A 72,089-nucleotide genomic window follows, 5' to 3' on the forward strand; every position below is an offset into this window, starting at 1 on the left:
TTATTAGACAGATCTCTCTGAGGGGTCCCGCTTCTCTCATACCCAATGTCCCACATCAGTTGTGAAGAACAGTAGGATCCTTCTCCCAAAAAACATATTGGAGTTGGGGAGTTAATTTCAGAGTAGGCATGGTCTTTCATGGTTTGCCCATGACTCCTCTTTGTAAACATCATGGGGTAGACCAGTGTCACCATGGTGCTTCTGCAGCACAGACACTGCCAGACAGTGTGGCATATCAAACCTCAAATGATATGATGTGCTAATTTGGTCTCATTGGTTGACTTTCCAGTACCAGTTATATCAGCGTATATATTGCCCAGCTTCTCTGTCTCTAAACTGTCTTTTGGGGCTGGAGAGATGGCTCAGTGGTAAGGAGCACTTTCAGGTCTTGCACAATACCCGGGTTTGATCCCAAGCACCCTCATAGTGGCTCACAATTATCTGTAACTTCAGTCTCAGGGCATCTGACTCCCTCTTCTGGCCTCTCAGGACACTGCATATAAACACTTATGAAATAAAAACAAAAAATCTTTATAAAATGATATTTAAGCTTTTCTTATTACATTATATTTGCTCTCTCTCTCTCTCTCTCTCTCTCTCTCTCTCTCTCTCTCTCTCTCTCTCTCTCTCTCTCTCTCTCCATGTGTGCACACACCATGGCCCATGTGTGGAGGTCAGAGGTAACTTCAGGAGTCAGTTCTCTCTGTCCACTATGTGGTCCCAGGGATTGAACTCAGATCATCCGCAGCAAGTGTCTCAACCCACAAAGCCCTCTCAGAAATGCCCTCATCAATTTTCTAGCACTGCCCACCTGATACCAAACAGCCTCCCATGGACTGTACCACTTCTGCATCTCTCTTCTACACTGAATTTTCTGTTCTCCTGCTCCTACAATACACTGCTTTACAAACACTGTTTCTCCATCAGTATGTGTCTGTTAATACACCTGTGTGTATTCTATACATCTGATCCAATGACTACTATTATTAATATATTTTATGTGTCCATGTGAGTGTAGTGCCCACTGTGGCCAGAGGAGGGCAACAGTTCTCTCAGAGCCAGATCCCTAACATATGTACTGGGCATCAAACCCAGGTCCACTGCAAGAGCAGCCTGTGCTCTGTGGTACTCTTCTCTGTTCTTTTGCTAAGAGCCATTCTGGTTGGAGTTAGATGGTTCTCATTCTGAAAACTGTGTTTGCATGATGAATAGTGATTCTGACAAGTTTGTTCAACTCTTGGCCTTTGAAGTTAGTGTACAAAGCAGCCACTTCCTTATGGCATTTTCAGACAGTCCTGGTTGACCCTCCCCACATCCATCATCTCCCCGTCTCCCTGCCCTTCATCCCTGCTTCACTTCCCCTCCCAGTGATTCCCCCTTTGCACTTTAATATCACACTGTCACACTTTTTATTACCCTTCCCACCATTATCCTTTTAAATCGCCCATTCTCCACCTTTGCTGGGCTCCTTTCTAGTTTCCTGGCAGTGAGGCATACTCACCCCACATACATAAACTCACATAAAAATTAGAAGCTAGGACATGCATATGAAAGCAAGCAAGCTCCATTTATCCTGAGCCATGCTTACATAACTTAACATAATATTCTCTAGTTTCCTTAATTTCCCTGGAAGTTTCATAATTTCATGTTGTCTTTTTGAGTGACTATGATTCCTTTGTAGAATGCACCCACCACATTTTCATAGTCCACTCATCAGTGATGGACATCTAGGCTGGTTCCACTCTCGAGCTATTGTGAACAGAATGGGGATAAGCATGGGTGTAAATGTCTCTGTAATAGGATATAGAGTTCTTTGGGTCTATGTCCAAGAATGATGTAGCTTGGTCATGTGGTAGATAATGTGGAAGATCCTTACTGAGACGTCCCTCAGTGGACAGAGAAGAGAGATCTGAAAAGTAACACTTTTCTCTCGGACTAGAGCAAATCGTTACATTTTTGCAGGGGTTTCCCCTTTGCAGAGTGAAGCAAAAGAAGCAACATCTTAGGCCAGAGAGGCAGAGCTCTGCTAGGAAACCTCCTCAACTTCAGCAAAGTTATCTGTAGCTGCTCTCCAGGAGAGGAGCACAATTGCTATATCCTGCGGGAAGACCATCTCCCATCACACCAGGTATACCTTGACTTTCCCAAACAGTCAGGATTCCCTTCCCTGTTGAAGCAGTTCCAGGCCTGACTTTCCCGAGAAGTCAGAAAACTTTCCCTTCCAGGGTTGGGCTGCTTCTTTGCAGTTCCAGCCATCAGGGCTCTGCTAAACAGCTCCAGGTATCAGGGACACCTTCAGGGCAGAGCTGTTGCTCTGAGCAGCTCAAAGTGTCCTGGATACCTGGCCCTCCAGGGCTGAACTGTCTCCTTGCAGCATCAGCCATCAAGAGCTGTGCTAAGCAGCTCAAGGTGTTGCCTGGCTCCTAAGGCGGTCAGGACATGTTTCCCCAGAGTTTCAAAACTCATATTTTGGTGCCAAAATCTAGGACCAAACCCAGAGTTGATGCAACCAATTTGCTTACATTGTGCAATGTATACCACCCGGCAGGTAATACCATGAACCATCCCTTGTTCCATCCCCAAGCACACATTTCTGTAAATAATATCAACATCATTTGCAAACATAGATTATCAAAAATGAAACATACAAACCTTTTCTAACTTCTGCCCAGCTGTTCCTTAGTAACCACCAGAAGTTGTTTGTGGTGATTGCTATGGGAATAAAACTTGTACCTCTTTGGAAGCAACCCAAACTCTAACCATGCAGATGCTGCCACTAAAAGGTGACAATTTAAATGTCTTTCTGGGGGATATCAGGGCAAGACACCTACTTTTTTTTTTTTTATCAACACTGGCATCCCGGACTCACCTGTATTGAAAACTTCCTGCACAGACCTCTGTAGATACTATCTGAAAAATGAGTATTTTGTTGAATTTTGTCTGAGGAAAATAGAGAGACACAGGGGTCTTCCTTGACAGTTGAGGTCAGAGCTGTTTTTCTGCAGTGACTGGGTTCAGGGGAAAGCCTTCACCCCTCGGAAGACTTGACATCTTACTGTGACTGGGCAGGTTGAATTCTTGTCACTGTGGGCTCTTTTTTTTTTTTTTTTTTTTTTTTTTTTTTTTTTTTTTTTTTTTTAGAATTCACACATCCCATTGTACACTTTTGGCTTCTTTGTCAAAAATTATATGTCCATAGGTGTATGGGTTAATGTCAGGGTCTTCAATTCGATTCCATCGGATCAGGCCCCCTGAACGGGTGAGACAGTCATTTGGCTTGATCTGTTTGGGAGGCAGCTGCGTGTTGTTGCCGGGTCCTGGGCTAGTTGCATGAGTTGGCTGTTTGAATCCTGGGACCTATGCAGGGACGCTTGGCTTGGTCTGGGAGGGGGGGACTGGACCTGGCTGGACTGAGTCTACCAGGTCGATCCCGGTTCTCGGGGGAGACCTTGATCTGGAGGAGGTGGGAATGGGGGGTGGGGTGGGGGGAGGGGGAGGGGGGCGAGAGTGGGAGAATAGGGGAATCTGTGGCTATTATGTTGAACTAAATGATGTTGTAAAATAAATTTACTTAAAAAAACAGTATAGACTTCAAGATTGAGAAGTGAAAATACAGTTAAATCTATCATCTACACACACCTATAACAGAGAAGCTATCTCCAAAGGGAACTTAAGGAAATACTAACTTAAATAATTTTGAACTGAAACTAGTCACAGGTTCTTGGTCCCATTATATTTAACAATGTTATAAATAAACCAATGTATGCAACATTTGCCTAAAAAAAAAAAGAATTCACACATCCCTCTGCACTGGACCAAGACTTCTGGATCCAACATAAAAACCTAGGTTTTCTGCTTTTTAGAAGTCTTTAGAGTTTGTCCAGAACATATTGATGTTTGCATTTTATCTTATAGAAACTTTTATTCCATTGGTTTCTACTGAGAGGAAAACGACATGTAATGGGCCAGATGTGGTGGTCTCAACCTAAATCAGTTCCAGTACTGGAGAGGCAGAGGCAAGTGGATCTCTCTGACCTGCTTTCCATCAACTGGGCAGTCTACTTTCTTACTACACCCTTGATGCAAGGGGTGGTACCACACACTCACCTGGGCCCTCCCACATCATCAATTAACTGGAAAATGCAACTATATGTTTTCCCACAAGGATTTAAAAACTTGGACTTTGACTAAAGAAATTTCTAATGCAGGTGTGAATAGTAATAAATGTATAGAAGTTTCATTTCTTTGACTTTTCATGAGAAATATTAGTTTTCAGCATTAAAATGAAAACTGTGGTCCTAGTTTTCTATTTGACTTATTTGTCTTTCCTAATTAGTCTGTCTTTTTTCTGATTGTACTTTTGTTAGACTTTACCCTTTTTAATATTTTAGTTTGAATTAATGGGGAGCTTATTAGCTGTTTACTGTGATTGACCAACACTGACATTGTAGTTAAACTGACTGTGGAACAGATGGGTGCAGTGGCAAAGGCTTTAAGGCTTTAATCACAGCATTCAGAAGTCGGAGGCAGGCCTTCTATGTGAGGGAGAATCCAGTTTGGTGGAAACAGAGAATTTAGGTGACTAACTGTGGACTTTTCAAGTAGAGGAGCCTATGGCAGACATTCTCATTCAAACCAAAATGTACATAAAATGAATTTTCTTGAATCCCTATGATATTGGGGATTTCTCAGATGTTGAGAAGTCATAGGACCTCTCAGCTAAAAAGTCTCAGCCCTAGAGGTCAAATGAAAACTGTTTAAGAGCTGAATGCATGCATGCTCTAGTGATCCCATCAAGAGATTCGAAGGCTTTGAATAAACACTTCAAAATATCTTCTGTATTTACTTCTCCTCACTCCCTGCCTAGGATGTGTCAAGTCCTGACTTTACCTCACCTCACCTCTCTTTCCATCTCCAGTCAAGGACGTCCTTCCCCCGACACCTGTGGCAAAATTGCAACTACTGATGTCCTTCTGTAATTTATTTGACATGTCCATCTGGAGGGGTTCTCCAACTCTCTTACCAAATGTTCAGCTTTAAGAAGACAGATACATTCTGCCCCCCAGTGACATATCTACTATGGTTCATACACCTTTGTAGAAACATGAAATATACTCTTCAAGGGAAAGATGAGGATGTGGGGGGAGCACATGTTGGTTATGCCATTTTCAGTGGAAAGACACTAAAGAAAAACCAACATTTCATATTCTGGTTAGAAGCCAGGAATGTCTTTGGGACACCAGGAAACACTCTCCTCTCCAGATGTCATAGATGCCAAAAATGGTTGGGATTTCTAACCTAGGATCTGTTTACAAATGACTTCATGTTTACTTCTTCAGTGGGAAAGTATTAGAGTGACATAGAAGTTAATTAAAGGAAAACTCATTGTATCTAAGACAGTGGAATGTCTGTCTTGACTGTAGATTCAACATTCAGGTCACATGGGTCAATCACCTTGTCAGGAGATTGTGCCCCAATGAGGAAGGACCAATCCTAGGAAGGTGGGCTCACCTTAAGGCATGCCAAAGAGAGGGTCAGAGAAATTATCCCTGTGCTGAAATACTCTACTTTTCCTCCCCAGATTCCTCCCTCTAGCAAGGCTCTTGCTGAGCACACCATGGTGCTCTGAATTATTCTATCTCTGCTCTAAGCATGTTTACCCCACTGCTTGGCATTCTTTAGCCTATCACTAAAGCCCCACACCCTCCATGGGGCTGTCTGCCACTGTGTGAACAAGTCCATGTTGACTTAACTCAAGGTCATGGCTCTTTTTGATTGCCCTCCTATCAGAAACTTTTGAGATTTATAGATTGCCTGTTCTAGTATGTATTTCTTTTGAATTTCAATAAGATCATCTTTCAGCTTCCATTGGATCACTTCTTACAGGCTTTTATTAATAAAATTAAGAATCCCAGGACTGAAATCCCAATTTCCTTTTTCTACTGTGGTGCCAATAAAGAGATCACCTAAAATTCTGGTGATAATGGCGTACATACAGTCTCACATCTCTCCCCACCCCAAGGGGAATAATACAGGAAGAACTGAGGATAGAAAAATAAACAAAAATGACAGACAGTCATCACATAAATTCACAATTATATTAGCATGTTTGTCCAGGCCCTTCTGGCTTTTAAAGTCTCCACTGAGAAGAAAGGGGTAATTCTGTTAGGTCTGCCTTTATATATTACTTGGTCGTTTTTTAAACCCTATCCCCAATTTAATCTTTTTAGCTTGCAGTTTTTAACATTTTTTTTTGTTCTAAACACTTAGTTTTTTTTACAGTATAACAAAATTAACTTTTTTTTGGGTTTTCATAAATGCATGTTCTTTTATCTTTTTTATTTTTTTCATTTTTTAAATTTATTTATTAAATTTAATTTTATATATCAGCCACAGATTCCCTTGTTCTCCCCTCTCCCCCCCATCACCCCCCACCCCCACCTCCACCTTCCCCCCAGCCCACCCCCCATTCACATCTCCTCCAGGGCAGAGACTTCCTGAGGATTGAGTTCAACCTGGTAGATTCAGTACAGACAGGTCCAGTCCCCTCCTCCCAGGCTGAGCCAAGTGTCCCTGTATAAGCCCCAAATTCCATACTGACAGTTCATGCACTGAGAACAGGACCTGTTCCCACTGTCTGGATGCCTCCCAAGCAGATCAAGCTAATCAACTGTCTTATTTATCTGGAGGACCTGATCCAGTTGGGGGTTCGTGACCTATTGGTTCATAGTTCATGTGTTTCCTTGTTTGTGTATTTGTCCCTGTGCTTTTTCCAACCTTGGTCTCAACAATTCTCACTCATACAAACCCTCCTCTTTCTCACCAATTGGACTCCTGGAGCTCCACCTGGGGCCTGACCATGGGTCTCTGTATCCGGTTCCCTCAGTCATTGGATGGGGTTTCTAGCAGGACAATTGGGATTTTTGGCCAGGCAGCCTTCGAATACTTCAGAGATCTATTCAGAGGGCCTGATCCAGTTGGGGACCCCTCAGCCTTTGGTTCATAGTTCATGTGTTTCCATTCATTTGGCTATTTGTCCCTGTGCTTTATCCATCCTTGGTCTCAACAATTCTCGCTCATACAAACCCTCCTCTTTCTCACTAATTGGACTCCCGGAGCTCCACCTGGGGTCTAGCCGTGGATCTCTGCATCCAGATCCCTCAGTCATTGGATGGGGTTTCTGGCATGACTATTAGGGTGTTTGGTCATCCCATCACCAGAATAGGTCAGTTCTGGGTGTCTCTTGACCATTGCCAGCCGTCTATTGTGGGGGTATCTTTGTGAATTTCTGTGGGCCTCTCTAGCACTTTGTTTCTTCCTTTTCTCATGTGGTCTTCATTTACCATGGTCTCCTATTCCTTGTTCTCCCTCTCTGTTCTTGATCCAGCTGGGATCTCCCGCTCTCTTTCCCTAGACCCTCACCCTTCATTACTCCCACTCATGTCCAGGTTGTTCATGTAGATCTCAGCCATTTCTCCATCATTGGGCGGTCCTCATGTCATTCTTGTGGTCCTCTTTTCCAGGTAGCCTCCCTGGTGTTGTGAGTAGCAGTCCAGTCATCCTTGTTCCACCTCTAGTATCCTCCTATGAGTGAGTACATACCATATTTGTCTTTCTGAGTCTGGGTTACCTCACTCAGGATGATTTTTTCTAGATCCATCCATTTGCCTGCAAACCTCATTGTTTTTCTCTGCTGAGTAGTATTCCATTGTGTATATGTGCCATAATTTATTTATCCATTCTTCAATTGAAGGGCATCTAGGTTGTTTCCAGGCTTTGGCTATTACAAACAATGCTGATATGAACATAGCTGAGCAAGTGCTCTTGTGGTATGATTGAGCATTCCTTTGGTATATTCCCAAGAGTGGTATAGCTGGATCTTTGGGAAGATTGATTCCCCATTTTCTAAGAAAGCGCCATATTGATTTCCAAGTGGTTGTACAAGGTTGCATTCCCACCAGCAGTGGAGGAGAGTTCCCCTAGTTCCACATCCTCTCCAGAATAAAGTGTCTTCAGTGTTTTTGATCTTAGCCATTCTGACAGGCACAAGGTGGTATCTCAGAGTTGTTTTGATTTGCATTTCCCTGATGATTAGGGATGTTGAACAATTCCTTAAATGTCTTTCAGCCATTTGAGTTTCCTCTGTTGAGAATTCTCTGTTTAGTTCTATAGCCCATTTCTTAATTGGACTGTTGGTCATTTTGATATCTAATTTCTTGAGTTCCTTTTATATTCTGAATGGATACAAAAGCAGGACCCATCTTTCTGCTGCATACAAGAAACACATCTCAAATTCAAAGACAGACACTACCTAAGAATAAAAGGCTGGGAAAAGACTTTCCAATCAAATGGTCTTAAGAAACAAGTGGGTGTAGCCATCCTGATATCCAGCAAAATAGACTTCAAACTAAAATCAATCAAAAGAGATCAAGAAGGGCATTACATACTCATCACAGGAAAGATCCACCAAAATGAAGTTTCAATTCTGAACATTTATGCCCCAAACACAAGGGCACCCAAATATGTAAAAGAAACATTACTAAAGCTTAAACCACATATAAAACCCCACACATTAATAGTGGGAGTTTTCAACACCCCACTTTCACCACTGGACAGAACACTTAGTGTTTTGATGACCAAGTACCAAGGGGACTTGTTCTTGTGGTCAGGTCCATTTGGGGTTCTGTGTGCTCCCTGTACCTTGATATGCATGTCATCTTTAGGTTGGGACATTTTCTTCTATGATTCTATTTAAAATATTTTCTGTGCCTTTGACCTGTTTCTTCCCCTTCCTCTATTCCTATTATTTTTATATCTGGTCTTTTTGTAGTGTCCCAGATTTCCTGGAAACCTACTTCTATCTAAGACAATAGAACCTATGGCCTTATATTGGAGACTAAACAGTCATGTTACATAGGCCGATAACCTGGCCAAGGTATTATGCACCAAAACGGAAGGAACACCTCTAGAAAGATGGGCTGTGTGGGCCCGGTGGGCCCTGGCCCCCGACTGTGAGTGGCTGCCGCCTTGCTTGCTGATCTTGACCAGATGTCCTCCCTATTCAGATTCCCTGCCAGTCTCCTTCTCACCTAAGGATCACCAGAGAGCTCACCGGAGGTTCTTTGTTCCTGCATCCTGTATTTGGTGTAAACAACTTAGATGCATCCTGTATTTGGTGTAAACAACTTAGATGCAAGAATGTAGAACATTGGGTCTAGAATGTAGACCATTGGTAGCGAACTTCTGCCCTCCAGGGATCCTCCATTTGTGTTGTAAGCCTGTATTTAAGGTTTCTTCCCTCTTTCAATAAATGGCATTCAGCATTCAGCCGTGGCGAATGACTCGCTGTCTCTTGTCTCTATTTTTAATCCTCAGCCCTTCGCTCGGACATGGTGAACGGGTATTGGTAATGCAGGCGTTACCACTACAAATGGAGGTCCCTACCGAGATCTGAGAAAGAAGGAACGAGCTGACGGACACTCTTGGAAGGCCGGCCGGCATTTTAAAGAAAAAAAAAAAAGGTAAGAGTGAATTGAAATGGGTGCAGCTAGCTCACAGTCAGTTAATTGGACTGTTGGAGCAGGAAGGCACCAAAGTTAAGTAAGGGCAGGACAGCTAAAGATTTTAAATAAAAAAAAAAGGAAATCTTCCCAATAGAGAAGAGGGAAGGAAAGGAAATTTCCCGTTAGAAAAGGGAGAAAAAATTTTAATCAAGAAAAAATAATTTTCCCAGTAAAAAGGGGAAAAATTTTTGAAACTAGGCCTAAAGATTGGGGCCCTGTAGAGGAAGGATGAAGGAAAGAGAGAAGCCTCTTCCCAGTGGTAATGGAGGATGTAAAGACTTTTTCCATTTGTAGAGTTTTCAGGATAGCTGAAAACTCTTGAGTTTTTTCTTCCTTCAAGTGCAGAGCGGCAGCATCTGAATTACAAAGAATCGGCAGGTAGGTCTCATTTCTTCTGGCTGAACAGCAAGTGAGCCCAGAGCTTAAAGTTTTGCTGTCTGTTTGCTTAATTTTGGTTCAAATGTTTTTTATTTTTCCCTCAGAGTGGGAATAATTCAATATTTAGGATCCCTTCATGGGAAATGTTTTTCTGTTTTTCCCTTATGGTGGGAATAACTCATTGTTAGGTAGTCCCTTCATGGGAGTAGGAAGTTTAAACATGAGTTTGTGTGTGGGGGGCGCATGCCCAATGGCGTGGAGGACAAAGGTGTGTGCAGCGCATGCACGATGGCCCGAAGCAGTGGCCCAGGCAGGTGCTGACAATAGAGCCTGAGCACTGGGCAGAGCCAGTGAGCTGGGTCCAGGAAGGGACTAGCACTAAAAGTTTAAACTGGGCCTAACTTCTGGTGAAAAATGGTTTTGGTCAGGACATTGAATGCTAAGTCAATGCTGTTTGAATAAAGGATGTTCTGTTCTTTTGATTGTTTTGATAAATGTTTGGATGAATGTTTGATCTTCATGGTAGATAAACTAAAGGAACAGAATTCATAATTTTAAACTATATATTAGGTATGGTCTTGTCTGTTGATCATTACTGAAAATTTGGCTCTGCAATTTAAGTTGCTTTCTAGAAATTCTTGATTTAATTCTATAAAAATATAACATCTGGAATGAATTGGGTTATTAGCTTATTAAATAATGTTTCTAAGATAAACCCATAAATGATAATCTCTTCCTGATAAAGAGATTATGAAATTAATTTTCCAGTAAATAAAATACAGGTAAATTGTTTGGTCCACATTGTTAATAATTGGCTACTTTTAAATTGGAAGGATGAAGAAGGTCATGCAGGAACTTTTCAACCCTTTGTGCTACCTGACATTCCAGTGAACTTGTGTGGAAGGGATGTGTTAGATGGTATGGGAGCTGTACTTATTAAACAGCCTGTACAACAGATGCTGAAGAGTCAGGGCTACTGCCTGGGCAGAGTCTTAGGGAATATGTTGCAAGGAGACCCGCTCCCTGCGGCAGACAAAAACTGTGTCACTAGATGTCCTGGGGATACTAGAGGATTAGGGTCTTTTCCATAGGGGTCATTGCACAGCAGCCTTCAATAATACAACCGATAAAAATCACTTGGAAAAGTGATGACCCTGTATGGGTGGAGCAGTGGCCCCTTACTAAGGAAAAATTGGAGGCTGCGTATGCATTAGTTAAGGAGCAGTTAGATGCTGGACATATCATTCCTTCCACTTCACCTTGAAACTCACCTATATTTGTTATTAAAAAGAAATCGGGAAAATGGAGGCTATTACAGGATCTTAGAGCTGTAAATAAAACCATGCTTCTCATGGGAGCAACACAGCCTGGCTTGCCTGCCCCTGTGGCAATTCCTAAACATTGGTACTTAATTGTGGTTGACTTGAGGGATTGTTTCTTCACCATTCCTTTGCATCCCGAGGACAGTCCTCGCTTTGCTTTCAGTGTTCCTTCAGAAAATCTTAAGGAACCTTATCAGAGATATCAGTGGGTGGTATTGCCTCAAGGAATGGCCAATAGCCCTACTATATGTCAAATTTATGTGTCTTTGGCCCTAGCTCCAGTTCAAAAAGCTTTTCCAGGTGTTTATATAATTCACTACATGGATGATATATTAATGGCTGCTAAAGATAAAAACTTGTTTTTGATGCCTTTTCTAATTTACAAGAGGTTCTTAGCCTGGCTAATTTACAGATAGCCCCAGAAAAGGTACAGGTATCTTTTCCCTATCATTATTAAGGTCATGAATTGTTACGCACGGGCATATGCCCACAAAAGATTACTCTGCATATGGATCAGCTACGCACGCTTAATGATTTCCAAACCTTTCTGGGGGATATTCAGTGGCTTTGGTCCACTTTAAAAATTCCAACAGGTCAGCTTCGCCCTTTGTATGATGTCTTAAAGGGTGACCCTGACCCTTCATCTCCCCATAAATTAACAGCTGAAGGATGTGTAGTCCTACAACGTGTGCAAGAGGCCCTGGAACAGGCTCACATGCAGTATATAGATCTTAATTATCCCTTATTGTATTTGATATTTTGTTTTACTCATTCACCTACTGGAGTGTTTTGGCAAACAGGTCCTATTTCTTGGGTACATTCCCCAGCTTCTCCAGCAAAAATCATCACTCCTTATCCACAGGCTGTTGCTCAGATTATATTTAAGGGAATCAAGATCAGTGTTCAAAATTTTGGTAAGGAGCCAGATATTGTGGTGACCCCATACACCTAGTCTCAAGTAGAATGGTTACAAACTAATGATAATGATTGGACCATACTGACATGCTCCATGCAGGGTCGGTTTGATACTCACTACCCCTCCAATGATGTGTGTCAATTTTTTAAATTGCATCCTGTTATATTTCCCAAGATAGTACAAATGACTCCTATTCCTCAGGCCTGCATGGTATTTACTGATGGCACTTCATGTGGTTTTGCTGTGGTGGTTTCTGGTAACATAGTAAACAAAATAAAATTCCAGGACACTTCTGCCCAGGTGGCAGAGGTACAGGCGCTGTTGCTTGCTTTACAGATGTTTTCTGATGAGAGTGTAAATATTTATACCGATAGTCAATATGTGGCACATGCCATTATGCCTTTGGAGACAACAGCCTACATACCATCCATTTCTTCCATTCATGAATATTTATTGCAACTACAAGGACTTATATGGTCCCGTTCACATAACTTTTATGTGGGCCATATTATAGCTCATACTCAATTGCCTGGACCTCTAAGTGAAGGTAATCAGAGGGCTGACGCCATTACTCATATGGCTGTCACATTAGTCTGTTCTGCCTTTGATAAGGCTACTCAGTTGCATCAGCGTTATCATCTTAATGCTGGATCTCTCCGTTATCATACAGGCATAACCCGGGAACAAGCCATTCAGATAGTTAAATCATGTCCTATTTGTGTGGAATTTTTACCTGTTCCTCATTTGGGAGTTAATCCTCGAGGACTTTTACCTAATCATGTGTGGCAGATGGACGTCACACACATGCCTTCCTTTGGAAAATTACAATATGTCCATGTGTCTATTGATACATATTCTCTAATTTTTGCTTCTGTCCATTCATGAGAAAAGGTTAAGGATGTAAAAAATCATTGTCTTCATGTTTTTGCTTACATGGGAGTGCCAAAATACTTAAAGACTGATAATGGTCCCGCCTACAGTAGTACGGGATTTTCAAAATTCTGCCAAGATTTTTCTATTGTTAGTAAGACTGGTATTCCTTATAATCCTCAAGGGCAGGCTATAGTAGAATGCTGCCATCGTAACTTAAAAACTTATATTGCTAAAGTAAAAAGGGGGGAGCTAGGGGCTCATCTCTCCTCTCCACATTCTATTCTTTCCCTTGTTTTAAATATTTTAAATTTTTTATTGGTGGATTCTGCTGGAGTATCCACTGCAGATAAGCACTGGAGGGCTCCTGTTGCAAATCATCCTCTGGTGTGATGGAAAGATCTTTCTACTGGCAATTGGAGGGGACCTATCCGGTGTTGGTGTGGGCCCGGGGATCTGTTTGTGTCTTTCCACAGGACAACGAAGTTCCTCTTTGGGTTCCTGAATGCTGTGTGCGCCCTGTGGCTGCTGCTGAATCCCAACATGGCAGAGACCTATTGGGCCTTCGTAAAAAACTCTCCCCTTCTGATGCCAATGGGGACTGAGAGCCCAATACGGCCAGCCTTGGCAAACATTATTGTAAGCCTAGGAACTGTAGCCATGTGGCTGGATTCTTCAGAAGGTAATGTATGGTAACTTTTTTCAAAAATGTTGAGAATGTGCCACACCTTGAAGATTAAGGATAACTCTGAAGGTCAATGAACTTCATTTGCTAACAGTAGCATGCCAGCTAAGCCTTTTTCGCATTTTGCAACACCCCTCGAGCTGGTGTAGTACCTACTTTTCAGGAATGGCTCTGTGCAACATTTATTGGCCTCCTGAAATTCATCTAGCCTTTTTGAAGATACCTTAAAATTTGTGAGCCTGAATGTAGCCATTATTGAGACCATTAGTTCTGCTCCTTGTTTGCTGTTTTTGTTTTTTGTTTTCTTTATGTTTCTCAGTTGTTCTCTTGCGGACCTGCCAGCCTAAGTAGTGCTGGGATCAAGAAAAATGGGCCTTGGTGGTTCGTGTTCCTGGAGCCGTGTCCATGCCAGTGGACCATGGCAGCTAGACACAGATGATGCTCACACACTCCAGAAGAGACTCTGACATCGCTGTTGCCATTGTTGCTGTTATAGCGGTGGTGGCCACTGCTGCTATTGCTTCTGGGATTGCTATTTCATAATTGGTTACTACAGCTAGCACAATGGAGACCCTTCCAGCAAAAGTAGCTACCACAGTTAGCTAATCTTTCTTCTTATTGGGCATGATAAATTTAATCCCACTATTATACATTAAAATTGGCTTTGAAAGTTGTAAAATTATTAAAACTCAAGTTCCATTTGCTTATGGGATACCACCTTACAAGGACTCCAATTTGCAGTAAGGCTCTTTTAAGAAGGGAATGTTTCAATTGCCTTTAGCCTCCTGGCTATGGGTGGGTTAGGACTTCTGTTGGTCTTTTCTGTGTCGCTCAGATTGCAAGCCCAGTGCCACTTTGAGATCTTTGGCAGCAGTCACTCTACAGCTCTCGTGTTTGAGTCTGTATGATAATGACTATTCAGAGATGGGTAATGCTTGGGGGGCGGCCATCAACCTAAGACAGAGCACTTGTGTGGCCTGGGCAGGTGTCTCTATGATGGGTAAGGTGGTCTGCTGACGTCCCACGCAACCTAAGTCAGAAGCTCATTTTTTTAATAAAAAGGGGGGACCTGTGGGCCCCGTGGGCCCTGGCCCCCGCATGTGAGTGGCTGCCACCTTGCTTGCTGATCTTGACCAGATGTCCTCCCTATTCAGATTCCCTGCCAGTCTCCTTCTCACCTAAGGGTCACCAGAGAGCTCACCGGAGGTTCTTTGTTCCTGCATCCTGTATTTGGTGTAAACAACTTAGATGCATCCTGTATTTGGTGTAAACAACTTAGATGCAAGAATGTAGAACACTGGGTCTAGAATGTAGACCATTGGTAGCGAACTTCTGCCCTCTGGGGATCCTCCATTTGTGTTGTAAGCCTGTATTTAAGGTTTCTTCCCTCTTTCAATAAATGGCATTCGGCATTCAGCCGTGGTGAATGACTCACTGTCTCTTGTCTCTATTTTTAATCCTCAGCCCTTCGCTCGGACATGGTGAACGGGTATCGGTAATGCGGGCGTTACTGCTACAGGGCTGACCTTAAGCCATGCTGAAAAAGAGGTTTGAAAAAAAATTCACTGTGATGAAATATTGTACTTTTCCTTCCCATATTCCCACACCATAGCACAGGATGTTACAGCACACAGCAATGCTGCTCTGAATTACCCTTCTTTCTTTCTCTGCTCTAAGCATGATTGACACAATGGTTTTTATTCTTTAGTGTTTCTTCAAGCCCCACACCCCACCATGGGGCTCTCTGCCACTGTGTGACTCATCTCTGTTCTGGCTTACCTCAAGTTCATTATCTTTTCCAATACTTGTTGGGCCACAGGTGGGAAAATACCAGACTCCCGATGACATGTTGATGGTCTTCCTGAAGGACCTCATGTCAGCATGATTTTACAAGTATGAAACCATACTGTACAATAAACCCCTTTGGAAATACATTCAGCAAACCCCTTGATCTACACTGGAGTGCAGCTCTCCAGACCTGATGACAACAGAAATGAAAACTTAGATGCTCCCAAAGGAAACATGGGAAACTCTTTCTAACTTCTGACAGCTATTCCTTAGCATGCAACAAAGTCATAAACATTATCATTAACAAGCAGAAGGTAATAATTGTGATTTTCCTTGAGGACCAATGTTTTTTCCCCCATCATTCGAGGTATCCCAAAGTCTCCATGCAAACATTGTCACTGAAATCACAGATAACAAAGTAATGCACTCTCTGAGGGATGTTAGTCTAGATAAACAGTCCTTTTATGAGCACTGGTAATCTATGTTCATTCAGTCATCTGCACAATGCTCCACTGAGTTACTGGAGAGGTAAGCATTTCCTTGGATCTGTCTCAGGGAAGAGAAGACCTTCAAATGGAGAAGAGGTCAGAGATGTGTTTCTTCAGTAAATACTTAGGAGCTGGCTTTATCTCTGTGAGCATCTCTAAAATTGCTGTGGCTTGCAGGTGGGATTCTTGTAACTGTAGATATCTGTTTATCATTCTCTTCTCCCTACAGCAACTCTTCTGAAGTCAACATTAATGCTTAGAATAGTTGCTTTTTGTCTCTTCTTTGCCTAATGATGCCAATGATTTCTTCATCCCAAGGAAATACCTGTTTCACAGCTTAGCACTTATCTGAAAATGACATTTAATGTGACATCTCTATATAGGATGGCTGATTTTTAGCTGATGGATGGAGACTGATTGTTCCTCTGGAAAACTATGTATAAAGTAAGTTGCAGAATAAACAGATTTCAAAGACATGTTTCAAGCACATGAGTTTCAAAGGAATCTGTCTGTGCAAATGGTTTAACTGTGATGGAGTATCAACACATTTTGAGTATGGCTAAGGGAAGCTGGTGTTGACTCACCAGCCTCTCCAGCTTCCGCTTCCTCATAAAAATAGTGAAGTTACAGAAAATTATGAAGAAATGAAATGCTTTGGTCCCTGGGGATTTATATATATATATATATATATATATATATATATATATATATATATATATGTGTGTGTGTGTGTGTGTGTGTGTGTGTGTGTGTGTGTGTGTGTGTGTGTGTGTGTGTGTAAATTCAGTTCTTTATTTTGGAAATCAGCCCACTGTCAGATGTGGGGTTGGTGAAGATCTTTGTCCATTCTGTAGGCTGCTGTTTTGTTCTATTGACAGTGTCCTTTGCCTCACAGAAGCTTTTCAGTTTCATGAGGATCCATTTATTAATTGTCGATCTTGGTGCAGCATTATCGGTGTTGTATTCAGGAAATGGTCTCCTGTGCCAATGCGTTCAAGGCTATTGCATAATTTCTTTTCTATCAGGTTCAGTGTAACTTGGTTTGTGTTAAGATCTTTGATCCACTATCCCTGGTACATGAGCTAGCTGTCTGGAGCCCATTACCTATGGTGGGATGCCTTACTCAGCCTTGATGTAGTGGGGAGGGCTTTGGTCCAGCCTCAACTGAACGTACCAGGCTTTTGGAGGAGTGAATAGGTGTTAGTTTTGGGGGTATCCCTGAGGGGAGCAGGAGGAGAGATAAGAGAAGGATCTGTGATTAGTATGTAAAATGAATAAAAATTACTTAAATTAAAAAAAACCTGATCTTTGACTTACTGAATGTGATTTTTGTGTAGGGTGATAGATATGGCTTTATTTGCAGTCTTCTACATTTAGATGAAGATTGTTGAAGATGTTTTCTTTTTTCTATTGTATAATTTTGGCTTCTTTGTCAAAATTCAGTTGTCCATAGGTGTGTGGATGTACATGAGTCTTGGATTTCACTGATCCACCTTCTGTTTTTATATCTGTATCATGTGGTTTTTATTGCTATATTCCTGTTGTAGAGCTTGAAATCAGGCATGATGATTCCTCATGAAGTTCTTTTATTGTATACTATTGTTCTAGCTTTCCTGGATTTTTTGGTTTTCCATATGTAGTCAAGTATTGTTCTCTTGAGGTGTGAGGGCTTGTGTAGTAATTTTAATGGAGATTCCATTGACTCTCTGGATAGCTTTTGGAAGGATGGCCTTTTTACATGTTAATCCTACCATTCCATGAGCATGTGAGATCTTTCTGTCTTCTGATATGTTCTTCAGTATCCTCCTCCAACACTTGACGCTCTTATCATATAAGTCTTTCACTTGCTTGTTTAGAGGTACACCAAGTTGTTTTATTATTTGTGACTATTTGTTTTGTGACTATTTTGAAGAGTGTTGTTCCTTTGATTTCGTTCTTAGCATGTTTATCATTTTTATATAGGAGGGCTTCTGATTTTTTTTTGAGTTTTTCTTGCACCCAGTCATTTCAATAAATGTGCTTATTTGCTGAAGCAGTTCTGTCATAAAACTTTTAGGGGTGCTTCTGTATATACAGATATATATGTGTAAATTGAGGTTCATATTTGTGATCAGAAAACGGGTTACTTTTTTGATATATTTTGTATTCTATCACTTTCATCTGTATAAAATTTTCTCAAAAGCTGATGGGTTCTTTTTTCTACTTACTTACATGATTTTATGAATTATAAATTTGTATTCTTGCCCCTTTTAAGATGTAGTAATTTTACTTTATACGTCTAGTGTTATATCTGCCTGTATGTCTGGCACCGCATTTGTGCAGTGCCGCAAAAACCATGAGAGGGCATTCAACTTGAGGAACTGATGTTACAGATGGATGTGAATGACCAAGTGGATGATGGATTTGAATATTAGTCTTGTGAAGAGCCATCTCTCCAGCCTCCAATTTGTAATTCTTAAAACATTTGGTCCCCAACGACCAAAGCATTTCATTTCTTCAAAATTTTCTGTATCTTAACTATTTTTGTGAGGAAGCAGAAGCTGGAGAGGCTGATGAGTCAACTTCCCTTAACCATACTCAAAATATGTTGATACTCCATCACTGTTAAACCATTAGCACAGACAGATCCTTTTAAAACTCATGTCCTTGAAACATGTCTTTGAAAGCTCTTGTCTACAACTTACTTTATACATTGTTTTCCAGAGGAACAGTCAGTCTCCATCCATCAGCTAAAAAGCACCATTCTATATGGAGATGTCACATTACACGTCATTTTCAGGTAGGTGCTAAGCTGTGACACAGACATTTCCTTGGGATGAAGAACTCATTGTGTTAAGAGGGAAGATGCTGCATTTAAAGAATGCAAAACTGTGTTCCTATCTTCATTGTTCATATAATCATATGCCCTAGTGTGTTATCATGCATGTCATGTCGACCATGAAAGATACAGCTATATCACTAACACAATTCCATCTTGAGGAAGGGAAAGTACATGAAGTATAAAATAATAGTCTGAGTTTTCTGTGCAGTGTTCTCCAGGACAAGCTGCTGTACAGTGATACAATAGTGTCTCTGTTGCTGGAGGGCTTCTCTCCAGGTTCCCCAAGCCCCGCAGTCCCACAATCCACTTATAAAATAATCACTCAGACACTTATATGACTTATAAACTGTATGGCCGTGGCAGGCTTCTTGCTAACTGTTCTTATATCTTAAATTAATCCATTTTTATAAATCTATACCTTGCCACGTGGCTGGTGGCTTACCGGCGTCTTTACATGCTGCTTATCCTGGCGGTGGCTGCAGTGTCTCTCCTCCTTCTTCCTGTTTCCCCAATTCTCCTCTCTCTTTGTCCTGCCTATACTTCCTGTCTGGTCACTGGCCAGCAGTGTTTTATTTATATAGAGTGATATCCACAGCACTTCCCCTTTTCTTCTTTTTTTTTTTAAAGGGAGGTTTTAACTTTAACATGGTAAAATTACATATAACAAAAAAATTATCGAGCAAGAATTGCAGTTACAATATTAAAGAAGATGTCCTATCTATCTTATATTTGTGAGTTTAAGGTTTTATATGTAACTTATCTTTTATCATAACTGAGGAAATTACAACTATCTAGTTTTCAACCACATCAAAGACCTGAGAAGGAACATAGTGGTACCTGAGAAATGGTAGATGGATGCAAGCAACTTTTGGGAATCTTGCAAGAGTAGACCAAGACAGCTGGCAGCCTGGACAGTCACCTAATGTTTCTCAGCATTGTTGGTGCATTCAAAGTGGCTACAGGCCTAGAGTATCTGACAGACCATTTTCAGAATCAGGAATTCTGAGAGACCATCTTACCCTGTCTTGCCAGAGTACAGTGGTCGCTTTCCTTGTGTCCTGCTTGTCCAGAAAGGACAGCATTGCATTTGTACTGTCAGCCGTCAAGGCAAGGGCAGTTCTTTGCCCAGCAGGCCATTTTGTGCCAAAAAGACAAACTTCCAAATGGAAATGTCTTAGAAGCCCAACATTCTCTCGGCATCAATTGGTGCAGCCAGGAGCAATTGTGTCTTAAGTCAACAGAATTTTAAGTTATTTAAATGCCATATTCTCTAGGTCTATGAACTGTTTGAAGATTACCTATCTATCTGAAATATATCTATGCATACCTAGAAGACTTAACTAACATGGCTACAAATATGATTATCATAGATGACTAATTATTAATCTATTTTTAATTATCCATTACAATTTTAAATGAGTTAAACATAATACCTCAAACAAGAATATATATGTATGTATGTATATATATATATATATATATATATATATATATATATAATAACAAAATTAACTTCAAGTTTGTATCAATAAACTAAAATTTATACCAATGTAAAACATTTTAAACATAAACTAAAATCTATACCAATGTAAAACATTTTAAACAAGTTGTTCTTTAAAAGTAGGTTCATTAATCTACCCTTTTATCTTATCATCTCTATATCCTCTTATATATCTATATCATATTCCCTTTTCTTTTTTAGAAAGAGATCACATTTATAATCAACCTGTTTTAAATAAAAATATATTTTTTTTCTGTCCCACACCAGAGGGCTTTTCTGATTTGGGACACAAGAATCTCTTAACCATTTTTTTTAAAGCAATATGTCTGGGTTTAGAGGCGGAGTGAGCCAATTCCACCTCTAAAGCCAGCTTGGTATATTTGGGAATTTGGGCATAGCATCTCTTACTACTTCCTGCTGGAGGGGGGGGGGCGCTGTATCTTATGGGGATGCAAAGAAAATTTTAGGCCTATGGGGTAGTCCTTGAGGCTGTATTGTGTGAGCCAGTTGCCTTGAAACCATTCTGGATGTTGGATCATCTGGGCCATGGTGTCATCGGAGATCTTTCAGGGGGTCTTGGCTGGTCAAACCTGATGTATCTTAATCTGGAACAAATCTATAGCCTCTGGCTTTCTGTGGAAACAAAAGCAGAATCTCTTTTCCAAAGTAACATATCCTTATATCCAAGTTTTGAAGTCAAGGTACCTTTAAAATTTACATTTTGGCATAGCTCAACAGCTTTTGCAATCAAATGTTTTTCTTCAGTTATGAATATCAAAGAGAACATAATCCAGATTCTCTGGGTGATAGCCATCTTTATGTGGCTTATTTTTTATATTACCTTGAGCCTATTGCTTTAAGCTGCACCATTCTAAGACTGAAATGTCACTGTGGCGGCTGGCTCCACCCACTTCAGATTCCCAACATGGCAGTGGTACGTTTTCCGCCAGCTCTGGGAGTCATCAAGTCTCAGAAATAGTGGGTCTAAGCTTTTATCAAAGCAGCGAATAGCCTAGAAACCTTTTTAAAAAATTTTTTTTTAAATAATAGTAAAGACTAAATCTACCACACAGCTTAATGTGCTGCTGGCAGACGCCTCATTTCTGCCATACTGTCAGTCTAACGCACACACCAGGAACCCGCCAGTGTTCAAACCTGCGTTTTTCGGCGTCTAGCTGCCTGTATGAGACAAGAAGCAGGAACCTGGTTTTGGTTCTGTTTAGAATTGTTTATTAAATATTTTCAGGTTTAAGGTGGAAACTCGAGCCGTTGGGGGCCATTTGTTGCTGGAGGGCTTCTCTCCAGGTTCCACCAAGCCCAACAGTCCCACAATCCACTTATAAAATAATCACTCAGACACTTATATGACTTATAAACTGTATGGCCGTGGCAGGCTTCTTGCTAACTGTTCTTATATCTTAAATTAAGCCGTTTCTATAAATCTATACCTTGCCACATGGCTGGTGGCTTTCCGGTGTCTTTACATGCTGCTTGTCCTGGCGGTGGCTGCAGTGTCTCCCCTCCTTCTTCATGTTTCCTCAATTCTCCTCTCTCTTTGTCCTGCCTATACTTCCTGTCTGGTCACTGGCCATCAGTGTTTTATTTATATAGAGTGATATCCACAGCATGTCTCCTTTCATAGAAGGAGGAAAGACTCAAACCATTCATTATGCTCAGAGGATTAAGAAGTGTCTTGAAGAAAGCAGTGTTCTCTCTGATCTTCACTCCAGTCTGCACAGAAGTCGTCTCCATGTCCTCTCAGAGTAAAGCCTTAAGAACCACTGAGGAATTGGCTCTTCAGATGTTCCTGCTTTTCCAGGTTGGGATTGGGACTTTGGCCAACACTCTTCTGTTTTTTCACAATTTCTCTCCCATCCTTACTGGCTCTCGACTGAGGCCAACACAGGTCATTGTCAGCAACTTGGCTGTGACCAATGCCTTCCTTCTCCTCGCCTCTGCATTTACAAACAACGTGATGGTTTTTCTTCCAAAGAAATCTCCAACTAACTTGCAATGCAAAATATCGTTCTTCATTCGCGTGGTGGCTCGAAGCACCAACATGTGCTCCACCTGTGCCCTGAGCATCCACCAGTTTGTCACTCTTGTTCCTGGTCACTGGGGTAGGCTGATGCTCCAAGGAAGAGCCTCTAATGCCCTGAGTTTTTCTTGTTACAGTTGTTGGTTGTTCAGTGTCTTAAACAATGTCTACATTCCAATGAAAGTCAGTGGTCCACAGAGCACAGGCAATGACACTAACAATCAAAGCAAGTTTCTCTGCTCCACCTCAGGTTTCAGTGTAGGCATCGTCTCCTTGCATTTTGCACATGATGCCACATTCATCAGCATCATGGTCTGGACCAGTGTCTCCATGGTGCTTCTCCTCTATAGGCATCACCAGCGAACACAGCACATCATCACTTCCAATCAGAACCGCAGAGGCCATGCTGAGACCAGAGCAGCCCAAACTGTCCTGATGGTCGTGGTCACATTTGTTGCCCTGTACCTCCTAAATTTTATTTGTATCATCTTTCACACTATTTTAACAGACTGGGGTCTCTTGTTGAGGCATGTAGGTGAAGTTTTGACTGCAGGCTTCCCCACTATTTCTCCCTTCCTGTTGATCTTTAGGGATCCTAAGGGTCCTTGTTCTGTGCTCTTCAACTGCTGAAAACCACAGTCAAAAGGCCAAACACAGAAGACACCTTTACTAACAGCCATAAACCCTCTATAGTAAATAATAGTTTGGAAATGCTATCTTTACAAAAGGGGCATTGTGACTCACTACAGGCATCCCAGTACTGGGGAGTTTAGCCAGGAGAATTGCAATGTAATTAATGGTATATCCCAGAGCTATGGAGTGAGATACTGGACAACCTCTGAGTCCCAGTCTCAAACTACCTCCCCCATAAAGAAAGTGGAACAAAGAAAGAAAGGCAGGCAGGCAGGAAGGAAGGAAGGAAGGAAGGAAGGAAAGAAGGAAGGAAGGAAGGAAAGAATGAAGAGCCAGTTATGACATAACTTACACTTATCTTACGTAGTCAATGTGTTAGTCTTGATGGATTTGAGGATTCCATGACCTCAATTAATGCGTATACTTGATAATCTTTCCTTTACCAGTGGTACTGTGCAAACATATCTATCTTGTCATGTGAAGAGTTTATACAAATGTTATCTCATGTAAACAAAGCCAATAACCTTATGTATTGGCATATTGTTGTCAATGGACAGATGTAAATTTTAAAGTTGAAAACAGAGATTTGTGCTTACCCTGGACACATATAAGGTACCTGAACAATAAATATATGTCCTCCCACACTTTTGTGTCTTTGTTTCCCATGTATTTATCTGAAATGCCACCATGTTGGATAGGGAGAGTATTGTGGATTGAATGGTTGCTTCTCACACATCCAGGTAAACCTTCTTTAATTTTACTTAAGGAAATGTTCCTATGGTGATAAATATCAATGAAGACACGGAAACTTTGTTTCTGGGATTTATGACGTGAGTTTTTACACTTTATCACTGAAAGTCAAAATGAAGAGCCTAGTTTCCTATGAAGTCCTATTGGACTTGATCTTCCCCTCATTATTCTCTCATCCTCCTGGTAGTGTTTTCTATGGTCTGGTTTCAGCACACTTTATCCTTCTTAATGCTACATTTTTGAATTATTGATGAGTCTTTTGGGAATTGAGGGTGACCCACATAACAACCATTGTCTAGTTAGACCAACTGTCATCTAGTTAGATCAATATCTTAGTTGTATATTATAGAATGATGTAATACAGCCTTGAGGCAGGGGGAGGGGCTTTGACCTGTCTCTACCAAATGGACCTAACTCTGCTGACTCCCCATGGGAGGCCTCACGTTTTCATAAGTGGGAATTTGGGGATGGTTGGGTAAGGGAAAGCTGTAGGGCTGAGAGGAGGGATGAGGGGATTTGTAATTGGTATGTAAAATGAATAAAACTTTTTTTTTTTTTTTTTGGTTTTTCGAGACAGGGTTTCTCTGTGTAGCTTTGCGCCTTTCCTGGAGCTCACTTGGTAGCCCAGGCTGGCCTCGAACTCACAGAGATCCGCCTGGCTCTGCCTCCCGAGTGCTGGGATTAAAGGCGTGCGCCACCACGCCCGGCCAATAAAACTTATTTTTAAAAAAAGAAAAAAATACATCCAGAATGTCAAACTTGAAAAAAAATAAAATGCGACTAATTAAAAAAAAAAAGAATGATGTGATAAATCTATCTCACATCCAATATACTATATACTGCTGTAGGATCTCTCAACAGCAGCATCCATGAACAGATAAGGAGGAGTAATCTCTACTCTAAAATCTAAACCCTGAAGATAACATGCTCTATGTGGTTTCAATTCATCTGTTGGCTACATAAGGATTATGTATAGTGCTCTCTTTCTGTCTTTCTCTGTCTCTGTCTCTGTCTCTGTCTCTGTCTCTGTCTCTCTCTCTCTCTGTCTCTCTCTCTCTCTCGTGTGTGTGTGTGTGTGTGTGTGTGTGTGTGTGTGTGTGTGTGTGTGTGTGTGTGTGTAAATCTTCTTTTGATGAAGTATAAGAAATTTTAGTGATTCTCATGTGATTTGGGTCCAGCCTGCAATCCTGGAATCAACTCCTGTCTTCTGTTCAGCATCCACCAGGAGTTCCTGTGCCTATGTGAGGATATTTTCTGGACTATACAAGGCAGAAAATATTCCTGTCTGAGATCATTGTCATACAGGTCTGCTGAATATCTAAAGCTTTGAAGTTTTATATTGTGCACTCTAGGAATATTAATTTATTTCATTATGCTATGTATGCTGCTTTGGATTAAACTTTCTTTTTTATTTAACTTGCTAATTTTATCATGTTTCATCATGTGAAGGAAATAAATGAAATGTAAAAGTAACAGGACATAGGAAAAAGATAATGGTGGAAATATGTAAGAAAGGATATATTTTAGAAAAAGAAGGAGTTGTGTATAAAGATTAAGATGGCAGATTGTTTCCCTAGCGTCAGTTAGAAAGGTAGAAATCCTTACCAAGAATAAGTACGGCATGAATTGAATGTGAAAGATGCGATGTCGATATGGCACCAGTGATCTGGATTTTCTAAGCTCAAAATTCAACACACTGAAGTCACTGGAGTTTTCTGAAAGTAATCATCTGCCCTTGGTAAGTTTTTCAAGTTGTACTTTAAAGGAACAAAGTGGCCATCTATTCAGTGTGTCTTAAAAGGTGTTAGCTTAAAAAAAGAAAAGAATAAAGAAAAAAAGAAAATAGAAGGAAGCAAAGCACTCAATGAGGGAGCAAACAGGAGGCAATGCATTGCCTAACACCTGAAAGTCTGCCCACCATCTGAAACATTCCATTACCCAGGCAATAAGGACAGATCTGGTGAGAAGGCCATTGGCATCATGTGTAGCTCACTGGATGTGTAGCTCACTGGATGTGTTCAGGGCTGAGAGTAATGTCACAGAAAGCTCACCTCCTAGCAACACTAAGAAAGAAATTAAGATGGCAAAGGTGAAGTGCTTGGGCTTCTAGGCTGAATATTGACAGCTGCTGTCTTTCCAATCATTGCCATTGTACATTATAGAGACATTTGGGTGATTAAATTGTCAGAATATTTACATAGATGCCATCAAGTTTATCCAGTCTGTGGCCTGCTGAAAGCACTGAATATAGCTCAAAACAAAGCTTCAAACCTAATTAAGATACTATATTTTTTGTAAGATTTTGGTTCAGGTTTTAGTTTGTTTGTTTGTTGTTTTTGTAATTCAATTGCATGGTTCTTGGGTGTGAAACTTGTAGATAATGAGGTCATGTTGTACTGTAAAGACTGGACATACCTGATTAATGAGCATCTGCACATCCAATTACTTATGTCCCATTGTCCCAATTAAAGGCACAACATCAAACAGGAGCCCACTGATCTGGTTTTGGTGGGTCAAGTTAGGCTGTACTAGTAGTTTAACATTTTGAAAAATCTTAATCTATTAAGTTCACTGAAAAACTGCAAAGATTATGCCACATGGGTGGTACATGCCTTTAATCCCACAATTCAGGAGTGAAGGCAGGCAGATCTCTATGAGTTTCAGGCCAGCCTGATCTACATAGTGAGTTCCAGAGCAGCCAGGTTTGCATAGTGAATGTGCCTCAAAAGTAATGTAAATAAGTAAATAAACAAACAATATAAAATAAACAAAAGTAAATAGCAAAAAAAGTGTTAGCTTCTGCCCCAGCTCTATATAAATATTAGATAGGAGACAACAATACCAGACTTGGCTGGAGATATGGCTGAGCAGTTAAGAGAGTTGATTTTCTTACAGAAGACCAAGGTTCAGTTCTGAAGACCTATGTGATGGCTCACAGGCATCTATGGTTCCAGTTCCATAGATTCAGTGTCCTCTTTTGGCCACCCAGAGTGCTAGGCATGCATGTGGTACACAGACACACACTCAAGCAAACATTCATACATGTAAAATAACAATACTGTAACAAATACCAGACTGACACAAGTGCCCTCCAGGGTTCTCAATAAGGACACTGGGAAGCCTGTACTGCTGTGGACAGTGGGATTAAGAGGGGTGATCCTCCAAAGTCAACCAACTCCTGGAGGAACATGGAACATCTCATAAAATATCCCATAGCCTTGTTAAGTCACCTGCCCCCTAATTCAGGGAAGCCATGGAGACCCTACTAGGTAGACTCTAATCAGTGTCCAGTCTACAAAGATGATGTGCAAGATAGAGGAGACTTTCCCTCCATGATCCCAAGCAAAGCCATGATCCAGAAAGGCCTTTGACATACTATCACCTGGATGGATCACCTTGTAGAAGAAAGGCTAAAAGAACCAGAGGCTCCTGCAAGACCAATTGATCCCTGAGGAAAATATCTTCAAGTAGTCTTCATCTTCAAGAAGTAAAGGGTTAACTATAGCTCTGGTGTAGCTTCAATGCCCAAAAGAAACTGTAACAAAAGCCTAAGCTATTTTTCTTTTAAACTCAAATGATTTTCTTCTTTTGTGCAACCTCTCATTATCTTGAACAGCAGAGTGTGCCAAACTATGCCAATCCCTGAGACATGCTTTAGACATCCATTCTGTTTTGGGACCTTCCTAAATATGCTTTGCTACTGAAATTTTAAACACACACACACACACACACACACACACACACACACACACACACACATATACATATATATATATATATATATATATATATATATATATATATATATATATATATAAAATCAAACTCATAATCTGAGATCTGTTATCCAGTAGTCCCCAGCTTATTCCCTGGAGGGTCTAGAAGACAGTGCATGCCAAGTGCATCTTAGATCTTTAGGCGATGGTTTCCTAGAGCCCAATTTTTCCTCCTTTGTCATCAACCACTCTCTCTGCCTGCACAGCATCTTTGTGGCCTCTCACTATCTCACTTTCATGCTGTTGTGGTTTGTATAAGATGTGCCATATATAGTCTCCTCCATATTAATACTAGCTTTCCAGGTGGTTGCGATTTGGAAAGGATTAAAATGTGTGTCCTTTTTGGTGGAGGTTTATCACCTGGGCCAAGGTTAAAGTATAAAGTTTATTTAAACTTTGAATGCCTCTCACCACCACAAGTTCACTTTCTTCCCACTTCTTGAGTATCAAGATGTGAACTCTCAGCTTTTCCTGCCGTCATTCCTCTGTTCTACCATCATGGTCTCAAACACTCTGAATTCATTAGCCCAGTTAGCCACTTCCTTTAATTGGGATCCTTGGTCATGGTGTCTTGTCACAGCACTGAGACCCTTAAACACGGGCTTTTGAAATTTTATACGATATGGATTACTTTATGTCCACATGTCCACATGTGCTATGGTATAATGTGAATATCAAGGGACAATGTGAGTGGTCAATTTCTCCTTGTACAAGGTAAATCTGAGAATATAAATTAGGCTGTCCATTTTCAGAACACACAGTAGTTCTATTTTTACCATTTAAAGAAATTTCCCTTATGAATCTCCACTGACATGAATTGTGATAGCTGAGGAAATTTCACTTGGCTAGGGAGTGCACAGTGTTTATCCTCAAGGTAAAGGTTCACAGATTGGTTGGAAATACGAACAGTAACTCACATGGCATCTGATCTTTGTAAACTAGACAGTAAACACTGGAGTGGAAGTTCATGTGTCTGTCATGTGACAACCCATAGATACCATGACAGACTGCAGCAGGACTTGGAGGGGAGATAACATAGGAAAATGGGTCACAGACTATGACCTTCCACTGAATCAGTGAGAGTCCCTGGGAGGCTCCAAGAAATATGGATTGATGAAGACAATCAAGAACCATGTCCCAGATGCATGACTTCACTCTGTTCAAGTTACTACCCCAGGATGTCTGAAGAACATCATTTTGAAGAAGTCCTTATGGACTGTCTCACCAAGTGCCCGACCCTGCCTGCTATAATTCTGAACAGCCTGTCAAGATGTGACCACTGGGGAAATAGAGGCAACACTATCTATGGGTGTCTGACAGAAATGTGAACTCACAGGTGCTGTTGTTACCAGCGGAAAGTCCGCAAGTGACCAACCAGCTTAATATTCTAGCATGGACAGGTAAGGGAGATGGGATGTCCCAACACAAGTTGAAGGTGGTGGGTGGATGGATGGTGGGGATGTAGAGTCACTTTTCTTTGTGAGATAAGACCTGGCAGTGTCCCCATGCCATAGTGCATGACCCAAAATCCATAAACCTGTGGGCAGCGCTATTGGAGTTTGGGAGTAATTACAATAAAAGAAGACTTGAGTAAGGAGATGAAATGTATTGGAAGGAACATAGAATTGCTGGCAAAGCCTTAGGGTGTGTATCATGTATTCAGTAAAACATCCAGAATAGACACCCCCTGACAGGCTTTTGTACGCCTTTTGTGGTTATTCCACAAGAATATCTACCTGAGGAGGAGGAAGGAACACAGCTGTTAACTAAAAATGAGAGATATTCCTTCCTGTACTGGTAGGAATAGGACTTAACATCTCCCTTGAATCTTCCGGGGCTACAACAACTGCCATCACCCAGACACATCCCCTGACTGGAGACTTCAGACACAGACTTGATCAGACAGTGACATCTACAACTGAGAGCCTCCTGTCACTCCAAAGACAGATGAAACGTCCTGCCTGGGTAATAATAGAAGAACACTAGACATAATAACTCCTAAACATGGGACACTTGCTTGATATTCTGGGAAGAATGTGGCTTCTAGGTAAACAAATCAGATGTTAAAACTAATGTCAACACCCTCAAAATACTCCACTAGACCTGCTCTAAAAATTCCAGCCATAGATCAAATTACCTGGTTCGATTCCTGCTCATTTTCTTGGCTCCCACCCTCTATCAGTGCTCTGATTGTACTGTTTTATTTGGATGCTTGCCCCCTGCTTTATTTATTGAGTCTGGTGACAGATCACCACAATTGATAAAATTACCAACAATCAGGTCATGGTTCACTACCAGACCCTGGACTCTTCTGACACTGGAGACAGGTTACCCAAGGTTTACAATGATGCCTGTTCATTAATAACTAAAACCAGGAAGATGTTGGAAGTCATGGCTGACTGGTCAGTGTCACAGCCTGCCATGTGCCTATCACCTTCATCTACAAGCTGTATAAAATGGAACCACCTCCCTCTAGCAGAACTTCCTGCTCTCTACCTAGCTTTATCTGGACAATGTCCCCAGGTCTGGAAAAATGACCTAATCCAAAATCTGTCTCTGAAACAAAATGCCTGATTCATCTTTAACTTAGTCCTTGGTACAGATCCCCACTAAGAAGACTCGTACTAGGAGCTCTGCTATAGGACCCTACAGCCACACACTAAGCCTTGTGATAGGGGTGTGCACCTGAATGCAAATTAGGGTTTGTCTCCAAGCTCTGGATACATTCCTTATACTCTGGAATAAAATTGAACGTATTCCCTGAAATCTGTCTCCCAAAGAGCTGTCTGTATTCCTGTTCATGGGTCACCAAAGATTTCTGTTGCCCCATCTGCCTCTTTCCTCTCTGGATCTGGTGGCCAACAGACCCAGAGGGAGAGGACCCCCACACAAGTCATTGTCTTTTACTTTTTATCTTGGATCTAGTTAGATGTTTCATGATTCCTGGATATTGACCAGGGATAGTTGTTGTACAAAAAATTAGAGTGACATAGAAGTTAATTAAAGAAGAACTCATTGTATCCAACCCAGCAGAATGTCTGTCCTGACTGGAGATTCAACCTTCACATCACATGGGCCAATAACTTTGTCAGGAGATTATGCCCCAAGAGGACGGACCACCCCTAAAAGATGGGATCACCTTAAGACATGCTGAAGAAGAGATTTGTAAAAGAATTACACTTTGATAAATTATTGTACTTTCCCTTCCCATATCCCATACCCTAGGACAGGCTCTTACAGAACACAGCCATGCTGCTCTGCATTACCCTTCCTTCTTTCTCTCCTCTAAGCATGATTGACACAATGGTTTTTATTCTTTAGTATTTGTTCAAGCCCCACACCCCACCATGGGGCTGTCTGCCACTGTGTGACTCATCTCTGTTCTGGCTTACCTCAAGTTCATGGCTCTTTACCAACAATAGTTGGTTCACAGATGGGAAAATACCAGACTTCTGATGACTTGCTGATGGTCTTACTCAGGGATTTCATGCCAGTATGATTTTGAAAGTGTGAAACTGTACTGTATAATATGCCCCATTGGAAATATGTTTAACAAATCCCTTGATCTACACTGAAGTATACCTTTCCACACCTAATGACAACACAAATTGAAAACTTAGATGCTCCCAAAGGATACATTTGAAACTTTTTCTAACTTCTGACAGCTATTCCTTAGCATCCAACAAAGTCATAAACATTATCATTAACAAGGCAAAAATTGTGATTTGCCCTGAGGACCAGTTTTTTTCTCTTCATTGGAGGTATCCCAAAGTCTCCATGCAAACACTGTCACTGACACCACACATGACAAAGTAATGCACTCTCTGAGGGATGTTAGTCTAATAAACAGTCCTTTATGAGCACTGGTAATCTGTGTTCATTCAGGCACCTGCATTATGTTCCATGGAAAATATTGGAGAGGTAAGCCTTTCCTTGTACCTTTCTAAGGGAAGATAGAATCTTTAAATGGAGACTAAATAAGAGCTTTGTTTCTTCAGTAAGTGCTTAGGAGGTGGCTTTCATGTCTGTGAGCACCTTTATCCTTGCTGTGGCTGGACAGGTGGGATTATTGCACCTGTAGATGTCTGCTTAACATTCTCTTCTGAAGTCAACATTAATGGTTAGGAGGAGAGTTGCTTTTTGTCTCTTCTTTACCTAATGATGCCAATGATTTCTTCATCCCAAGGAAATGTCTGTTTCACAGCTTAAACACTTTGTTGAAAATGACAATGAATTTGACATCCATGTATGGGATGGTTAATTTTAACTGATGAAAGGAGGCTGACAGTTCCTCTGGAAAGCAATATATGAAGTAAGCTGCAGATTAAATAAGAGCTTTCAAAGACATGATTCAAAGACACGAGTTTCCAAAGAATTTGTCTGTGTAAATGGTTTAACTGTGATGGTTTTTCACCACATTTTGAATGTGGCTGAGGGAAGCTGGCGATGGCTCAGTTTCTCTCCAGTTTCCGCTTCCTCATTAAAATAGGGAAGATACACAGAATTATAAATAAATGAAATACTTTGGTACCTGGGGATTTTTCCATATGTGTGTGTAAATTGAGTTCTTTATATATTTTGGAAATCAGCCCTCTGTGAGATGTGGGTTGGTGAAGATCTTTCCCATTCTGAAGGCTGCTGTTTTGTCCTATTGACAATGTCCTTTGCCTTGACAGAAGCTTTTCAGTTTCATGGGGTCCCATTTATTAGTTTTTGTTCTTAGTGTCTGTACTACTGGTGTTATATTCAGGAAATGGTCTTTTGTGCCAATTGTTCAAGGCTATTCCCCACTTTCTCTTCTATCAGGTTCAGTGCAGGTGGATTTATGTTGAGTTCTTTGATTCACTTGGACTTGAGTTTTGTACATGGTGATAGATATGGATCTATGTGCAATCTTCTACATGCAGACATTCAGTTAAAGCAGCACCATTTGTTGAAGATACTTCCTAATTTCCATTGTATAATTTCTGTTCCTTGACAAAATCAGGTGTCCATAGGTGTATTGTTTTATGTATGGGTCTTCAATTCCATTTTCGATTCCATTCCAAGTTCAATCAAACTTTCTGTTTTTATGCCAATAACATGTGGGGTTTATTACTATTGTTCATTAGTACAGCTTGACATCTTGGGTGATGGTACCTCTGGAAGTTCTTTTGTACATGATTCTTTTAACTATCTGGGTTTTTGGTTTTCCATATGTAGTTGAGTATTGTTCTTTCTAGGTCTGTAAAGGATTATGTTTGAATTTTCATGGAGATTTCATGAATCTGTATATTGCTTTTGGTAGGATGGCCATTTTTCTATGCTAATTCTACCAATCCAGGAGCATGTTAGATCTTTCCATCTTCTGATAACTTCTGCAGTATTCTTTTTCAAACACTTGACGTTCTTGTCATATGGGTCTTTCACTTGCTTGGTTAAAGTTACACCAAGATATTTTATATTCTTTGTGGCTATTGTGAAGGGTGTTGTTTTATTTATTTCTTTCTCAACCCAGTTATCATTTAGATATAGGAGGCCTGCAGATTTTTTGAGTTAGTCCTGTATACAGTCACTTCACATAAGATGTTTATCTGCCGAAAAAATTCCCTTGTATAACTTTTGAGGTTGTTTATATATGTGGGGATATACATGTATAAATTGAGGATCATATTTGTGATCAGGAAACTGGTTACATTTAAAAAATATTTTGTATTCTATCACTTTGATGATCTGTATAAAATTTTCACAAAAGCTTATGGGTTCTTTTTTTTGGCAACTTACTTTACTTACATGATTTTATGAATTACAAGATTGAATTCTTGTCATTTTAAAGATACAGTAATTATACTTTATACATCTAGTGTTATAACTGGCTGTTTTTCTGGCACCACATTTGTGCAGTGCCACAAAAGCCATGAGAGGGCATTCAACTTGGGGAACTGATGTTACAGGTGTTATGAACGACCATGTGGGTGCTGGATTTTAACATGAGTCTTGTGAATAGCCATCTCTCCAACCTCCAATTTGTATTTCTTAACACATTTTATCATTCAGGGAAGATGTTTCATTCAAAAGATAAAATAATGTGTGCCCATGTTCACTGTTCACATGTTTATATGCCTTACTGTGTTATAATAGGTGTGATGTGGACCAAGAATGATACAACTGAATCACTAATACACTTCCAACATGAGGTGACGGAAAGTACATAAAGCACAAAGTAATAGTCTGAGTTGTCTATGCAGTGTTCTCCAGGACAAGCTCCTATACTGTGATACAATAGTGTCTCACTTCATAGAAGAAGTAAAGACTCAAATCATTCTAATGCTCAGACATTGAGAAGTGTTTTGAAGACAGCAGTGTTCCTCCTGGTCATCACTCAGGCTGCACAGAAGTTGTCTCCATGTCCTCTCAGAATAAAACTCTAAAAGCCACTGAGGAATTGGCTCTCCAGACCCTCCTGCTTTTTGAGATTGGGTGTGGAACACTGGCCAACATTCTTCTGTTTGTGCATAATTTCTCTCGCATCTTTACTCACTCTCGACTGAGGCCCACACAGGTCATTGTCACCAACTTGGCTGTGGCCAATGCCTTCCTTCTCCTGGTCACTGCATTTCCAAACAACGTGATGGTTTTTGTTCCAAGGAGTCCTCCTACTAACCTGCAATGCAAAATTGAGTTCTTCATTCGCTTGGTGGCTCGAAGCACAAACATGTGCTCCACCTCTATCCTGAGCATCCATCAGTTTCTCACTCTTGTTCCTGGTCACTGGGGTACGTGGATGCTCCGAGGAAGAGCCCCTAATGCCCTGAGTTATTCTTGTTACAGTTGTTGGTTGTTCAGTTTCTTAAATAATGTCTACATTCCAATCAAAGTCAGTGGTCCACAGAGCACAGGCAATGACACTCACAATCAAAGCAAGTGGGTCTGCTCCTCATCTGGATTCGATGCAGGCTTTGTCTTCTTGCGTTTTTCCCATGATGCCACATTCATCAGCATCATGGTCTGGACCAGTGTCTCCATGGTGCTTCTCCTCCATAGGCATCACCAGCGAACACAGCACATCCTCACTGCCAAACAGAACCACCGAGGCCATGCTGAGGCCAGAGCCGCCCACACCATCCTCATGCTGGTGGTCACATTTGTTGGCTTGTACCTCCTAAATTTTATTTGTGTAATCTTCCATACTTTTTTAATGGACTCTCGTATCTGGTTGAGGCATGTAAATGAAGCTTTGACTGCAGGCTTCCCCACTGTTTCTCCGTTCCTGTTGATCTTTAGGGATCCTAAGGATCCCTGTTCTGTGCTCTTCAACTGCTAGAAACCACAGTCAACTTGAGAAACATAGAAGACAGTTTACTAAGAGCCTAACACAGTTTACTAAAGCCTAACAGTTTACTAACACTCTATTAAGTAAATGTTGTTTGAAAATCCTTCCTCATGAACCAGACATGTTGACTCAGTAAACTTATTCCAGCACTGGAGAGACTGAGACGGGAGGATTGCAATGTAGTCAGTGGCATGTCAGCCTGCAGAGTGAGATCAGGCCAAATTGAGACAAGGAGATCCAGTCTCACAACTCTGTATCTCCACCCTGTTTTTCTCTGCTGAGTAGTACTCCACTGTGTATATGTTCCATATTTTCTTCATCCATTCTGCAAATGAGGGGTATCAGGTTGTTTCCAAGTTCTGGCTATTACAAATTGTAGTGGTATTATGATCCCCAAAATATTGTGTACCCTAATAAACTTATCTGGGGTCAGAGAACAGAACAGTCACTAGATATAGAGGCCAGAAAATGGTGGCACACTCATTTTTAATCTTAGCATTCCAGAGGCAGAAATCCCTCTGAATCTCTCTGAATTCACGGCCACATTGGAAAAAGCTAGGCATGGCGACACACACCTTTAATCCCAGAAAGTGACCCTTTAATCTTAGGGAGTGATAGTAGAAAGCAGAAAGTTATATAAGGCATAAAGACCAGAAACTAGAAGCTTTTAGCTGGTTAAGCTTTTAGGCTTTGAGCAGCACAGTTCAGCTGAGATTCATTACGGATGAGGACACAGAGGTTTCCCGTCTGAGGAAATAGGATCAGTGGAGAAACTGGCAACTTGAGGTGGCTTTGGCTTGTTTTGCTTCTCTGATCTTCCAGCACTCACCCCAATACCTGGCCCAGGTTTGATTTTATTCATAAGACTTTTTAGGATTCCTGCTACAATTCTCTATGCCAGAGATTCTCCCTTCCATTTCTTGAATTCTGTTGGTTATGCTTGCTTCTGTGTTTCCTGTTCGTTTGCTCAGATTTACTATTTCCAGCACTTCCTCTGTTTGTGTCTTTTTCATTGTTTCTATATCAGTTTTCTGGTCTTGAAATGTTTCTCTCACACATTTAATTGCTTTTTCTTGGCTTTCTTTAAGGGATTTATTGATATCTTCCAATTTTTTTATTTGGCTTTTACTCAATTTCTTTATTCATTTGTTGCAATTTTGTTTGCCTTTTCCTCATTTTCTTTAATGGAATTTTTCATTTTTTTCAAAGGCCTCTAGCCTCTTCATGAAGCTGTTTTTATGGTCATTTTCTTCTGCTTCTTCTACATTTTGATGTTCAGGTCTTGCTGTTGGAGGAGGGCTAGGTTCTGGCGATGTCATATTGCTTTATGTTGTTACATGTATTTTTGCCTTGACTTCTGCCTACCTCCTCCTCTACTAGGTGCACGAGGTGCCTGTGAGTGAGCTGCTATTGGTCCAGTCTGTGCTTGCTGTGTCTGTGTCTCAGGCGACACTGTGGGTCCAATCTTGGCTCTTGGTCCAATTGGAGCTGGCAGATTCTGTATCTCAAGGAGCTGCTCTTGGACCAACCCAAGCAATTTGATTCTGTGACTCAAGGAGCTGCTCTTGGTCTTATCGGGGCTCTTCGACCAGTCAGATCTAAGAGATTCTGTGTCTCAGGAAACCTTTCTTGGTCCAATGGCACGTGCCAGATTCTATGTCTTAGAAAGCCACTCTTGGTCCAATGAGGACGGGTAGATTCCCTGTCTCAGAAGTTAATCTTGGTCCAATGAGAGCTGGCAGTTTGTTTTCTGTGCCTCAGCAAGTTACTTGTGGTCCAATGAGAGATGGTGGTTTGTCTTCCATGCCTCAGGAAGTTACTGGGGTCATAGGCAGATGGGTATTGGGGCAGGGTGTGGAACTTGTGGATTTCAGGGTCCAATGGGAACAGTGTGTGGGGGCTTCCTGCAGGAGTTTTCCATGCTGGCCAGCAACTGAGGCAGTGTTGGGTGGGGGTTGCTGGGGACTGGCTGTGTCCCAGAGACAAGGGGGCACAACTCTCTGAATGTGAGAATAGTCAGTCAGCCTATTTTCCAATGAGAGCTGGCCTAAAAAAATTATTTATTTATTTTGTGCACAGTGTTCCACTTGCCTGTATGCCTGCATGCAAGAAGAGAGTACCAGATCTCATTATAGGTAATTGTGAGTGACCATGTGGTTGCTGAGAATTGAAATTTGAACCTCTGAAAGAGCAGTCAGTGCTCTTAACCTCTATGCCATCTCACCAGCGTCTCTATCATATTCTTGTTCATTTCCCTTACCTGTCAAATGTCTAAACATCTCTATATTTGTTGTTTGAACAGTTTATGGAAAATATTATCTCATATAGATGAGGCTCATAATCCATATGTATTGGCATGTAATTTTAGTTGGCAGACATGCACTATACAGTTTAAAATGGAGACGTGTGCTTCTCCTAGAGCCTAGACCCACATTGGGCACCAAGGCTTTATTGATATGCTCTGCTCTTTTTGTGTCCTTTTGCACACATGATTATCTGAAATGCTGGCAAGTTGGATAGGGAAAGTATTGTGCAATGATAGATTGCTACTCACACATTGAGGTCAACATTCTTTGTCTCTCTCTAAAGAAATTTTGCTGGATGGACAAATATCCATAAAGTAGCAGAAGCTTCATTTCTGGGATTCATTGAGTGAGATTTTCCTTACCATCATTGAAATCAAAACAACATTCCTAGTTTCCTAATAGGCTCATTTTTTTTCTTGTTTCATTTGCCTTTTTCCTGATGGTATACTCTGTTGCCTGGTATGGGTACAATGTGTAATTTTTAATATTTTTGTTTTTATTTAATGGTGGATATTTGCTTAGTTGTAGAGGGTAAGCCATAAAATACTCATCTTCCCGTTAGGATAACTGTAGAACACTTCACAGAATATACAAGAATAATACAATAAATCTATCTAACCTCCAATATGGTATACACTGCTGCAAGATTCTCTCAGCAGCAGCAACCATGGACAGACAAGTAAGAGTACATCGCCATACCAAAGTCCAAATCTGAAGGTAATATTTCCTGTATGGTATCTGTTGGCTACACAGTAATTATATACAGGTGTTTGTATGTGTTAGTGTGTTAGTGTGTGTGTGTGTGTGTGTGTGTGTGTGTGTGTGTGTGTGTATTTTCTTTTTTTTTTTTTTTTTTTTTTTATTATTTTATAACACCATTCAGTTCAACATAATAGCCACAGAAACCCCTGTTCTCCCCCTCTCGCCCACCCCTCCCCCCAGCCCACCCCCCATTCCCACCTCCTCCAGATCAAGGTCTCCCCCGAGGACCGGGGTTGACCTGGTAGACTCGGTCCAGGCAGGTCCATTCCCCCCTCCCAGACCGAGCCAAGTGTCCCTGCATAAGTCCCAGGATTCAAACAGCCAACTCATGCAACGAGCCCAGGACCTGGCACCAATGCACAGCTGCCTCCCAAACAGATCAAGCCAACTGACTGTCTCACCCGTTCAGGTGGCCTGATCCAGTTGGGGGCCCCTCAGCCTTTGGTTCATAGATCCTGTGCTTCCATTCATTTGGTTATTTGTCCCGGTGCTTTATCCAACCTTGGCTTCAACAATTCTCGCTCATATAAATCCTCTTCTTACTCACTAATTAGACTCCCAGTGCTCCACCAGGGGACCAGCCGTGGATGTCTGCCTTCAGATTCCTCAGTCCTTGGATGGGGTTTATGGCACCACTATTTGGGTGTCTGGCCATCCCCTCACCAGAGTAGGTCAGTTCCTGCCGTCTCGCGACCATTGCCAGCAGTCTTTTGAGGGGGTATCTTTGTGGATCTTCGTGGGCCTCCCTAGCTCTCTGCTTCCTCCCCTTCTCACCTTCTCATGTGGTCTTCTTTTACCATGGTCTCCTATTCCTTGTTCTCCCTCTCTTTTCTTGATCCAGCTAGGATCTCCCACTCTTTCCCTCGACTGTCGCCCTTCATTGTTCCCACTCATGACCAGGCTATTCATGTAGATCTTGTCCATTTCTCCGTGTCTTTTTTTGGGGTCCCATTTTCCAGGTAGCCTCACTGGTGATGTGAGTAGCAGTCTAGTCATCCTTGTTCCACATCTAGCATCTTCCTATGAGTGAGTACATACCATATTTGTCTTTCTGAGTCTGGGTTACCTCACTCAGGATGATTTTTTCTATTTTCTTTTTATAATACATGAGGAAATTAGAAGATTTTCAGATGCATAGGGTCCAGCCTGTCATCCCAGGTAATGAAACTTCTGTCCAGAATACATGGGTCCTTCACATACAGCTGGTTCCTTCTGTAATCACTGGTCATCTACAAAGAGTCATCATTTTCAATCTGCAATATTACACAGGATCTAAAGTCTTTCGTGTGTGCACTGTCAGGAGCTCTGTGAGCTCACTGAGAAGCAGGCTCAGGAGATGGGGTTAGGTCTACTCAGTTGAGGCACAGACAATTGGTTTCTACAATCCTCTAACATCCCTTCCATGAGTAAGGATGGGCTCTGACTCTGTGACAAGCACCAACGTGAACAGCAAAACAGGCCAAGGGGAAAGGCATCCTGTCCTTCATAACAGCTGAGGGGAAAACTGTTTCAAGGAGAGGGGTCTATGTCTATCCCTAGATATAATGATGTCTACAATAGAAACAATTAATGGGCTGCTCATCCACCTAAGGATAGAGGGTACATATGTCTAAAACTCCTCAGCCATTGCTTCAAGATGACATTATATCAGGATATATCATATCCTTGTTTTTCTGTTGGATATTGTCAGCTTCAATTAGTTGATATTTTGCTTTGACCCATCTATTATTTATCATCAATGGAGACCACAAGCATGTGTATATGAGAACATTTCCTTGACTGTACAGTGAGACAATATTGTTGAGTGATCTGTTGTACACAGTGTCTGCAGAGGAATATACAGAGCTTCATAATTGAATACTATGTATACTGGAGATATTCATTTATTGCTATTATGCTACACATGTAGTTTGGAGCCAACTTTCTTTTTAATTTAATTTACTATTTTGCTCTGTTTCATCATAAGGTGCAAGGGAAAAAAGGAAACAGGAAAAGATATTGTTGAAAAGGTGTGAGAATGAAAATATTTGTAGCACAAAAAATTAAGATTAATATGGCTGGATGATTTCCTAGCATCAGAAGAAAGTGTGCAAGCCTGATCAAGTCATGAAGGGCTGAGTAAGATATAAATGAAAGTGAAAGGTGAGATGTCGATATGTTATCTGTGATCATATATTTGTAAGGCCAAATTCCAATACATCGAATTAAACTGGGATTCTCTTCAAGTATTGTGTTTCCTTGGTAAGTTTTATAAATTCTGCCTGAAAAGAACAAAATATTTGTCCATTCCGTATGTATTTAATTGTATTAGAGTTTATTAGGCTTTATTTTCCATTTCTGTCTAAATTTTACCCAGTGGTTATCAATACCATCCTTGGAGAGGTGACTGAGCCGTTTAGAGTGCCTGTTTGTTTTACAGAGGACCCAGGGTCAGTTCACAGCACCTACATATGGCTAACAGACATCTGCGGTTCAGGTTTCAGGGGATCCAATGCTCTCTTCTCTTCTGACCACTCAGGGTACCAGGCATGTGTAGTGCACATACATTTTTCTTGCAAACATTCATACATACAAAATGAAATGTAATTGTTTTCATTTGTTTCCTTTGATTGAAAGGGGACACTGTTCTCATACAATATATCCTGATGACAGTTTCCCCTCCTTCTATTTAACCCAGTCCCCTCCCCTGGATGCACTCTTTCTGTCTCTCATAAGAAAACAATGGTATTCTTAGAAATAACAACCAAATGTGACAAAACATAATATATTAGGAGAAAACAAAAAATCATCATATTGTGACTGCACAAGGCATCCCCACAGAAAGAAAAGATCCACAAGAGCAGGCACAGGAATCAGAGCCCCACTCATTCCCACACTCAGGAGTCCCACAGAAATACTAAGCTAAAGGCAGTAAGGTACATGCAGAGGACATGGCACAGACTCCTGCAGGCCCTGTGCTTGCTGCTTCCGTCTCTGTGAGCTCACATGCACCTTACTCAGTTAATTCAGTGTACATTGATCTCCTGATGTCCTCCATTCCCTCTGACTCTTACACTCTTTCTGCCTCCTCTTCTGTAGTGTTCCCTGAGTTCCAAGATGATGAATTTGATGGAGACATCCCATGTAGAGCTTTGCATTCCAAATGTTGTGAGTCTTGTGAATCCTCAAATCCCAACATAGTGACACACCTCTTCCACTGAGGCCACACCTCTTCTACCTTCTCCAAGTGTTCCACTAACTGGGGAATAAGAATTCAACCATATGAGTGTACAGGACCCAATCTCATTCCAACCTCCAATATTTAAACCTAATCTTTCTACAACATGAAGAAATTGAGCAATTCTCAGATGATGAGTCTAACCACTGAGGTGAAAGGAAAATGATTGAGGAGTGTAATGGATGGTCTTGTGATCCCATCACAAATACAAAGGCTTTGATGAGGATGCTGAAAAACTGTGATGTTGGTTCTCCTAGTTCCCTGCCTAGGATGCTGCACTCCAATAACTCCTGCTTTTTCTTCACTCTCACATCCTCCTCCCAGGGTCCAGTCAAGGATCTTTTCCCTCCCTCTGCCTGTAACACAAATAGAACTTCAGTGTCCTTCTGTGATTTATTAGACAGATCTCTCTGAGGGGTCCCGCTTCTCTCATACCCAATGTCCCACATCAGTTGTAAAGAAGAGTAGGATCCTTCTCCCAAAATACATATTGGAGTTGGGGAGTTAATTTTAGAGTAGGCATGGTCTTTCATGGTTTGCCCATGACTCCTCTTTGTAAACATCATGGGGTAGACCAGTGTCACCATGGTGCTTCTCCAGAACAGACACTGCCAGAGAGTGTGACAATTCACACCTCAAATGAGAGCCAATTCACACCTATTCAGATGGGGAAGATGAGAGCAGGGGGACACATGTTGACTGCAGTTTAGATTAATGAGATGGCAAAGGAAAATGACCAGTTTGTTTCTTGGCTAAAACCAGGAGTGTCTGTGGACCTCTGAGCACTGTCACCCTCTCCAGATATCAGAGATGCCAGAAATGGCTGAGATCTCTGTTTCCTTAATGATTTTGGGTTTCCCCTTCAGAGGGGAAGATATTCTAGTAACAGTGAAGTCTATTAAGGGTACACCCGGTGAAGGCTAGCAAATAGAATCTCTGGCCTAATTCAACATTAAAGTTACATGGGCCCATCACCTTCCTGAGGTATTCTGACTCAAGAAGGAAGGGCCACCTTACGATGTTGGGCTCACCTTAAGCCATACTAAAGAAAAGTTAGAAAAATTATCCCCCTGATGAAATCCTCTACTTTTTCAGATACGCTGCCTAGCACAGGCTTTTACAAGGGCACAGCCAAGCTCGTCTGAATCACTTTTCTCTCTATCCCTGCTCTAAGCTATCTTTCCCTGAGATTGTCTTTCCCACACACTCAACCCCCACTAGGTGACTGTCTTCCATTGTGTGGCTGAATTCCATGCTGGCTTAACTGGAGTTCATGACCTTCTCCGTGACATGTCTATTCTCCTCCTGTGATAAGCCTCTGAGATTTACAGTGTGACTTTACTTTTCAACTTGAATCAACACATCCTTCAGCCTCTATTTGATGTATTTTGAAATTCTTTTGTCAACAACACTATGAACTCCAAAAGGAACCTCCAATTCCCTTTTATAAACTAGTGATGTTAAAGGAACCACCAAAATGTACACATAAAATAAGGAAATGTAATTTTAAGAATAAAATATTACTGAAAGTATCCTGCAGATTCTTTTGCTTCTGTCTCTTCATCTGTGGTTCCCACTCTCTGCTGCTGCATGTCCTCTCATGATCTGTGAGGGAGACCTCACCAAACTGACTCAACCCCCCCAAGATTACTTTAGACAACACATCCTGCTTTGGAATTGCTATTGAAGTTATAGTTCAGATGTCCCAGCATCCTACACTTGTTGTGAAAACTGTTTTCAAATAATCATTTGTATATTCCTTGGAGATTTTAAAAGACAAACATGCTTGATGGCCACCATCTTGGTCAACTTTGATGACTGTTTCCTACAGTCTATGTTTTCCTTCATTATCATCAACCAGTCTTACCACCTAAAGAAATATCCTTCAGACTCTGTACTGCTCATGCCTTTCAAATCTTTAGTACTTTATTTATTGACTGTGTGTGTATGTGTGGTGATATATTGTGTTCCCTAGTAAAATTCGCCTGAAGATCAGAGAACAGAAAAAGCCACTGGATTAAACACAGAAGCCAGGCAGTGATGGCACACACCTCACACCTTTAATCCCAGCACTTGAGAGTCACAGGCCTTTAATCCCAGCACTAGGAAGGAAGTGATATGGCTTGGTGGAGAAAGGTATATAAGGCATGAGAGATAGTAACTAAAGTCTTTTCATCTGAAAAGTCCCTTTTCACTGAGGACTCAGAGATAGTCAGAGGATTCATGAAATTGGTGAGGTGAGATGTGGCAGTATCTTGTTCCCTTGTCCCTCTGATCCATCTGCATTTACCCCAATATCTGGCTCTGGAGTTTTTTATAAGACCATTTTAGAATTTGAGCAACATGTACATGGGTTTGTGTATGTGTGTTTGTGTGCATGTGTGTGTGCATGTATGTGTGTGTGTGTGTGTGTGTGTGTGTGTGTGTGTGTATGTGTATATGTGTGCAGACACATGTGCAAGGGTGTCAATGTAGTGGTCACTGGACAACTTGATGAAAAATACCTTGTAGGCATGTCTTTAGTGGATGGAGGATGAGCCACAGTTTGGAGGGTTTTCTGCGGGTCTGCAGGATCTACAGAGAGAGACTAGTTTAGTGGGCCCCAATTAAACACCTGAAGGAATCAGTTCCCCTTAAACCATATAATTCAAATTGTCCAACCAAAGTCCTCAGGTTTTAAACCTCAAGGTTGTTCTGAGTTTTTGCTATGACATTCAATGGCTCCTCAGTGTCTTAAATAATATTTCATTCCAAGCAACCTCACCCATCCACAGCCCAACTCCATGTCACTGACTCTCAAAGCAAGTGTCTGCTCCGCTCTAGTTTCAGCGGAGATGTGGTCTTTCATGGTTTGTCTGACTCCCATGGTTTGTCAGCATCAGTCTAGAGCAGTTTCCCCATGGTTCTCCTGCACAGAAATGGCCAGAGAGTGTGGCAAATTCACACCTCTAGTGAGAACCAAATCACACCCACTGAAACTATCCTGAAGTGAGGTCACATTTGTAAGCTTTATCTTGCAGACGGCATGATAAAGCACCCCTCCCCCCCTCATGGCAAAGACTTCCTTTTCTGCTATTTTAATGACAGTCTTTGTTCTACTACAGGCCTGACCTGCCACTGCTCAACACACTAATTCTCAACTCAATACTCACCACTGATTTTTTTTTCTCTTCAGGAAACCTATGAGGACAAAACACCATGAGATTGGATCCATGAATGACCCCAACCAAGGATGCTGGTCCTGTTTCAAATCTAAATAACCATCTCACCATTGCTATGATGACCCCAGAAATGACAGGTAAAGAACAGGAGTCGTGGGAAAACTGCATCCCACCAGTTATGCTGCACATCCCTCTGCTGATGTTTCTGTTTCTCGACAGCCTGTGTGGGTCTCCCAGTCCACATTAACCCACAGAAATACCTTCACAGGAGACACAATTAAGAAGAAATGATCAGCCCACCCCGGTCACAGTCTGTTCAATATGATGTCTGCCAGGATTTTGCACCCCTGTTGTGGTTAATCCACAGGTCAATCTATATAGGAGGAAGAAGCAACACTCTTGTTAAGCAAAGATGAGAGATGTTCCTTCCTTTACTGGTAGGAAGAGGACTTGTCATCTCCCTTGGACCTTATGGGGCGACAACAACTGCCATCATCCAGACAAATCCTCTGGCTGGTGACTTCAGAAACAGACTTGATCAGACAATGACATCTACAACTGAGAGCCTCCAGTCACTCCAAAGACAGATGAACCGTCCTGCCGGGGTTGTGCTCCATAAGAGAAGAACACTATACCCTATAACTGCTCAATATGGGGAGGCTTGCTTGGTTTTGTGGGAAGAATGTGGCTTCTATGTAAACAAATCAGATGTTAAATCTAATGTTACCACCCTCAAACTGCTCCATGAGATCTGCTTTAAAAATTCCAGTCATAGAGCAAAGTAGCTGGTTCCATACCCCCTCATTTCTTGGCTCCATCCTTCTCTCAGATCTTTGATCATGCTATGTTTCATTTGGATGCTTTCCCCTAGACTTACACAGTTCCTCTGCTGACAGATCACCACTATTGCTAAAATTACCAACAATGAGTTCGTGATTCACTACCAGACCCTAGACCCTTCTGACACAGGTAAAAGGTTCCTCAAGGTTTACAATGTCACCTCTCATTAAAAAATTAAAGGGAGACATGCTGGAAGCCATGGTTGACTGGTCGAGTTCCCAGTCTGCCATAAGTAAAGCAGCTTTTTCCATAAACTTGGCAAAATGGAGATCTCTCCCTCATGCAGAACTTTCTGCTCTCTGCCTAACCTCATCTGGAGAATGTCCTTGTGCCTGCAGGAATGACCTGATCTAAAAATCTGCCTCTGATACCAGATGCCTGATTCATCTTTAGATTGACACTTGGCACAGATTCCTGCTACAAGACTTAGCTTTGGGCTCTGCTATAGGACCCTACTGCCACATACTAAGCCTTGTGATAGGAGTGTGCCACTTAATGCAAATTAGGGCTGGTACCCAGGCTACTCCTTTCTTTACATTCCTTATACTCTGGAATAAAATGGAGCTGATTCACCAACATCTGTCTCTCAAAGAGCTGTCTCTCTTCATGCTCATGGGCCGCCAAAGTTTGTCTCCCCATCTGCCTCTTTCCGCACTTCCTAGGACAACAGGCCTATAGGGAGAGGACCCTCACAAATGTCATCATCTTTTACTTTGTATCCTTGGTCTAGTTATACCTTTCCTAATTTCTGGAATACTGACTAAAGTTAACCATTGTACAAATAATATTAGAATGACATAGAAATTAATTAAAGGAAAACTCATTCTATCCAAGACAGTGGAATATTTGGCCTGACTGGAGATTCAACATTCGCATCTATGGGGCAAAAGCCTAGCCAGAAGATTATGTCCCAAGAAGGAAGGACCACTCCTAGGAAGGTGGACTCACCATAAGCCATGCTGAAGAAAAGATTTGTAAACAACTTTCACCTTGATGAAATACTGTACTGTTCCTTCCCACATTCCCACACAGGCTCTTACTCAGCACAGCCATGCTGCTCTGAGTTTCCTTTATTTCTTTCTCTAAGTCTGATTGACACAATGGTTTATATTCTTTATAATTTCTTCAAGTCCCACTCCCCATCATGGGGCTGCCTGCCACTGTGTGACTCATCTCTGCTCTGGCTTACCTAAAGTTCATGGAACTTTCCCAACAATGGTTGGGCCACAGATGGGAAAATAACAGACTCCTGATGACATGCTGATGGTCTTCCTGAAGGACATCATGCCAGTATGATTTTGAAAGTGTGAAATAGTACTGTAGAATGAACCCTCTTGGAAATATATTCAACAAATCCCTTGGTCTGCACTAGAGTGCACCTCTCCACGCATGATGGCAACACAAATTGTAAACTTAGATGCTCCCAAAGGAAACATGGAAAACTTACTCTAACTTCTGGCAGCTGTTCCTTAGCATCCAACAAAGTCATAAACATTATCATTAACAAGCAGAAATTAAAAATTGTAATATACCCCCAGGACCAATATTTTTCCTTCAATAGAGGTATGGCAAAGTCTCCATGCAAACACTGTCACTGACATCACAGTTGAAAATTTATGCACTCTCTACGGGATGTTAGTCTAGATAAACAGTCCTTTTATGAGCACTGGTACTCTGTGTTCATTCAGTCATCTGCACAATGTTCCATGGAAAATATTGGAGAGGTAAATATTTTTGCGTCTGTCTCAGGGAAATAGATACACAGAGAAGATCTTCAAATGCAGAAGAAGTCAGCGCTGTGTTTCTTCAGCAAGCATTTAGGAACTGGCCTAGATCCTTGTGAGCATCTCCATCCTTGCTGTGGCTGGACAGGTGGGATTCTGCAACTGTAGATTTCTTCTTAATGTTCTCTTCTCCCTACTGAAACTCACAATGGTTTGGATAGTTGCTCTTTTGTCTCTTGTTTACCTAATGGTGTCAGTGTTTTCTTCATCCCAAGGAAATGTCTGTTTCACAGATTAGCACTTAGTTGAAAATGTCATTTAATGTGACATCTCTGTATGGAATGGCTGATTTTCAGCTGATGGGTAGAGACCGACTGTTCCTCTGGAATACGATATACAAAATAAGTTGTGGACTGAACAAAAGCTTTCAAAGGCATGCTTCAAAGACTCGAGTTTTAAAAGAATCTGTCTGGGCAAAAGGTGTAACTGTGATGGTGTATTAACACATTTTAAGTGTGGCTGAAGGAATCTGATGAGTCCTCAATTATATCTCCAGTTTCTGCTTCATTATTAAAATAGTTAAGATGAAGAAAATTATGGATAAATTAAATGCTTCTGTACATGGGGTTTTCCCCATGTATATGTGTAAATTGAGTTCTCTATATACTTTAAAAATCATTCCTCTGTGAGATGTGGTGTTGGAGAAGATCTTTCCCATTCTGTAGGATGCTGTTTTGTCCTATTGACAGTGGCCCTTACCTTACAGAGCTTTTCAGTTTCATGATGCTCCATTTATTAATTGTTGACCTGAGAGCCTGCACTATTGGTGCTCTATTCAGGAAGTGGTCTCCTGGACCAATTCGTTCAAAGCTGTTCAATTTCAGTATAGCTGGGTTTATATTAAAGTCCTTGATCTACTTGGACTTGAGTTTTGTACAGGGCTATAGATATGGATCTATTTGCAATCTTCTACATGCCAACATCCACTTATACCAGCACTATTTGTTGAAGACTCTTTCTATTTTTCATTGTATAATTTTGGCTCTGTGTCAAAATCAGGTGTCCATAGGTATATGGATTTATATATGGGTCCTCGATTCCATTGGTCAAACTTTATTTTTTTATACCAATACCATGTGTTTTTTATTACTATTGCTCAGTGATACAGCTTGAAATCTGGGATGGTGATACATCTGGACATTCTCTTATTGTACATGATACTTTTAGCTATCCTGGATTTTTATGGTATTCCGTATATAGTTGAGTATTGTTCTTTCGAGATATGTGATGGATTGTTTTGGGATTTTAATGGAGATTGCATTGAATTTGTATATTGCTTTTGGTTGGAGGGTCATTTTTACTATGTTAATCCTACCAATCCATGAGCACGTGAGATCTTTCCAACTTCTGTTATCGTCACCAATATCTTTCTTCAAACACTTGAAGTACTACTCATACAGGTCTTTCACTTGCTTAGTTAAAGTTACACAAAAATATTTATATTCTTTGTTGCTATTGTGAAGTGTGTTGTTTCCTTGATTTCTTTCTTAACCCATTTATCATTTGTATATAGGTTGGCTACTGATTTTTTCAGTTAGTCTTATTTACAGTCACTTTTCAGGAGATATTTATCTGCTTAAGGAGTTCCATTGTGGAACCTTTGCAATTGTTTATGTATATAAGGATATATATGTATAAATTGATGTTCATATTTGTGATCAGAAACCTGGATCCTTTTTAAATTACTCTCTATTCTGTCACTTTGATGATCTGTATAAAATTTACTCAAAAGCTGATGGGATTTTTGGCCACTTACTTTACTTACATGATTTTATGAATTACAAGTTTGTATTCTTATAATTTTTAAGATATAGCAATCTTACTTTATGCTTATAGTGTTTTAACTGCCTGTATGTCTGGCACCACATTTGTGCAGTGCCACAAAAGCCATGAGAGGGCATTCAACTTGGGGAACTGATGTTACAGATAGATGTGAATGACCATGTGAGCACTGGATTTGAACATGAGTCTTCTGAATAGCCATCTCTCCAACCTCAAATTTGTATTTCTTAACACCTTTTATCATTGAGGGAAAATGTTGCATTTAAAAGATAAAAAATGTGTTCCAATGTTCCATGTTCATATGTGTTTATGCCATACTGTGTTACAATGTTCATCATGTTGACCAAGAAAGATACAGCTGTATCACTAATACACTTCCATCATGAGGTGAGGAAAAGTTTATTAAGAATAAAATAGTAGTCTGAGTTGTCTTTGCAGTATTCTGCAGGCCAAGCTCTTATACTGTGATATATTGTGTATCCCTTCATAGAAGAAGTGACTCAAACCATTCATTATGCTCAGATATTGAGAAGTGTTTTGAAGAGAGAAATGTTCCTCCTGGTCATCACTCCAGTCTGCACTGAAGACCTCTCCATGACTTCTCAGAGTAAAGCTCCAAAAACCACTGAGGACTTGGACTCCAGATGCTCCTGCTTTCCCAGGTTGGAACTGGGACTCTGGCCAACATTCTTCTGTTTTTCCATAATATCTCTCCCATGTTTACTGGCTCTCGACTGAGGTCCACACAGGTTATTGTCACCAACTTGGCTATGGCCCATACCTTCCTTCTCCTAATTACTGCATTTCCAAGCAATGTGATGGTTTTTGCTCCTAGGAGTCCTGCAACTAACATGCAATGTAAAATTGAGTTCTTCGTTCGCCTGGTGGCTCGAAGCACAAACACGTGCTCCACCTGTGTCTTGAGCATCCATCAGTTTCTCACTCTTGCTCCTGTACATTGGGGTAGGCTGATGCTTCGAGGAAGAGGCCCTAATGTCCTGAGTTATTCTTGTTACAGTTGTTGGTTATTCAGTGTCTTAAATAACATCTACATTCCAATGAAAGTCAGTGGTCCACAGAGCACAGGCAATGACACTAACAATATAAGAAAGTGGGTCTGCTCCATATCTGGATTCAGTGTAGTCATGGTCATCTTGCGTTTTTCCCATGATGCCATATTTATAAGCATCATGGTCTGGTTCAGTGTCTCCATGGTGCTTCTCCTCTATAGACATCACCAACGAACACAGCACATTCTTACTGCAAACAGGAACCACTGAGGCCATGCTGAGACCAGAGCAGCCCACACCATCCTGATGCTGGTGGTGACCTTTGTAAGCTTTTATGTTCTAGACTGTATTTGCAGTTTGTTTCAGGTTTCTTTCATGGACTCTCGTCTGTGGTTAAGGCATGTAAATGAAGCTTTGACCTCAGGCTTCTCCACTATTTCTCCATTCCTGTTGATCTTTAGGGATCCTAAGGATCCCTGTTCTGTGCTCTTCAACTGCTGAAATCCACAGTCAACATGACAAACAGAAGACAGCTTTACTAGCAGCCATATACACTCTATTAAGTAAAAGTTGTTTGAAAATTCTTCCCCATAAAACAGACATGTTGACTCACTAAACTTATCCCAGCATTCTAGAGACTGTGCCAGGAAGATTGCAATGTAATCAATGGCATGTCAGGCTGTAGAGTGAGATCCAGTCCGACTTGTGATAATGAGACCCAGTCTCACAACTCCTTATATGTACCCTAAAGGAGAAGATAATATATAAGTGAGAGAAAAAGAAAGAAAAAGAATGACAGTCATCTCATAAATATTCAGTATTGCCTTAGGAGATCAATGTGTTCTTGTTGGTTTATTGTTTTAGGTCACATGCAACCCATATTGCAATATATATATATTCTTTTCATTCTTTTTCAAAATTTATTTATTATGTACACAGTGTTACACCTGCATGTATGCCTGCACACCAGCAGAGGGCACCAGATCTCATTATAGATGGTTGTGAGCCATCATGTGGACACTGGGAATTGAACCCATGACCTCTGAAATGACAGCAAGAACACCTAATCTCTGAGCCATCTCTCCAGCCTCTATATCAATATTTTGATCATTTTTCCTTTCCTTTCAGATGTCTATACATATTCATGTTTATTGTTTGAACAGTTCATAGAAATGTTATCTCATATACATGATTATAACAACTCATATATTAGTATATAACTTTATAGTGTATAATCATAAATGCATGTTAATTGGCAGACATGAATTTGAAAATGTTGAAAATGAAGATGTGTGCTTGTCCTAGATTCTATACGCATATAAGGCACCTGAACACTATTAATATGCCATACTTCTCTTGTGTCTTTATTGCTGATATGTTTATCTTTAATACTGGCATGTTGGGTAAGGAAAATGTTGTGCAATGATAGATTGCTACTCACATATTTAGGTCAACATTCTTTGTCTCTCCCTATAGAAATTTTGCTGGATGGACAAATATCCATAAAGCTGTAGAAACTACATTTCTGGGATTCACTGCATGAGATTTTCCTTACCATCATTGAAATCAAAAGAAAGCTCCCATTTCCTAATAGACTCATTTATTTTTTCCTGTTTATTTTTCCTTCCTCCTGATGGTATACTCTATTGACTGATTTGAGCACAGTTTATCATCTTTCAAATTACAGTTCTTTAATTATTGTTGATTATTTATTTAAAAATGGGGGTGAGACACAAACTACTCACATTCTGGTTAGAAAAAATGTGGAGCACCTCACTGGATATATAAGAATGATATGATAAATCTATCTCACCTCCAATATGCTATATGCTGCTGTAGAATTCTCTCAGCCTTAACAACCATGACCACACAGGGAAGAGTACATCTCTATACCAAAGTACAAATTTGAAGGTAATATATACACTGTATGGTATTGACTCATCTGCTGGCTACATAGTGATTACATATAGGGGTGTGTGTGTGTGTGTGTGTGTGTGTGTGTGTGTGTGTGTGTGTGTGTGTGTAGCTGAAGTTTTCCTGGTCCCACCTGGCTCACTGCTGTCCTGCAATCCCACAGCCACTGAGACCCAAATGAACACACAGAAGCTTAAAACTGCTTGGCCATTAGCTCAGACCTACCACTGACTAGCTCGTACACTCAAACTCATCCCATTTCTGTTAATCTATATGTTGCCACATGTTCCTTGGCTTTACCTGTGTGCCCTTACATGCTGCTCCTTGAAAGGCACACTGGCATCTCCTGACTCAGCCTTGCTCTCCCAGAATTCTCCTCCTATCCTTCCTGCCTGGCTACTGGCCAATCAGTATTTTATTTATCAACAAATCAGAGCTACACATTCACATCATAGAGAAAGAAATTCAATCATCACCCTTGTGTGTGTGTGTGTGTGTGTAAATCTCCTTTTGATGAAGCATATAGAAATTAGGAGATTCTCAGTGCATAGGGTCTAGACTGTCTTTAGCAAAAATGTGAATCTTCTGTCCAAAATACACATGTTCAAAACACATTACCCGTTCCTTCTATAATCACTTGTCATCAAGTAAGAGTCATCATTTGCAGCCTTCCACTATACTGCGGATCTAAAGACTTTTGTGTGTGCCCTGCTCTGTGAGCTCACTGAGAAGCAGGCTCAGGAGATGTGGTTAGGTCTACTCAGTTGAGGCACAGACAATTGGTTTCAACACACCTCTAACATCCCTTCCATGAGTAAGGATGAGCTTTGACTCTGTGACAAGCACCAACGTGAACAGTAAAACAGGCCAAGAGGAAAGACATTATGTCCTTCATAAAAACTGAGGGGAAAACTGTTTCAAGGAGAGGGGTCTATTGTCTATCTCTAGATATAATGATGTCTACAATAGAAACAGTTAATGGACTGCCCATCCACCTAGAGGATAGAGGGGACATATATCTAAAACTCCTCAGCCATTGCCTCAAGATGACATTATATGAGGGCTTTTTCTGGTTTTTCTGTTGGATGTTGTCAGCTTCAATTGGTTGATATTTTGCTATGATCTTTTGCTATTTATTCTCAATGGAGATCACAAACATGTGTATATGAGAACATTTCCTGGACTGTACATGTAGAAAATTTTATTGATTGACCTGTTTTATGTGGCATTTTCAGGGGAATAACAACGCCTCTTAATTGAACACTTTGTATAACAGAGATACAAATTTATTGCTATGATGTTACATATGAAGTTTAGAGCCAACTTTCTTTTTTAACTTAAATCACTATTTTGCTCTGTTTCATCATATGATGAAAGGAAAAATAAAAAGGAAAGAGGACACAGGAAAAGATATTGTAGAAAGGGTGGGAGAATGAAAATATCTTTAGAAAAAAAGTATATAAAGGTTAATATGGCTGAATGATTTCCCAGCATCAGGAAGAAATTATGCAGACCTGACCAAGTTATGATGGTGTGAGTAATTTTGAATGGAAGTGAAAGGTGAGATGTTGATATGCCATCTGGGATCTTATCTTTGTAAGGTCATAGTTCAATACTTTGAGTAAAAATGGGATTCTCTCCAAGTACTCTACAAGTACTGCCTTAAAAGAACAAAATATTTGTCCAGTTGGTATGTATTTGAATGGATTAGGCTCTATGGGCTTTATTTTCAAGCTCTGTCTAAATATTACACAGTGGTTATTAATACCAGCTTTGGAGAGATGACTGAGCAGTTAAGAGTTCTTGTTACTCTCACAAAAGACCTGGGTTCGGTTCGCAGTACCTACATGTGGCTCACAGATATCTGTGGTTCAGGTTCCTGGAGATTCAGTGTGCTCTTCTGACCACTCACGGTAACAGGCATGTGTGCAGTGCACATACACGTATTCAAGCAAACATTCATACATTAAAAATAAAAAAATAATTTTTCATTTGTTTCCTTTTATTGAAAGTAGACTCTGTTCTCATACAATTTATTCTGATGACAGTTTCCCCTCCTTCTATTTAACCCTTCCCTCCCTCACTCCTTCCCTTCTTTCTTTAATTCTTATCTTAAGGCCTGGGAGGCATTTCAGTAGGTTGAGCATCCACTGTGCAAAACTCACAGCTTGAGATGAATCCCCAGAGCTGTCATAAAGGTGGACAGAGAGAACCAAGTCCCACGCTGTCCTCTGACCTCCACGTATGTGACACGGTATAAGCACCCACACCCACACAATTGTAGAGAAATACATAGTAATAGTTAGTAATGAACTAAAGTGTCTGATGGGTGCTGGGGGATTCCGAAGAGATGAAGGGTGGTTCACTTCTTGGGTCCTACTCCAGGTGATCTCCGTGGCTATCTGCAATAGCTGAACTTCCTCTTGTGGGAAATGAATATTTTAATGAATATGATGGTGTTGATGAGGAGGATGGAGATGGAGAAGATGATGATGAAGATGCCAGGAATGGAAAGGTTGATGGTGGTTATAATAATGGGGGGACTTAGCATGTGTTTCTTTCTCCTCAATATGAAGATTTAACCTGACTGTATATCAGTATATACATAAATATATAAAAAAATGCTTATAAAGTATACACATAACATATGAATAAACATACATATTATTTGATTCAGTAAAACACAAAATAAATTAAGGTCTACATTTATAGAAATGGATTAGTTTAAGATAGAAGAATTAGATAAGAAGAAGCCTGCCACGGCCATTTACTGGGTTGGGTCTGAGCGACTGAGGTCTGGGACTGGCGGGTGAGAGAAATTTGTCCTGACAGTGGGCCAGGCAGGACTGGAGAAAACTCTAGCTACACTAGAACTGCAGACACACACTCATACTTGGTTCTCTATAGTTGTTGATTGCCTAATCCATGTCCTTGCCAGTTTACCCAGGATACAGCAGATTCTCTGCACAGTGGCAATATATTAGACCTCTGTAGTGTCAGAGGATACAAGGGTATCTCAGAAAACAAGCCTAAGACCAATGTACAGACAAGTGAATACTGAAATAACTCACAGAATCTGCTGGAGGAAACAGGTGCTCCTGTGGGTCTACACTGACAGAGTAAACAGTCCCAGGCCACATGTAGAAGAATGTAGGACCTGCACAGCATATGCTAGACTCAAGCTCACACAATGATGGTTCTTATGAAAGGACTTATCTTCAGCATGGTTTTGGAGGATTGAAACAGTACTGTGTGTAGAGAAAAGGGGCTGGCTAAAGAAACCCACCCTGACCCTGGAGCCCAGAACTAGGGAAAGATAGATCAGAACAGAAAGAAACACAGTTTGGCTCATTCAGTTCAGAGCCATCTCTGCCCTTGGCCAACTGGCTTGTGAAACCAACCAATCATAGAGCAGGACAGCAGAGTCCTAGACCCCAAGTCAACCCCTGGTTGACTCCATGCCCAGGCCTTCCTGTGTAAACTGCCCTGCCTGGTCAGTTAGAAAAAGGCTGTTCTCTCCACCCTGGTAGAGGCAGCTACTCTCATGGACTCCTCTTTCTCAAATAAATTTCTTTCTCAAAAGAGATTTGGGTGTGAAGATCTTCATTCACTGGCATAGAGAAGATCCTTGCTGAGATGTCCCTAGGAGGTCAGAGCAAGAGAGAGCTGAAAAAGTAACACTTTTCTCTGGAGGTATAGAAGATTACTACATTTCTGCAGGGGTTTCCCCTTTGCAGAGTAAAGCAAAAGAAGCAACATCTTAGGCAGGAGAAGCAGTGCTCTGCTAGGAAGATGCCTCAACTGGGGGCTGAGCAAAGCCCTGCTGTAGCTGCTCTCCAGGAGAGGAGCAGGAATGCTTATCCTGCAGGAAGACCATCCCCCACCACACCAGGTATACCTAGACTTTCCCAAATAGTCAGGATACCCTTCCCTGCTGAAACAGTTCCAGTCTTGACTTTCGTGAGAAGTCAGAAAAATTTCCCTTTCAGGGTTGGGCTGCTTCTTTGCACTTCCAAATGTCAGGGCTCTGCTAAACAACTCCAGGTGTCCAGAACACCTTCAGGGCAGAGCTGTTGTTCTGAGCAGCTCAAGGTGTCTGGGATACTTCACCCTCCAGGGCTGGACTGTTTCTTTGCAGCTTCAGCCATCAAGAGCTCTCATTAGCAGGTCAAGGTGTTGCCTGACTCCACAGGTAGTCAGGACATGTTTCTCCAGAGTTGGAAAACTCATATTTTGGTGCCAAAATCTAGGACCAAACCCAGAGTTGTTGCAACCTATTTACTTACACTGTGCAATGTACACCACCCCACAGGTAATACCATAAATGCATCCCTTAATCCATCCCCAAGTACACATTTCCATAACTAATATCAACATCAATTCCAAACATAGATTATCAAAAATGAAAGATGCAAAACTTTTGTAAGTTCTGCCCAGCTGTTCCTTAGTAACCAGCAAAAGTTGTTTGTGGTGATTGCTATGGGGAGAAAACCTGTTCTTCCTTAGAGCAAACCCAAACTCTAACCATGCAGATGCTTCCACTAAAAGTTATCGTTTTAATGGTCTTTCTGAGGTATATCAGGGCCAGACACCTGCCCTTTATGAACACTGGCATCCTGCACTCACCTGTATTGAAAACTTCCTGCATAAATCTCTGTAGATACTATGTGAAACATGATTACTGTGTTGAATTCTGTCTCAGGAAAATAGACACCAGGGTATTCCTTAACAGTGTGGGTCAGAGCTGTGTTTCTGAAGTGATTGATTTCAGGGAAAAGCCTTCACCCCTCAGGAGACTCTCTATCTTGCTATGACTGTCCTGTGAAATTCTTGTCACGGTGAGCTTTTTTTTTTTTAAAAAAAATAGAATTCACACATCCCTCTGCACTTGACCAAGACTTCTTGTTCCAACATCAAAAGTTAGGATTTCTGCTTCTTAGAAGTGTTTAGAGTTTGACCAGAACATACTGATGCATTTTTATCTCATAGAACGTTTTATTTCCTTGGTTACTAGTAAGCTGAAAACTACATGTATGGGCTGGATGTGGTGATCTCAACTCAAATCAGTTGCAGTAATCAAGAGGTAGAGGCAAGTGGATCTCCCTGACCTGCTCTTCATGAACTCTGCAGCTTGCTTTCTTTTAACACCCTTGATGCAAGGGGTGGTAACACACACTCAACTGGGCCCTCCCACATCACCAATTAACCAGAAAATGCAACTATGTGTTTTCCCACAAGGACCTAAAAAAAATAAGGGGAGTTTAACCAGGAAAACAAAATATAATTAATGGTATATCCCAATGCTATAGAGTGAGATACTGGACTACTTCTGATACAGAGCCGCAGTCTCAAAACTCTCTAACCATCTCCCCCATAAAGAAAATGGAACAAAGAAAGACAGAAAGAAGGAAAGGAAGAAGAAAGAATGAAAGAAAGAAAAAAAGAAAGAAAGAAGAAAGGAAGAAAGAAAAATGAAAGGAATGAATTAAGGAAGGAAAGAAGAAAGAGCCAGTTATGACATAACTACACTTATCATATGTAGTCAATGTGTTAGTCTTGATGGATTAGAGTATTCCATGACCTCAATTAATGCATATACTTGGTAATCTTTCCTTTACCAGTGGTATTGTGCAAACATATCTAGGTTTTCATGTGAAGAGTGTATACAAATGTTATCTCATGTAAATAATGCTAATAACCTTATATATTGGTGTATTATTGTCAATGGACATTTGTAAACTTCAAAGTTGAAAACATACATGTTTTTCTATCCTGGATAATAAGGTACCTGAACAATAAATATGTGTCTGCCTAGTCGTTTCTGTCTTTGTTTCCCATGTATTTATCTGAAATGCCACCATGTTGGATACGGAAGGTATTGTGCATTGTAAGGTTGCTTCTCACACGTCCAGGTAAACCTTCTTTAATTTTCCCTGAGGAAATGTTCCTGTGGGGATAAATATCAATAAAGACGTGGAAACTTTGTTTCTGGGATTTACCACATGAATTTTTACACTTCATCACTGAAAGTCACAATGAAGAGTCTAGTTTCCTACAAAGTCTTATAGGACTTCATCTTCCCCTGATTATTCTCTCATCCTCCTAATAGTGTATTCTATGGTCTGGTTTCAGCACACTTTATACTTCTTTATGCTACATTTTTGAATTCTTGGTGAGGCTTTTGGGAATTGATGGTGACCCACAGAATAACCATTTTCTATTAGACCAACTTTAATCTAGTTAGATCAATACCTTCATTTTATATTTAAGAATGATGTAATATATCATTAGAGGCATGGGGAGGGGCTTTGACCCGCCTCTACCGAATGGACCTAGTTTTGCTAACTCCTCATGGGAAGCCTCACATTTTCATAAGAGGGAATGTGCGGTGGGTGGGTGAGGGAAAGCTGTAGGGCTGAGGGGAGGGATGTGGGGGATCTGTGACTGGTATGTAAAATGAGTGAAACTTATTTAAAAAAAGAAAAAATAGAACCAGAATGTCAAACCTGAAAAACATAAAACACGACTAATTAAAAAAATAGAGAATGATGTGATAAATCTATCTCACCTCCAATATACTACATGCTGCTGTAGGATTCTTTCAACAGCAGCATCCATGAACAGACAAGGAGGAGTACATCTCCACCCTAAAATCTAACCCTGAAGATAACATGGTCTGCATGGTTTGGATTCATCTGTTGGTACATAAGGATTATGTATATGTCTCTCTCTCTCTCTCTCTCTCTCTCTCTCTCTCTCTCTCTCTCTCTCTCTCCTCTCTCTCTCTCTCTCTCTCTCTCTCTCTCTCTCTCTGTGTGTGTGTGTGTGTGTGTGTGTATAATTTTTCTTTTGATGAAGTATAAGAAATCTTAGTGATTCTCATGTGATTTGTGGCCAGCCTGTCATCCTGGAATCAACTCATATCTTCTGTGCAGCATCCACATTGAGTGCCAATGCCTATGTGAGAATATTTCCTGCACTATACAAGGCAGAAAATATTGCTGTCTGACAATGTTGTCATTGACATCTACTGGGAACATCTAAAGCTTTGCAATTTTATATTATGCATTCTAGTAACGTTCATTTATGTCATTGTGCTATGTACGCTGTTTTGGATTAAACTTTCCTTTTTAACTATCCTGCTAATTTTATCATGTTTCACCATGTGAAGGAAGGATACGAAATGAAAAGAAACCAGGATGTAGAAAAAAGATAATGATGGAAAGGTTTTAAAAAGGAAATATTTTAGCCAAGAAGGATTTGTGTATAAAAATTAAGATGGCAGATTGTTTCTCCAGCACCTGTTATAAAACTGGAAATCCTTACCAAGACTAAGTATGGCATGAATTGAATGTGAAAGATGAGATGTTCATATGGCACCTGTGATCTTGACTTTCAAAGTTTAAAATTCAACACAATGAAGTCACTGGAGTTCTCTGAAAGTAATGATCCACCCATGGTAAGGTTTTCAAGTTCTGCTTTAAAGGAACAAAAGGCCATTCAGTCAGTGTGTATTAAAAGTGTTAGCTTCTGCCCCAGCTCTATATAAATATTATGAAGGAGAAAACAATACCAGTCTTGGCTGGAGATATGGCTGAGCAGTTAAGAGAGTTGTTGTTCCTACAGAAGACCGAGGTTCAGTTCAGAGGACCTATGTGATGGCTCACAGGCACCTGTGTATCCAGGTCCAGAGACTCAGTGTCCTCTTTTGACACCCAGGGTGCTAGGCATGCACGTGGTGCACAGACACACACTCAAGCAAACATTCATACATGTAAAATAACAATAATGTAACAAATACCAGACTGACACAAGTGCCCTCCCGGGTTCTCAGTAAGGATACTGGCAAGCCTGTACTGCTGTGCACAGTGGGATTAAGAGGGGTGATCCTCCAAGTTCAACTAACTCCTGGAGGAACATGGAGCATCTCATAAAATATCCTGTAGCCTTATTAAGTCACCTGCCCCCGAATTCAGGGAAGCCATGGAGACCCTACTAGGAAGACTCTAACCAGTGTCCAGTCTACAGAGATGACATGAAAGACAGAGGAGACTTTCCCTCCATGATCCCTAGCAAAGCAATGATCCAGCAAGGCCTTTGACAATTCTCACCTGGATGTATCAGCTTGTAGAAGAAAGGCTAAAAGAACTGGAGGTTCCTGCAATACCAATTGATACCCGAGGAAAATATCTTCTAGTATTCTTGATCTTCAAGAAGTAAAGGGTTAACTTTAGCCCTGGTGTAGCTGCAATACCCAAAAGAAATGATAACAGGAGCCTAAGCTATTTTTCTTTTAAACTCGGATGATTTTTTTTTGCACAACCTCTCATGATCTTGAGTGTGCCAAACTATGCCAATCCCTGAGACATGCTTTAGACATCCCATTCTGTTTTGAGACGTTCCCAAATATGCTTTGCTACTGAAATACACCCCCACACCCAACACCCCCCCACACACATAGAAAATTAAGCACATATTCTGAGATTTGTTATCCAGTGGTCCCCAGTTTATTCCCTGGAGGTTGTAGAAGACACTGCATGCCTGACATCCACCATCTTGCATCATCTGTCCATGGTTTCCTAGAACCTAATTTTTTCTCCTTTGTCATCAACCACTCTCTCTGCCTGCACAGCATCTCTGTGGACTCTCACTATCTCACTTTCCTGCAGTTGTGGTTTGGATAAGGTGTGCCATATTCTCGACCATTTTAATACTAGCTTTCCATGCAGTTGTGTTTTGGAAAGGATTAAGATGTGTGTCCTTATTGGTGGAGGTTTATCAATGGGACCAAGGTTAAATTATAAAGTTTCTTTATACTTTGCTTGCCTCTCACCGCCCCTAGTTCATTATCTTTCCACTTCTTGAGTATCAAGTTGTGAACTCTCAGCTTTCCCTGCCATCCTTCCTCTGTTCTACCATCATGGTCTCAAACACTCTGAATTCATTAGCCCAGTTAGCCAGTTCCTTTAATTGGGATCTTTGGTCATGGTGTCTTGTCAGAGCACTGAGACCTTTAAACACAGGCTTTTGAAACATTATATCACATGGATTATTATATGTATACATGTGCACATGTACCATGGTGTAGATGTGAAATGTCAGAAGACATCTTAAGAGGTCAATTTCTTCTTGTACAATGTAAATCTGAGAATATAGCTTAGGCTGTCAGTTTTCAGACCACACAGTAGTTCTATTTTCACCTTTTAAAGAAATTTCCCCTATGAATCTCTACTGATATGAATTGTGATAGCTGAGGAAATTCCACTTGGATAGGGAGTGCCCAGTCTTCAACCTCACAGTGAAGGTTCACAGATTGGTTGGTAGTACGAACAGTAATTCACATGGCATCTGACCTTGGTAAAATAGAGAGATACTAGGGTGGAAGTTCATGTATAGGTCATGTGGCAACCCATAGATACCCTAATGGATGGAACAGGAGTTTGGTGGTGGGGAGTGATAACATAGGAAAATGGGTCACAGACTATGACCTTCCACTGAATCAGTGAGAGTCCCTGGGAGGCTCTAAGAAATGTGGATTTATGAAGGAGATCATTAATCATGTACCAGATGGGTGACTTCACTATGTTCCAGTTACTACCCCAGGATGTCTGAAGAACATCAGTTTGAAGTTCTTAAAGATTGTCTCACCAAGTGCCTGACCCTGCTTGCTATAATTTTGAAAAACTTGGCAACATGTGGCCACTGGGACAATACAGGCAATACTATCTATGGGTGTGTGTGTGATAGAAATGTGAACTCACAGGTATTGTTGTTACCAGCGGAAAGTCTGCCAGTGACCAAACAGCTGACAAATCCAGCATGGACAGGCAAGGGAGAAGGGATGTCCCAACACAAGTTGAAGGTGGTGGGAGGATGGATGGTGGGAATGTAGAGTCACTTTTCTTTGTGAGATAAGACCTGGGAGTGTCCCATGCCATAGTGCATGACCCAAAATCCATAAACCTGTGGGCAGCACTATTCGAGTTTGGGAGTAATTACAATAAAAGAAGACTTGAGTAAAGAGATGAAATGTATTGGAAGAAACAGAATTGCTGGCAAAGTCTTAGGGTGTGTATGATGTAGTTTCAGTAAAAGAGACACACCTCTGCCAGAGTTTTGTACCCCTTTGTGGTTATTCCACAGGAATATGTATATGAGGAGGAGGGAGGAACACTGCTGTATCTCTCCAAAGACGAGAGATATTCCTTCCTTTACAGGTAGGATTTATGACTTGTCATCTCCCTTGGATCTTCTGTGGTTGTAACAACTGCCATCATCCAGACATATCCTCTGTCTGGAGACTTCAGACACAGACTTGATCAGACAATGACATCTACAACTGAGAGCCTCCAGTCACTCCAAAGACAAATGAACTGTCCTGCAGGGTTTGTGCTCCATAACAGAAGAACACTAGACAGAGTAACTGCTGAACATGTGGAGACTTGCTTTGTATTGAGGGAAGAATGTGGCTTCTATGTAAACAAATCGAATGTTTTTAAAATTAATGATACCACCCTCAAAATACTCCACAAACACCTGCTCTAAAAATTCCAGCCATAGAGCAAATTAGCTGGATCCATAACCCTCTATTTTCTTGGCTCCCTCCCTCTGTCAGTCCTCTGATTATGCTGTTTTATTTGGATGCTTGCCCCCTGCCTTATTTATTGACTCTGGTGACAGATCACCACCATTCCTAAAATCACCAACAATCAGGTCATGGTTCACTACCAGAGCCTGGACTCTTCTGACACAGGTGACAGGTTCCTTAAGGTTTACAATGATTCCTCTCCATTAAAGTAAAACCAGGAAGAATGTGGAAGTCATGGATGACTGGTCAAGGTCACAGCCTGCCATGAGCCTATCACCTTTATCTACAAGCTGAGCAAAATGGAACCACCTCCCTCTAGCAGAACTTCCTGCTCTCTACCTAGCTTTATCTGGACAATGTCCCCTGGCCTGGAAAACTGAGCTTACCCAAAAGCTGTCTTTGAAACCAAATGCCTGAATCATCTTTAACTTTATCCTTGGCACAGATCCCTTCTATGAAGTCTTGTCCTAGGAGCTCTGCTATAGGACCCTACAGCCACATCCTAAGCCTTGTGATAGGGGTTGCCACTTAATGCAAATTAGGGTTTGTCCCCAAGCTCCGGATACATTCCTTATACTCTGGAATAAAATTGAACGTATTCCCTGAAATCTGTCTCTCAAAGAGATGTCTATATTCCTGCTCATGGGTCATCAAAAATTTCTGTTGCCCCATCTGGCCCTTTTCCCTCTGGATCTGGTGGCCAACAGGTCCAGAGAGAAGGACCCCCACATAAGTCATTGTCTTTTACTTTTTATCTTTGGTCTAGTTAGATGTTTCATAATTCCTGGAATATTGACCAGGGATAATTGTTGTACAAAAAAGTAGAGTGACAGAGAAGTTAATTAAAGATAAACTCATTGTATCCAACACAGCAGAATGTCTGGATTGACAGGAGATTCACCATTCACATCACATGGGCCAATCACCTGGCCAGGAGATTATGCCCCAAGAAGAAGGACCACCCTTAAACATGGGCTCTCCTTAAGTCACACTGAAGTAGAGATTTGTAAAAAAATTTCACTATGATGAAACATTTTACTTTTCCTTCCTTTATTCCTACATGCTAGCAAGGCTCTTACAGAGCACAGCCATGCTGCTCTGAATTACCCTTCCTTCTTACTCTGCTCTAAGCATGATTGCCATAATGGTTTTTATTGTTTAGTATTTGTTCAAACCCCTCTCCCCACCATGGTGCTGTCTGCCACTGTGTGACTCATCTCTGCTCTGGCTTACCTCAAGTTCATGGCTCTTTCCCAACACTTGTTAGTTCACAGAAGGAAAATACCAGACTCCTGATGACATGTTGATGATCCTCTTGAAGGACCTCAGGCTGGCATGATTTTCAAAGTTTGGACCTGTGCTGTACCATATGCTCCACTGGAAATACATTCAACAAATCCCTAGATCTACACTGAAGTACACCTCTCCACACCTGATGACAATACAAATTGAAAGCTTAGATGCTCCCAAAGGAAACATGGAAAACTTTTTCTGACTTCTGACAGCTATTCCTTTAATCCAACAAAGTCATAAACATTATCATTAACAAGGTAAAAACTGTGATTTGCCCTGAGGAACAGTGTTTTTTTTTCCTTCATTGGAGGTATCCCAAAGTATCCATGCAAACACTGTCACTGACACCACACATGACAAAGCAATGACTCCCTGAGGGCTGTTAGTTGAAGATAGTTCCTATTTTCCATTGTATAATTTTTGCTTCTTTGTCAAAAATCCGATGTCCATAGCTGTATGGATTTATGTATGGGTCTTCTATTCCATTGATCAACCTTTCTGTTTTTTCCAATACCATATGGGTTTTGTTACTATTGTTCAGTAGTACAGCTTGAAATCTGGGATGGTGATTCCTCTGGAAGTTCTTTTATTGTACATGATTCTTTTAGCTATTTGGCTTTTTTGGTTTTCCATATGTAGTTGAGTATTGTTCTTTGAGGTTTGTAAAAGATTGTGTTAGAATTTTAAATGAGATTGCATTGAATATGTATATTGCTTTTGGTAGGAGGGCTATTTTTCTATGTTAATTCTACCAATGCATGAGCATGTTAGATATTTCCATATTCTTTTTTTTTTTTTGGTTTTATTATTATTATTATTATTATTATTATTATTATTATTATTATTATTATTTTATAACACCATTCAGTTCAACATAATAGCCACAGAATCCCCTGTTCTCCCCCTCTCGCCCACCCCTCCCCCCAGCCCACCCCCCATTCCCACCTCCTCCAGATCAAGGTCTCCCCCGAGGACCGGGGTTGACCTGGTAGACTCAGTCCAGGCAGGTCCATTCCCCCCTCCCAGACCGAGCCAAGTGTCCCTGCATAAGTCCCAGGATTCAAACAGCCAACTCATGCAACGAGCCCAGGACCTGGCACCAATGCACAGCTGCCTCCCAAACAGATCAAGCCAACTGACTGTCTCACCCGTTCAGGTGGCCTGATCCAGTTGGGGGCCCCTCAGCCTTTGGTTCATAGATCCTGTGCTTCCATTCATTTGGTTATTTATCCCGGTGCTTTATCCAACCTTGGCTTCAACAATTCTCGCTCATATAAATCCTCTTCTTACTCACTAATTAGACTCCCAGTGCTCCACCAGGGGCCCAGCCGTGGATGTCTGCCTTCAGATTCCTCAGTCCTTGGATGGGGTTTATGGCACCACTATTTGGGTGTCTGGCCATTCCATCACCAGAGTAGGTCAGTTCCTGCCGTCTCGCGACCATTGCCAGCAGTCTTTTGAGGGGGTATCTTTGTGGATCTCCGTGGGCCTCCCTAGCTCTCTGCTTCCTCCCCTTCTCACCTTCTCATGTGGTCTTCATTTACCATGGTCTCCTATTCCTTGTTCTCCCTCTCTTTTCTTGATCCAGCTAGGATCTCCCACTCTTTCCCTCGACTGTCGCCCTTCATTGTTCCCACTCATGACCAGGCTATTCATGTAGATCTTGTCCATTTCTCCGTGTCTTTTTTGGGGTCCCGTTTTCCAGGTAGCCTCACTGGTGATGTGAGTAGCAGTCTAGTCATCCTTGTTCCACATCTAGCATCTTCCTATGAGTGAGTACATACCATATTTGTCTTTCTGAGTCTGGGTTACCTCACTCAGGATGATTTTTTCTAGATCCATCCATTTGCCTGCAAACCGTGTGATGTCGTTGTTTTTCTCTGCTGAGTAGTATTCCATTGTGTATATGTGCCACAATTTATTTATCCATTCTTCAGTTGAAGGGCATCTAGGTTGTTTCCAGGTTTTGGCTATTACAAACAATGCTGATATGAACATAGCTGAGCAAGTGCTCTTGTGGTATGATTGAGCATTTCTTGGGTATATGCCCAGGAGTGGTATAGCTGGATCTTGGGGGAGATTGATTCCCAATTTTCTAAGAAAGCGCCATATTGATTTCCAAAGTGGTTGTACAAGCTTGCATTCCCACCAGCAGTGGAGGAGAGTTCCCCTAGTTCCACATCCTCTCCAGCATAAAGTGTCTTCAGTGTTTTTGATCTTAGCCACTCTGACAGGCGTAAGGTGGTATCTCAGAGTTGTCTTGATTTGCATTTCCCTGATGATTAGGGAAGTTGAGCAATTCCTTAAATGTCTTTCAGCCATTTGGGATTCCTCTGTTGAGAATTCTCTGTTTAGTTCTAAAGCCCATTTCTCAATTGGACTGTTGGTCCTTTTGATGTCTAATTTCTTGAGTTCCTTATATATTCTGGATATCAGTCCTCTGTCAGATGTGGGGTTGGTGAAGATCTTTTCCCATTCTGTAGGCTGTCGCTTTGCCTTGTTGACCGTATCCTTTGCTCTACAAAAGCTTCTCAGTTTCAAGAGGTCCCATTGATTGATTGTTTGTCTCAGTGTCTGCGCTACTGGTGTTATATTTAGGAAGTGATCTCCTATGCCAAGGCGTTCAAGACTATTTCCTACTTTTTCTTCTAGCAGGTTCAGAGTAGCTGGATTTATGTTGAGGTCTTTGATCCACTTGGACTTAAGTTTTGTGCACGGTGACAGATATGGATCTATTTGCAGCCTTCTACACGCTGATATCCAGTTATGCCAGCACCATTTGTTGAAGATGCTTTCTTTTTTTCCATTGTACACTTTTGGCTTCTTTGTCAAAAATTATATGTCCATAGGTGTGTGGGTTAATGTCAGGGTCTTCAATTCGATTCCATTGGTCCACATGTCGGTTTTTATGCCAATACCAGGCTGTTTTTATTACTGTAGCTCTATAGTAGAGCTTGAAGTCGGGGATTGTGATGCCTCCAGAAGTTGTTTTATTGTACAGGTTTCTTTTAGCTATCCTGGGTTTTTTGTTTTTCCATATGAAGTTGAGTATTGTTCTTTCCAGATCTGTGAAGAATTGTGTTGGTATTTTGATGGGGATTGCATTGAATCTGTAAATTGCTTTTGGTAAGATTGCCATTTTTACTATGTTAACCCTGCCTATCCATGAGCATGGAAGATCTTTCCATTTTCTGAGATCTTCTTCAATTTCTTTTTTCAGGGACTTAAAGTTCTTGTCATATAGGTCCTTCACTTGCTTGGTTAGTGTTACCCCAAGGTATTTTATGTCATTTTTGGCTATTGTAAAGGGTGATGTATCTCTAATTGCCTTCTCAGCTTCTTTGTCCATTGTATATAGGAGGGCTACTGATTTTTTTGAGTTGATTTTGTATCCTGCTATGTTGCTGAAGGTGTTTATAAGCTTTATCAATTCCTGGGTGGAATCTTTGGGGTCACTCAAGTATACTATCATGTCGTCTGCAAATAGGGAAAGCTTGACTTCTTCCTTTCCAATTTGAATCCCCTTAATCTCCTTATGTTGTCTTATTGCTCTGGCTAGAACTTCAAGTACTATATTGAATAAGTATGGGGAGAGTGGACAGCCTTGTCTCGTTCCTGATTTTAGTGGAATTGCTTTGAGTTTCTCTCCATTTAATTTGATGTTGGCTGTTGGTTTGCTATATATTGCCTTTATTATGTTTAGGTATGTTCCCTGTATTCCTGATCGCTCCAAGACTTTTATCATGAAGGGGTGTTGGATTTTGTCAAATGCCTTTTCTGCATCTAGTGAGATGATCATGTGGTTTTTTTCTTTGAGTTTGTTTATATGGTGTATTACATTAATGGACTTTCGTATGTTGAACCACCCTTGCATCCCTGGGATGAAGCCTACTTGATCATGGTGGATAATTGTTCTGATGTGTTCTTGGAGTCTGTTTGCCAGTATTTTATTGAGTATTTTTGCATCAATGTTCATGAGGGAGATCGGTCTGTAGTTCTCTTTCTTTGTTGCATCCTTGTTTGGTTTAGGAATCAGGGTAATTGTAGCCTCATAGAAGGAGTTTGGTAATGTTCCTTCTGTTTCTATTATGTGGAACAATTTAGAGAGTATTGGTATTAACTCTTCTTTGAAGATCTGGTAGAATTCTGCGCTGAAACCATCTGGTCCTGGGCTTTTTTTGGTTGGGAGACCTTTAATGACTGTTTCTATTTCCTTAGGGGTTATTGGACTATTTAAATAGTTTATCTGGTCTTGATTAAACTTAGGTATGTGGTATCTATCCAGAAAAATGTCCATTTCTTTTAGGTTTTCCAGTTTTGTGGAGTAGAGGTTTTTGAAATATGACCTTATAATTCTCTGGATTTCCTCAATGTCTGTTGTTATGTCCCCCTTTTCATTTCTGATTTTGTTGATTTGGATTCTCTCTCTCTGTCTTTTGGTTAGTTTGGATAAGGGCTTGTCTATCTTGTTGATTTTCTCAAAGAACCAACTCTTTGTTTCATTAATTTTTTGTATTATTCTCTTAGTTTCTAATTTATTAATTTCACCTCTCACTTTGATAATTTCCTGGCGTCTATTCTTCCTGGGAGACTTTGCTTCTTCTTGTTCTAGAGCTTTCAGGTGTGCTGTTAAGTCACTAGTGTGCGATTTCTCCAACTTCTTTATGTGGGCATTTAGTGCTATGAATTTCCCTCTTAGCACTGCTTTCATAGTGTCCCATAAGTTTGGGTATGTGGTGTCTTCATTTTCATTGATCTCTAGGAAGTCTTTAATTTCTTTCTTTATTTCTTCCTTAACCCATTGGTGATTCAGTTGAGCATTATTCAGTTTCCATGAGGTTGTAGGTTTTCTGTAGTTTTTGTTGTTGTTGAAATCTAGTTTTAAACCATGGTGATCTGATAGAACACAGGAGGTTATTCTGATTGTTTTGTATCTGTTGAGATTTGCTTTGTGGCCAAGTATGTGGTCGATTTTAGAGAAAGTTCCATGGGGTGCTGAGAAGAAAGTATATTCTTTCTTGTTAGGATGGAATGTTCTGTAGATATCTATTAGGTCCAATTGGGTCATGACATCGGTTAAGTCCTTTATTTCTCTGTTAAGTTTCGATTTGGGAGATCTGTCCAGTGGTGAAAGTGGGGTGTTGAGATCTCCCACTATTAATGTGTGGGGTTTTATATGTGGTTTAAGCTTTAGTAATGTTTCTTTTACATATGTGGGTGCTCTTATGTTTGGGGCATATATGTTCAGAATTGAAACTTCATCTTGGTCGATCTTTCCTGTGACGAGGATGTAATGTCCTTCTTGATCTCTTTTGATTGATTTTAGTTTGAAGTCTATTTTGTTGGATATCAGGATGGCTACCCCTGCTTGTTTCTTAAGACCATTTGATTGAAAAGTCTTTTCCCAGCCTTTTATTCTTAGGTAGTGTCTATCTTTGAATTTGAGATGTGTTTCTTGTATGCAGCAGAAGGATGGGTCCTGCTTTCGTATCCATTCTGTAAGTCTATGTCTTTTTATAGGTGAATTAAGTCCGTTGATATTAAGGGATATTAATGACCAGTGATTCTTCATCTCTGTTATTTTTGGTGGTAGTGTGTGTGTACTTCTCTTCTTTGGGGTTTACTGTTGTGGCTTTATCTATTGCCTGTGTTTTCAAGTGTGTATCTGACTTCCCTCGGTTGGAATTTTCCTTCTAGTGCTTTCTGTAGGGCTGGGTTTGTGGATAGGTATTGTTTAAATCTGGTTTTGTCTTCGAATGTCTTGTTCCTTCCGTCTATGATGATTGAAAGTTTTGCTGGGTATATTAGTCTGGGCTGACATCCATGGTCTCTTAGTGTCTTCATTACATCTGTCCAGGTCCTTCTGGCTTTCAAAGTCTCCATTGAGAAATCGGGTGTTATTCTGATGGGTTTACCTTTATAGGTCACTTGGCCTTTTTCCTTGGCTGCTCTTAATATTCTTTCTTTATTCTGTACATTTAGTTGTTTAATTATTATGTGTCGAGGGGACTTTTTTTGGGGGTCTAGTCTGTTTGGTGTTCTATAGGCTTCTTGTATCTTCATAGGCATTTCCTTCTTTAAGTTGGGAAAGTTTTCTTCTATAATTTTGTTGAATATATTTTCTGTGCCTTTGAGTTGGTATTCTTCACCTTCTTCTATCCCTATAATTCGTAAGTTTGGTCTTTTTATGGTGTCCCAGATTTCTTGGACATTTTGGTTCATGACTTTGTTGGCTTTAGTGTTTCCTTCGACTGATGGAACTATTTCTTCTACTGTATCTTCAATGCCAGAAATCCTCTCTTCCATCTCTTGCATTCTGTTGGTTATACTTGCATCCGAAGTTCCTGATCTTTTACTCAGGTTTTCTATTTCCAGCATTCCCTCTGTTTGTGTCTTTTTCATTTTTTCAATTTCCCTTTTCAGATCTTGGACTGTTTCCTTTGTTTGTTTCATTGCTTTTTCATGATTTTCTTTCAGTGCTTTATTGTTTTCTTCCAGGATTTTAATGTTTTCTTCCAGGACTTTATTGTTTTCTTGGAGGGCTTTATTGTTTTCTTCTAATTTGTTTGCCCTTTCCTCTAGTTGTTTACAGCGTTCTTCCAATTTTCTTGTCTTTTCCTCTACACAAGCCTCTACCTTCTTCATGAAGTTACTCATAAGGCTACTTTCTTCTGCTTCTTCCAATTTTTGGTGTTCAGGTCTAGATGTTGGAGGCGAGCTAGGTTCTGGTGATGCTGTATTGCTCTTCATTTTGCTGTATGTACTTCTGCTTTGACGTCTGCCCATCTCCTTGTGATTCCTTCTTGGTCTTATCAGTGGACTTGTTTCACAAAGATCTGACAGACTCAGGAAGACTCTCTCTCTTGTCCAAAAGGGAGTTCTCTTGTCCAACTCTTTGGTCCAGAAGGGAAGTCAGGGGCAAGCTCTGGTCCAGAATGGCAGTCGGGGACAGGCTGGGAGCTGGGGGCCGGTCTCTAAGTCTCAGGAAGTGGGTGGGGTCTTGGGCAGATGGGCGTGGGGGCAGGGCGCGGAGACTGCAGGGGCTGCCGGGGGCTTGGAAATGGGGATCCCTCCCGGTGGGGCTAGAAGGGGAGCTGCCCGGTGGCCAGAACCCGGCGCCAAGCTGGGCAGGTCCTCCCGGGGTGGCTGGTGGCCAGGGATGGGGTCCGGGCTGGACCCAGGCACTCACCTCTGGTCCAGAAGGGAAGTTGTCGGGGGCAGGCTGGGAGCTGGGGGCCGGTCTCTAAGTCTCAGGAAGTGGGTGGGGTCTTGGGCAGATGGGCGTGGGGGCAGGGCGCGGAGACTGCAGGGGCTGCCGGGGGCTTGGAAATGGGGATCCCTCCCGGTGGGGCTAGAAGGGGAGCTGCCCGGTGGCCAGAACCTGGTGCCAAGTTGGGCAGGCCTCTCAGGAGTGGCTGGTGGCCAGGGATGGGGTCCTGGCTGGACCCAGGCACTCACCTCTGGTCCAGAAGGGAAGTCTTCGGGGGCAGGCTGGGAGCTGGGGGCCGGTCTCTAAGTCTCAGGAAGTGGGTGGGGTCTTGGGCAGATGGGCGTGGGGGCAGGGCGCGGAGACTGCAGGGGCTGCCGGGGGCTTGGAAATGGGGATCCCTCCCGGTGGGGCTAGAAGGGGAACTGCCCGGTGGCTAGAACCTGGTGCCAAGTTGGGCAGGCCTCTCAGGAGTGGCTGGTGGCCAGGGATGGGGTCCTGGCTGGACCCAGGCACTCACCTCTGGTCCAGAAGGGAAGTCGTCGGGGGCAGGCTGGGAGCTGGGGGCCGGTCTCTAAGTCTCAGGAAGTGGGTGATATTTCCATATTCTTATATCTTCTCCAATATTCTTCTTCAAACACTTGAAGTTCTTGTCATACAGGTCTTTCACTTGCATGGTTAGAGTTACACCAAGATATGTTATATTATTTATGTCTATGTGAAGGGTGTGGTTTTCTTGATTTCTTTCTCAACCCATTTGTCATTTGTATATAGGAGGGCTGGTGATTTTTTTCTGAATTAGTTTGTATCCAGTCACTTCACATAAGATGCTTATCTGCCGAAGGAGTTGCCTTGCAGAACTTTTGTGGTTGCTTATGTATATAAGGATGTATATGTATAAATTGAGGCTCATATTTGTGATCAGAAAACTGGTTACTTTTTTGAAATATTTTGTATTCTATCACATTGATGATCTGTATACAAATTTCTCAAAAGCTGATGGGTTCTCTTTTTGCAACTTAATTTACTTACATGGTTTTCCAAATTATAAATTTGTATTCTTGTCATTTTAAAGATGTAGTAATTTTACTTTATGCATCTAGTGTTTTAACTGCCTATATGTCCGGCACCACATTGATGTAGTGCCACAAAAGCCATGACAGGGCAATCAAGGAACTGTTGTTACAGATGAACATTACTGACCATGTTGGTGCTGGATTTGAACATGAGTCTTGTGAAGAGCCATCTCTCCAACCTCCAATTGTATTTCTTTTTCTTTTTTTTTAAATTTTATTTATTTTATTTTACAATACCATTCAGTTCTACATATCAGCTACGGGTTCCCCTATTCTCCCCCTTCCCACTCCCTCCTCATATCCCCAGC

At 41.1% G+C, this 72,089-nt stretch overlaps 2 protein-coding genes and 1 pseudogene across 2 annotated transcripts; all 3 read left to right on the forward strand.

Moving 5' to 3' along the window:
• The first annotated feature begins 22,082 nt into the window (after positions 1-22,082).
• On the forward strand, positions 22,083-23,000 carry LOC102928654 (vomeronasal type-1 receptor 4-like). Its single transcript, XM_015985534.3, has one exon. It carries the CDS (start codon positions 22,083-22,085, stop codon positions 22,998-23,000), a length of 918 nt encoding a protein of 305 aa, XP_015841020.1.
• A 10,914-nt stretch (positions 23,001-33,914) lies between these two features.
• LOC102917539 (vomeronasal type-1 receptor 4-like) lies at positions 33,915-34,832 on the forward strand. Its single transcript, XM_015990639.3, has one exon. It carries the CDS (start codon positions 33,915-33,917, stop codon positions 34,830-34,832), a length of 918 nt encoding a protein of 305 aa, XP_015846125.3.
• A 14,425-nt stretch (positions 34,833-49,257) lies between these two features.
• LOC121825850 (vomeronasal type-1 receptor 4-like) lies at positions 49,258-50,204 on the forward strand (annotated as a pseudogene).
• Positions 50,205-72,089: the final 21,885 nt, after the last annotated feature.

Source organism: Peromyscus maniculatus, chromosome 1, assembly GCF_049852395.1.
Source record: "Peromyscus maniculatus bairdii isolate BWxNUB_F1_BW_parent chromosome 1, HU_Pman_BW_mat_3.1, whole genome shotgun sequence".
In the NCBI taxonomy this organism is placed as follows: Eukaryota; Metazoa; Chordata; class Mammalia; order Rodentia; family Cricetidae; genus Peromyscus; species Peromyscus maniculatus.

Bases quoted from the DNA above. Each gene is read 5' to 3' on its own strand.
- LOC102928654 (XM_015985534.3), top strand. From the start codon at position 22,083: ATGTCCTCTCAGAGTAAAGCCTTAAGAACCACTGAGGAATTGGCTCTT.
- LOC102917539 (XM_015990639.3), top strand. From the start codon at position 33,915: ATGTCCTCTCAGAATAAAACTCTAAAAGCCACTGAGGAATTGGCTCTC.